General features: G+C 34.9%; 6 protein-coding genes and 1 pseudogene across 6 annotated transcripts; all 7 read left to right on the top strand.

The window, feature by feature from the left end:
- LOC146898680 (uncharacterized) overlaps nt 1-1,391 on the top strand; it is a 1,640-nt pseudogene extending 249 nt beyond the window's left edge.
- Nucleotides 1,392-14,053: 12,662 nt separating this feature from the next.
- LOC146898679 (uncharacterized) lies at nt 14,054-15,449 on the top strand. The gene is made up of 3 exons (XM_085736598.1): nt 14,054-14,152; nt 14,360-14,540; nt 15,388-15,449. The coding sequence occupies exons 1-3, from the start codon at nt 14,054-14,056 to the stop codon at nt 15,447-15,449; spliced, it is 342 nt and encodes a 113-aa protein (XP_085592724.1).
- Nucleotides 15,450-31,314: 15,865 nt separating this feature from the next.
- Nucleotides 31,315-32,291, top strand: LOC146898678 (uncharacterized). The gene is made up of 2 exons (XM_085736596.1): nt 31,315-31,755; nt 31,863-32,291. The coding sequence occupies exons 1-2, from the start codon at nt 31,315-31,317 to the stop codon at nt 32,289-32,291; spliced, it is 870 nt and encodes a 289-aa protein (XP_085592722.1).
- Nucleotides 32,292-34,593: 2,302 nt separating this feature from the next.
- LOC146898677 (MLP-like protein 31) lies at nt 34,594-35,700 on the top strand. Its single transcript, XM_085738856.1, has 2 exons — nt 34,594-34,955; nt 35,243-35,700. Exons 1-2 carry the CDS (start codon nt 34,769-34,771, stop codon nt 35,518-35,520), a joined length of 465 nt encoding a protein of 154 aa, XP_085594982.1. The 5' UTR covers nt 34,594-34,768; the 3' UTR covers nt 35,521-35,700.
- Nucleotides 35,701-43,199: 7,499 nt separating this feature from the next.
- LOC146898676 (MLP-like protein 43) lies at nt 43,200-44,715 on the top strand. The gene is made up of 2 exons (XM_085738855.1): nt 43,200-43,467; nt 44,235-44,715. Exons 1-2 carry the CDS (start codon nt 43,281-43,283, stop codon nt 44,513-44,515), a joined length of 468 nt encoding a protein of 155 aa, XP_085594981.1. The 5' UTR covers nt 43,200-43,280; the 3' UTR covers nt 44,516-44,715.
- A 1,842-nt stretch (nt 44,716-46,557) lies between these two features.
- On the top strand, nt 46,558-47,654 carry LOC146898675 (MLP-like protein 31). Its single transcript, XM_085738853.1, has 2 exons — nt 46,558-46,898; nt 47,184-47,654. The coding sequence occupies exons 1-2, from the start codon at nt 46,712-46,714 to the stop codon at nt 47,465-47,467; spliced, it is 471 nt and encodes a 156-aa protein (XP_085594979.1). The 5' UTR covers nt 46,558-46,711; the 3' UTR covers nt 47,468-47,654.
- An 8,632-nt stretch (nt 47,655-56,286) lies between these two features.
- LOC146898674 (MLP-like protein 43) lies at nt 56,287-57,765 on the top strand. Its single transcript, XM_085738854.1, has 2 exons — nt 56,287-56,540; nt 57,292-57,765. The coding sequence occupies exons 1-2, from the start codon at nt 56,354-56,356 to the stop codon at nt 57,570-57,572; spliced, it is 468 nt and encodes a 155-aa protein (XP_085594980.1). The 5' UTR covers nt 56,287-56,353; the 3' UTR covers nt 57,573-57,765.
- Nucleotides 57,766-60,695: the final 2,930 nt, after the last annotated feature.

Raw genomic sequence — 60,695 nt, 5'->3', positions numbered from 1 at the left:
AGGGTTTTGCTTGTTTCATTGGTGTCACAGTTCGTCGGTTAGTTTCAATTAGCTTGGACAATTGGAGTGCAAAATGAAATAAAGCCCGTGGATGTTTATAAAGAAAACATTTAGGATGAAATTCAAGTAAAACACTAACTCATTCTAGTTGTAAAATTTTATTTAAGTAAATCTATTTGCGGGGATGTTCAAATAAAAGTTTAGAACTAAACTGAACCTTGAACTGAACTAATCTCCCTTTTAAGAAATTGAACTATCAAAGTTAATCTATTTCTATTTTTGTTATAATTGGCTATGATATACATTGTCTTGCAGAAAGCTTTTGTAATTGGCGACAAACATCGTGAATTTGTATTAAGAGAAGCTGAAAAGTTGCATCGGGCATTCAGAACCAAAATTGCCAAGCATTTTCTCAAAGATAGTAATGGTAATTTTAATAAACAATGTCCGACAAAATATTCTTACTATATAAAACAAGATCATTTGGATAACTTTATAGCTCAACGTATATTTTCAGGTAATATTGTTATTACTTAGTTACGGATCCTTAATGTCTTACATGCTAATAGTTTTACCTCATCATATTATAATTTAAAATTCTAGTGTTAGTGATACTACTGGGGGGATACCCTTTTATTAGCCAAATAACTTTTTAATTACTGCATAAACTTAATAATGAAAATCGAGAAAGAGCGTCGTCCTTAACATCCACATAGAAAATCACAATTGGGTTGTGCTCATCTTGAAGAGGATATTGTAAGTGTATGTATAAATGTATTCTACATGATGGTAAAAATGTTTTGTAGTTGCTACGTTAATTTGTCAAAATGTATATATAGATAGAAGAGTCCGGAAATGATCCGGTAACCCGTTGTCAAGTGTGAAAGGCTGCCCGTGTCAATAAGGATCGAGTGATTGATAATGACAATGTTCAAGGAGTTGTGGATAAATGTTTAAGTCAAATATTAATATTTTGCATACATGTCATATTCTCTTGTTAATTAGGATGATGGTTAACAAGTTTTTTCTACTTATTGATATCAGGAGAAGTTAACACAATCTTTAACAGAAGAACATAGAGAAGACCTTGGTCATACAAATATATTATTTACAGCTCTAAATCATCCCCCAAACTACTATGGTCGTGTTAGGAGTTATGGTTTTGGGGTATGTTCTAGAGACATATTTCCACGTCAAATTCACTCCACACAAATGGACCTTGAAAAAATTTATGTCATTTGCAATACATTGAAGAATAATATAGTTGAGGTGTCGGAGAGAGAGAGAAGCTAGAGAGAGATAAGTTAGAGAGACAACAAAGCAATGAAATAATAGAGACACATCAGCCTGAAAGAGTGACAGAGAGGCAACATACTCAAAAAGTGTCTTAGAGGCAACAAACTGAAAAAGTGGCTCAGAGGAAACAACTTGAAGAAGTAGTAGAGAGACAACAACCAAAAGAAATGGTAGAGAGGCAACAAAAAGATAAATTACTTATTATCTACATGCTTGATTGCTAGGCAATATATACTTGTTTTATTATTTTATCACTAATCTTCATTAATGTAACTATGTAGATTCCTAATCAATTTCAAACCAAGATAAGAATATCTAGCGAAGTGCTGAATCAATTTCATCACCCAACAAAAGCAACAAAAATTTCAAAATTCAAGAGTCCCCTAAAGTTGGTGGTTCAATTGTGGTCTTGCAAATTTATTGTTCCTTAAAATGTATACAAAAAAGATGATGAGGGCTAGGTCCTCATTTCATATAAATACGGAGGAGAATATATTTGATGAAAGAGTTTTAGAGTGTCCACATGTAGATAATGTAAAAGGTTTTATTGATCATAACTGGTTAAATGCCTCTATTATCACTGTATTTGCCAGGTACCTCTATTATTACCAATGTTTTATAATCCGACCAATAAACTAATATTAATGCTATTTATATTGTGAGGTAATATTAATATCTTTAATATAATTGTTTTTCATTTCAAGGTACTTGTTTGACAAGTTCATTAGTCCAAATGGATTAATTACTAAGTTCTCCTTCATATGCCCACATGTATCACGAGACGATAATTAAGGAAAATTGCTATAGACAAAATACTCTTCAAAGATAGGATGATTCTTGCACCTTGCAATATAGCGTGAGATTTTATTCAAAATTGGGTAAATTACATTGACCTCCCCTGAGGTCTGTTTAAATGACACATACACCCCCTCTCGTTTCTTACTTAGCACTAACCTCCCTTGGTGTTAAACATCATTTAACTTCTATCAAATTATATTAAGGAAAAAAACAAAAGTACTCATGTTAATGTTGTCTTTTCATCTCCTCCAAGCCCAAAATTTTCATTCCTCCATGGAAGCAACACAGAAGACATGAAGCTCATGTATGTCTCTTTGATTCTTGTCCATTCCATTCTCATACATCATGCTTTTGTGGATATATATTGTCATGTTTGTTTTGCTGGCATCGAAATCTATGATCATAAAAATATCAATTTCCATGGTACAATTTATCCACAAATTTGACTATGTAATGACCTCCTTGTTATGATATTTGTAGACAATTTTTTTGGATTAATACAGTTTGATTGATCACATTACATATGCAATGAGTGTAATTGAAATGTTATTTTGTATTGGAAATTGAATGTAGTTTTTTTTGTTTTGAAATTTTGAATTTGAAAAGAATATGGCTGCATTAAGGTTACAAACCAATCATCATAATAATTTTGTACGCAACTTTTTTTTTTTTTATTTTAAAAAGTGGCATTTTAATAGCCTTTGTAAAGGAAACACTATCAAATATACACATCTTATGATAGCACTTTTAACGAAAAAGCTATTAAACACAATATGAATCTTATTCAATAGACCTCTTTGATAGCGTTATAATGATACTACAATAGCGCTTTCAAGAAACGCTATTAAAAACGAGGCTGCTAATATCATTTTAAAAATGCTATTAAAGAGCATGCACTTATAATAGTCACATTTAATAGCACTTTTAAGTGCTATTAAAGGTGTCCTTAAAAAAAATGCTATTAAAGGTGAAAAATAGTGCTATTACACATCTTTTTTGGTTAAACTCTTCAAATTTATGCCTATTATTTTACTGATATTGCTATTGCCCACCCTCAGTTTTCCGTTTTGCAGGCCCAAAACATGGCAAAACTGACGTGCACAAACAATGATACGGACTATTGACTAGTTAGTTTGATAGATTTGTATAGCAAGTAAACCACTAAAATGAACCAATTCATATCTAAGTGTATTGCAAGTAAATTATATATTGTATACTACTCCAAAATAAAATATTCCTTCTCTAATTATTGGTCTATCTGGCCAATATGGATGCGCGCTAGGAGAGGGGGGGGGGGGGGGGGGGGTGAATGGCGCTTTAAAAGTAATACGGAGTTTTGGCGAAAGCGTTTTGAAAGATTTTTACTTACTGGAAATATGCTTTGAACAATCACAAACTATGACAAATTGTTAAGACTATGCACTAATAAGATTTACAAGAGAATTGAGAAATTCACAAGCTAAATCATATTTCAATCAATTATTAATAATACTTGAACAATTTGCAGAACAAGACAATTTCAAAACCAAACCTATAAGAAAATATATCAAGCTAAAAACTAAAAACACAATTTATATGCAATTGATGAATTGGTTTGGAATTGAAACTAATTGATCCAAGTGAAATAGTGAAAAGCTAATTCAAGGAATTAGGGCAATTTTAACCGAAGATAACTTAGATCAAAATCAACTTATATTCTAACCATTAATCAATTTAAGCATATTCAATTATCAAAATTAAAGAGGATAAGAAAAAGAGAATGACACCGAGATTTTTATAGTAGTTCGCCCTTTCGGCCTCACTTCGGGCTACATCTATTCTTCTTGGTGAAAAACGCCTCGACCAAGGACTTCCACTAATAGTAACAATGTTAACTTACAAATGTGATTACAAGAGTTCCTTGAAACTATCATAGTTCTTCAACCCCTATGTAACCACTCCCGTAAACTTCTAATACCCTTTGAATTTGGTGCTTCTTGATGTCTTCGAGTCCTCAATCACCCGTGCAACCCTTCAAGCTCTTCACACAAGCTCTTCGATGCTACGTCTGGAAAATGGATCCCCTTGAACACAAGAACAATTAGAAAGAACCCCTAAGACCTTTGGAGGTGGAATGAGATTATTCACTTCACTTTAGAACCTTGATTAAGCCCAATGAATTTCCTTGAAAGAACCAACTTACAATCCCTATTAGCACCCTAGCAAATCGTATGACTCAAAGAACAAAGTGATTCTAAGAAAAAGTGTTTGATCTTGAAGAATGTATGAACAATGAGTTTTTGAGACCTAGATATAATAGATGCAAATGATTCAAAAATATGGGTAATATGAGGAAGAGTGTATAGATTTGGGTGACAAGTGTAAAAATTCGGCAAAAAACAACATAATGAATCAATTCACTAAATGTGTGAATCGATTCAGACAACAAGAGGACAAGCTAGATGGAAAATGATGATTGATACTATTCAGACATAATTTGAATGATTCAAAGTTCCCAAGATGAAGATTGAAACGATTCAGATTATATTGAATCGATTCAATATAAGTCAGAAAGTTTTAATGATACGATTCAGACAAATTTGACTCGATTCAAAAGGGAATCGATTCAAAATATCATGAAACAATTCACCCCAAGTCAAAGACTTTGGATGATACAATTCTGGCAAAAATGAATCAATTCAAATCCTCAAAAAACAATTTTGACCGCAATGATGAAGTTACTTGAGTCATAAGGTATCAGGATCAACAAGGAATCACACGGTGCCAAGAGAGACAATTTGTTAGGGTGCTTTAACATAATCTAAAGCTAAACTAACAAGAGAAAGCAACATACTAAGAAAACTAGTCCACATTAAAACATAATCATAATACCCTAGGATTAACATCATCAAGATAACCTTTCAACAAGGCAAGACAAGCTTCACTAATTTCTCATCCTTTTCTTTGGCCAATTCTTTTTCTTTTCTCTATAAAGACTATGATTATGATTAATTGTATATAATTTAAATTAAATGAAATTATTCTTTTAAATTCCTATTGATAAATACTTGCGATTATAATTTATCAAAAATAATAAGCCATAAAAGTTAATGCGATTATTTGGGTAAAAGTAAGAAAAGTGTAAATTTATGAGTTTTAATTGTAAATTAAGAAATACTTGATCAAAATTTGGTTTCCCATACATAAATGTATATATGTTTATAATTTGATCAATAAATTTTTATTTATACAAATCATTAAAGATCTTGATATTACTCAAATAATATCTAGAAACTTACATATAAATGAAAGACAAACAAACAAAAGTTGCATTGTTAACCCTTTTACAATGGTAAAATGTATAATAGTTGATGAAATTAAAAAAAATTGCATACCTGACTCTAGGTCTTGGATATACGCCACTGAGTTTGAAAACAATTTTGGTTGATTTCCAATGTCTTTTGACTACAGCACCGCCGTAAATTTGATGTCTAACTTTGTATGAATATATACAGTGACAAATATATCTCACTTGAATATCTCTTAGCATATTATCAATTAATTTGTTAGATAAAAAATTGTTATCAATGTTAAAAGTTTACATTACTTATTAAAAGTTGAACATGTTTGTTTACAACCTTAAATATATCCTACTGTGTGGCATTATATTTTATGTTTCTGCAACTACAAGCAAAGGCGGAGCTTGGTATGGGCTAAGGTGAGCCACGACCCACCCACCCGAAAACAAAACAATTTTTTTCCGGCTAAATTACATTTTTGGTCCTCTAACTATTTAATTGGTATCGGATTGGTCATCTAACTAAAAATTGATTTATTTCAGTCATCTAAGTTTTTCACCGTTACTACATTTAGTCCTTTCTGTTAGTTTTATTCAAATAAACGTTAGGGTTTGTGTTATGTGGGTCCTCTAACTTTATTTATTAGTATCATTTTGGTCATATACCTTATTAAGGTATTATGATTAAATAGTGACTAATATTATTAGTAACTGTTATGGTTCATATGTATGTGTGAAACAGGAAGTCTGATACCCACATAACACAAACCCTAACGTTTATTTGAATAAAACTAACAGAAAAGACTAAATGTAGTAACGGTGAGAAACTTAGAGGACCGAAATAAATCAATTTTTAGTTAGAGGACGAATCTGATACCAATTAAATAGTTAGAGGACCAAAAAGGTAATTAAGCCATTTTTTTCTATGAAGAAACTACTAAAACACCCCTTGTATTAAAGATAAATCCAAAATGGTCCACCCTCTCCACTACTTAAGCACGACCCTTCATTCCCTCAGGCTCTTCTAACGCAGAGTTTCACGCAATTTCCAACTCCAACTTCCCTCATCAACTCTTTTACTGTCGTTTCCCATTCCGCTTCCAATTAACCCAATCGGCGTTGTTATAGCCGAGGTGAAAGCCCTCATCGCGGCTCTCTCACTCTCACACTCACTATGTCAGTTTTTTCACTTTGAATTTGAAAGTTAATTTATTGTATCTTGTTGATTTTTGAATTGCTAGGTGTTTTGTTGTTTTATGTATATGTCTTTGTTGATTTACTTTTTCGCCGTCATCATCGTTGCTTCGAAATCCTTCATTAATCTTTGTAATTCGATTAATCTATTCCCGCTTGCCTTAATTGTAAACTGCAAACTATTTTTTTACATTTGGTAACCAAACAAAATGAGAACATAATTAAGAATACAACGGAAGATAAATGTTCTAACTCTTGATGTTTTCTCCTTTCTCTTTTGTTTTCCACTTATTTGAATAGGATGGAGTGTTATAAGAAAGTAAAAGAAAAGTGGCCAAATAATTTGGTATCTATAAAGTCTAAAAAATGACCTTTCATACATATGTTTTAATTAATTATATTAAGGATAAAGTATGTTTTTGAATTATTAGGTCTATATGAGTTAACTATATTGCATTTCTTCTTAAAGACAACTAAAATAAAACTATAAAAGGTTCACACAGAAAAAAAAAACTTTAATTTTGGCCACCAAACTAATTACGTGCTATAAAATGTACATATTGTGATTACCTACCGTTTAATAGTTCTCATTTCTCGAGACATAATGACGATTCGAAATACGTAAAGAAATTTATAAAATTTTGAAGGTATGTAATTTAATTTTTTTATCAACTTTGTGCTTAAACTTATTACGACGTAAATTTTGTACTTTATCGTTTATTTTAGCGGTCCACCCCAAACTTTTTTTTCTGGCCCCGCCATTGACTACAAGTCTACTATGCATATTTGATTGCCTAACTAGGATGTACATATCCAGTAAAAAAACTAAGATGTGGCATAAGTAGGGGTGAGAATAGGTCAGACCGGGCTTTAAAAGACCTGAGCCTGGCCAACGAAAAAATTTACAATCCTGAGCCTAGCCTATGACCTATCATATAGGTCGTTTTTCTTTGTCTGGCCTATTTAAAATCCTGGACTGGCATGAAAGCCTACTTCCAGGCCTACTTTACATTAAGGTCATCAAATAGTTCATTTGACCTACTAAATAGGCTAAACAGGCCTTAAAGCCTACTTAAACTCCTATTTAACTGCAAGCAAATTTTAACACATTAAAACCTACTTATAAGCCTATAACAACAAATTGTCTATTACGAGATTGATAGATAGAGAAAATGATGTTTCTATTTTTAATGTATGCAATTATTTTAATATAAAAAAACACTTTTTAATAGATAAGTATTAATAGGCCGGCTTTATCATACTTAACAATAGAAAGCACTACGCGAGCGATCGTAAATCGTAGTTCTTTTTTTGTTTGTCGTATAACCCTAGCCGCTCCAAGAATCTTTCTTTTTCCCCCCCTCTTCCAATCGTTTTTTTCATCCCAGTTTTCCTTCATCCCTTTTGCGATGTAGTTGATTGTTAGCTTTACATATGTTGATGTTTATCCTTGGATCCCCTTGGCTTCTCTCTGTTTTTAGATCATCACCCTTAACCGACTCATCACCCTTTACCTATTACCGCTTCCACCTTCATACCTTCTTCTCTTTCACCCAGTTTTTTCCTCTTGAATCTTGAACTTTTTCTTTATCTTTTTCCACCCTTTTGCTTTTCCTTCACCTTTTTTTCTCCTTTTTTCTTCTTTGTGTCCTTGTGTAACGCCCACTTTTTCATAATTAATATTTAAGTGATTTATGGCTTTTTATTAAAATATTATGTGAATTATTATATATATTTATAATGGTAGAAGATATGTTAATAATATAAGTATTTTCTTAAGTGGGGGAGAAATATTGTTATTAGTAGAAATAATTAGTTATTAGGGGAAAGAGTTAGTTGTGGTGAGAAGAGCAATTAGGGAAAGAATAAAAGTCTGTAATTGGGAGAGAAAATTAGAACGCGTACAACTGAGAAAAGAGGAGAGAAAGAAGAGAAGTCAGAGAGAACCCTAAAGAACGAAGAACGCGGCTGATGGATTTTAGAAACATAATCTAAGGTAAGGGTGAGACTAACTCTCATTATTAACAAGTTTTGATTCATAGAAGTGGTCAATTGTTGTAGGTTTAAGGGATTGAGATTAGGTCAAAAATCATTAAATTTGGAAGATTTAAGTGAATTGTTGTGTAATTTGATGTAGAATGATGTTAATCAATCATAGAAAACGTTTAGATGTTGATTCCTAACGAATTTCGGGCCTGGGTAGTGAAATTGGATGACTGAGATGAGAGAAACAGAGCTGCGACAGAACCCTGTTCTGTCATCGCTCGCCGTTGCGAGCGATTCAGCTCGCCGTTGCGAGTAAACCCCAACTCGCCAATGCGAGTAACCTTGCTCGCCGTTGCGAGTTTCCCCGTTCAGCTCGCCGTTGCTAGTAGAATAGCTTGCCGTTGCGAGCTAGTGCTGCACAGACCTGCTGTTGTGCGAAATTGTGTCTTTTCGCCCGTTTCTTTGATGAATTAGTTTCTGATGTTTATAATAATGATGATACTGCTAATTATGATGTTCCAGTGATGCAGTTTTGATGTAATGAGTTTTTGTGAATTATTTGTTAATTAATTTAACATTAAAAATGAAGATTTTTGCATTTAGAGTCGAGTTGTTGCATAGTCGGCGATGGGGGCTTAATGCCTGACAGGTTCTTATGACCTTAGTGATGGGGGCTTAATGCCCGACGGTCCAAATATGACCTTAGCAATGGGGGCTTAATGCCCTGGTGGTACCACATGCATGTTGAAGTTGTCTAAGTTGTTGCTGATGTTGTTGTTGCATTGTAGAGTCATCATAACTTAAAATAAATGATGAATGCTGCGATGATGTTGCGGCCTTGATACTGTTGTTGCTGTCCCAATAATTATAATGATGTAAATGAAGTGAATTAAGATGAATATGCTACCTTTGAATAACTATGAAGTTGTTGATTACTTAACCTTGTTAAATGATGATTAAATGATGATATTAATGTTAGATATATGTTGTTGGTTATCTTTTATGAATTATTATTTGTTTTTAATGATTGTGAAACCTCACCCCTTCTGCTTGAAAATGTTGCCCTTCGTATGGGTAACTTGCAGGTAACCAGGACTAGCTGTGTTCGTGAGTAGACTCCTCACATCGTGTTTAGGATGCTCTGATACGTAACGGGATGGGGGTTGTCTGATGCTTGTTTTTCCTTGTTACGCATTTTATTTAATAAAAGTTGAACAATTTTTGAAGACTATTTGAGATGTTAAGTTGTGGCCTTTTAATGCCAAAGATTTTATGTGACGTTGCAAACTAAATTTCCGCTGCTTTTGATTATTGAATTTTATAAAGACAGGTTACTTAAATAATAGTATTTCCTATTATTATATTTGTGGAAATGATGTATTGATGTATGTGATGCTCCGTTATGTTGTAACTCTGATAATTTTTATGAAATTTTTAAGTTGGGAAAACGGGGTGTTACAATTGGTATCAGAGCAGGTCGGTCCGTCCGGCCAAGTAGTGAGTCAAGTTGTGTCATTTTAGCAATTGGAATACCATTATTATGTTATTCTAAACATTGTGTGTTGTGAAGTCAAAGAGAGTAGACCTAGAGGCTGCAAACCTTATCTGTTACAAGAGGACTAGAATGGCTGGAAGAAATGATGCTGCGATTGCTGCTGCTTTGGAAGCTGTAGCCCAAGCTGTGGGACAACATCCAAATGCTGGTGCTGGTGTGAACGCTGATGTGAGAATGTTGGAGACCTTTCTGAGGAATCATCCTCCTACCTTCAAAGGAAGGTACGACCCTGATGGAGCACAGACGTGGCTCAAAGAGGTTGAAAGAATTTTCAGAGTTATGCAATGTACTGATGATCAGAAGGTGCGTTTTGGTACGCACATGCTGGCCGAGGAAGCTGATGACTGGTGGGTGAGCGTTCAACCTATCCTAGAACAGAATGAAGCGGTTATTACTTGGGCTGTGTTTAGAGAAGAGTTCCTAAACAGATATTTTCCTGAAGATGTTCGCGGAAGGAAAGAGATCGAGTTCCTAGAGCTGAAGCAAGGAAACATGTCGGTGACAGAGTATGCAGCGAAGTTTGTGGAGCTGGCTCAGTTCTATCCACACTATACCGGAGACAATGCTGAGTTTTCTAAATGTATCAAGTTTGAGAATGGCTTGCGTCCTGATATTAAGCGAGCCATTGGTTACCAACAGATCCGTGACTTTTCTGCGTTGGTAAGCAGGTGCAGAATCTATGAAGATGATTCAAAGGCTCATTATAAGATTATGAATGAGAGGAAGCGCAAGCAGCAACAGAATTGTGGGAAGCCTTATAGTACTCCAGCTGATAAGGGCAAGCAAAGAGTGAATGATGAGAGAAGACCTAAGAAGAATGAGACTCCTGCTGGGATTGTTTGTTATAAATGTGGAGAAAAAGGTCACAAGAGTAATGCTTGTGGTGCTACTGAGGTGAGAGGATGCTACCGTTGTGGTGTCAAAGGGCATACAGTTGCAGAAAGCAAGCACGATGACACTATTTGTTTCAATTGCGGTGGGAAAGGACATATTTCTGCTCAGTGTACTGAACCAAAGAAGGCCACGGCCAGGGGTAAGGTTTTTGCTTTGACTGGCACTCAGACTGAGAATGAGGATCGTTTGATCAGAGGTACTTGCTATATCAATGACACTCCTTTAGTTGCTATTATTAATACTGGTGCTACACATTGTTTTGTTGCTTTTGATTGTGTTTCTAAGTTGGGCCTTGCTATGTCTGATATGAATGGAGAAATGGTTGTCGAAACTCTGGCTAAGGGTTCGGTGACCACTTCTCTCGTCTGTTTATGTTGTCCTCTGTCTATGTTTGATCGTGATTTTGAGATTGATTTAGTATGTCTACCTTTGAGTGGAATGGATGTGATTCTTGGTATGAACTGGTTAGAGTACAACCATGTTCTCATTAATTGTTTTAGTAAGTCGGTGCGTTTCTCTGCTGCTGAAGAGGAAAGTGGAGCGGAGTTTTTGTCTACTAAGTAGCTGAAGCAGCTAGAACGCGTTGGAATCCTAATGTTTTCTTTGATGGCATCCTTATCTTTGGAGAATCAAGCAGTGATCGATAAGTTACAAGTAGTGTGCGATTTCCCTGAAGTTTTTCCTGATGAAATTCCTGATGTGCCACCGGAAAGAGAAGTTGAATTTTCTATTGATCTTGTTCCGGGAACGAAGCCTGTGTCTATGACACCTTATCGTATGTCAGCTTCTGAGTTGGCTGAGTTGAAGAAACAGTTAGAAGATCTACTTGACAAGAAGTTTATTAGACCAAGTGTTTCACTTTGGGGAGCTCCAGTGTTGCTGGTTAAGAAGAAAGATGGCAGTATGAGGTTGTGTATCGACTATCGACAGTTGAACAAAGTAACTATAAAGAATAGGTATCCACTTCCAAGAATTGATGACTTGATGGATCAGTTAGTGGGTGCACGTGTGTTCAGCAAGATTGACTTGAGGTCGGGTTATCACCAGATTAAAGTAAGAGATGAAGATATGCAGAAGACGGCTTTTAGGACGCGATATGGACATTATGAATATAAGGTGATGCCTTTTGGTGTTAGTAATGCACCTGGTGTATTTATGGAGTATATGAATCGCGTTTTTCATGCATTTTTGGATCGCTTCGTGGTTGTGTTCATTGATGATATTCTGATTTATTCTAAGACGGAGGAAGAACATGCTGAACATTTGAAGATTGTCTTGCAAGTGCTGAAAGAAAAGAAGTTGTATGCTAAATGGTCTAAGTGCGAGTTCTGGTTGAAGGAAGTAAGTTTTCTTGGCCATGTTGTTTCTGGTAGTGGTATTGCAGTTGATCCATCTAAAGTTGAAGCGGTATCACAATGGGAGACTCCGAAGTTAGTTACAGAGATTAGAAGCTTTTTGGGTTTAGCGGGTTACTACCGAAGATTTATTGAAGGATTTTCTAAGTTAGCACTTCTGTTAACGCAGTTGACGTGTAAAGGTAAAACCTTTGTGTGGGATATTCATTGCGAGAACAGTTTTAATGAGTTGAAGAAGCGTTTGACGACGGCTCCGATTTTGATCTTGCCGAAACCTGATGAACCTTTTGTAGTGTATTGTGATGCGTCCAAGTTGGGCTTAGGAGGTGTACTTATGCAAGATGGTAAGGTGGTTGCATATGCATCAAGACAGTTGAGAACTCATGAACGAAACTACCCTACTCATGATCTTGAATTAGCTGCAGTTGTATTTGCACTTAAATTTTGGAGACATTACTTGTATGGTTCGAGATTTGAGGTGTTTAGTGATCACAAGAGCTTGAAGTATTTGTTTGATCAGAAGGAATTGAATATGAGACAGCGAAGGTGGCTCGAATTATTGAAGGATTATGACTTTAGTTTGAATTATCATCCGGGTAAAGCTAATGTTGTCGCAGATGCCTTAAGTAGGAAGACTTTACACTTGTCGGCAATGATGGTTAAGGAGATGGAGTTGCTTGAACAGTTCAGAGACTTGAGTTTGGTTTGCGAAATGTCGCCAAGGAGTGTGAAATTGGGGATGTTGAAGATCAACAATGAATTTCTGGATAGTATCAGAGAGGCGCAGAAGGTAGATGTGAAGTTGGTGGATTTAATGGTTGCAAGCGATCCTGCTGCAGACAGTGACTTTAAGGTTGATGGCCATGGAGTGTTGAGGTTTCGAGGAAGAATTTGTATTCCGGATAATGATGAGATGAAAAAGATGATCCTTGAAGAAGGCCATAGAAGCAGTTTGAGTATTCATCCAGGAGCTGCTAAAATGTATCAAGATTTGAAGAAAATGTTTTGGTGGTCAGGTTGCGCGACGTGGCACAATTTGTGTATGCATGTTTGACTTGTCAGAAGTCGAAAGTTGAGCATCAGAAACCTGCCGGGTTATTGACACCGCTAGAGATTCCGGAATGGAAATGGGATAGTATATCCATGGATTTTGTGACGAGTTTGCCGAATACCAACAAAGAGAATGATGCAATTTGGGTGATCGTAGATAGATTGACGAAGTCGGCTCATTTAATTCCGATTAATATTACTTTTCCTGTGTCCCAGTTAGCAGAGATTTATGTTAGAGATGTTGTGAAGCTACATGGTGTCCCATCGAGTATTGTGTCGGATAGAGATCCGAGGTTTACATCGAGGTTCTGGAAGAGTTTGCATGAGGCCTTGGGCACTAATTTGAAGTTAAGTTCAGCGTACCACCCGCAGACGGATGGACAATCGGAAATGACAATTCAGCCGCTGGAGGATTTATTGAGAGTTTGTGTGCTTGAGCAAGGTGGAACTTGGGATAGTTATCTACCTCTGATAGATTTCACGTACAACAACAGTTACCATGCTAGTATTGGAATGGCACCCTTCGAAGCATTGTATGGTCGGAGATGAAGAACTCCGTTGTGTTGGTTTGAATCCGGTGAGAGTGTGGTATTGGGACCAGAACTTGTCCAACAGACTACCGAGAAGGTGAAGTTAATTAGAGAAAAGATGAAAGAGTCACAGGATAGACAGAAAAGTTATCATGATAAGCGCAGGAAGGATCTTGAGTTTCAAGAAGGAGACCATGTGTTTTTGAGAGTCACTCTGGTGACGGGTGTTGGACGTGCATTGAAGTCATAAAAGTTGACTCCGAGGTTTATTGGTCCGTATCAGATTTCAGAAAGGGTCAGGACGGTTGCTTATAGGGTGGGTTTGCCACCACATCTTTCGAACTTGCATGATGTGTTTCATGTATCACAACTTCGGAAGTATGTGCCGGATCCATCCCATGTGATTCCAAGAGATGATGTGCAGGTAAGGGATAACCTTACAATCAAGACCCTACCGGTGAGAATAGAGGATCGAGAAGTGAAGAGGCTTAGAGGCAAGGAGATACCTCTTGTGAAGGTCGTTTGGGAAGGAGCAGCTGGTGAAAGTTTGACTTGGGAATTGGAGAGTAAGATGCGGGAATCTTACCCGGAGTTGTTTGAGCAAGGTACGTTTACGAGGACGTAAATATTCTAAGTGGGGGAGAGTTGTAACGCCCACTTTTTCATAATTAATATTTAAGTGATTTATGGCTTTTTATTAGAATATTATGTGAATTATTATATATATTTATAATGGTAGAAGATATGTTAATAATATAAGTATTTTCTTAAGTGGGGGAGAAATATTGTTATTAGTAGAAATAATTAGTTATTAGGGGAAAGAGTAAGTTGTGGTGAGAAGAGCAATTAGGGAAAGAATAAAAGTATGTAATTGGGAGAGAAAATTAGAACGCGTACAACTGAGAAAAGAGGAGAGAAAGAAGAGAAGTCAGAGAGAACCCTAAAGAACGAAGAACGCGGCTGATGGATTTTAGAAACATAATCTAAGGTAAGGGTGAGACTAACTCTCATTATTAACAAGTTTTGATTCATAGAAGTGGTCAATTGTTGTAGGTTTAAGGGATTGGGATTAGGTCAAAAATCATTAAATTTGGAAGATTTAAGTGAATTGTTGTGTAATTTGATGTAGAATGATGTTAATCAATCATAGAAAACGTTTAGATGTTGATTCGTAACGAATTTGGGGCCTGGGTAGTGAAATTGGATGACTGAGATGAGAGAAACAGAGCTGCGACAGAACCCTGTTCTGTCATCGCTCGCCGTTGCGAGCGATTCAGCTCGCCGTTGTGAGTAAACCCCAACTCGCCAATGCGAGTAACCTTGCTCGCCGTTGCGAGTTTCCCCGTTCAGCTCGCCGTTGCGAGTAGAATAGCTTGCCGTTGCGAGCTAGTGCTGTACAGACCTACTGTTGTGCGAAATTGTGTCTTTTCACCCGTTTCTTTGATGAATTAGTTTCTGATGTTTATAATAATGATGATACTGCTAATTATGATGTTCCAGTGATGCTGTTTTGACGTAATGAGTTTTTGTGAATTATTTGTTAATTAATTTAACATTAAAAATGAAGATTGTTGCATTTAGAGTCGAGTTGTTGCATAGTCGGCGATGGGGGCTTAATGCCTGACAGGTTCTTATGACCTTAGCGATGGGGGCTTAATGCCCGACGGTCCAAATATGACCTTAGCGATGGGGGCTTAATGCCCTGGTGGTACCACATGCATGTTGAAGTTGTCTAAGTTGTTGCTGATGTTGTTGTTGCATTGTAGAGTCATCATAACTTAAAATAAATGATGAATGCTGCGATGATGTTGCAGCCTTGATACTGTTGTTGCTGTCCCAATAATTATAATGATGTAAATGAAGTGAATTGAGATGAATATGCTACCTTTGAATAACTATGAAGTTGTTGATTACTTAACCTTGTTAAATGATGATTAAATGATGATATTAATGTTAGATATATGTTGTTGGTTATCTTTTATGAATTATTATTTGTTTTTAATGATTGTGAAACCTCACCCCTTCTGCTTGAAAATGTTGCCCTTCGTATGGGTAACTTGCAGGTAACCAGGACTAGCTGTGTTCGTGAGTAGACTCCTCACATCGTGTTTAGGATGCTCTGATACGTAACGGGATGGGGGTTGTCTGATGCTTGTTTTTCCTTGTTACGCATTTTATTTAATAAAAGTTGAACAATTTTTGAAGACTATTTGAGATGTTAAGTTGTGGCCTTTTAATGCCAAAGATTTTATGTGACGTTGCAAACTAAATTTCCGCTGCTTTTGATTATTGAATTTTATAAAGACAGGTTACTTAAATGATAGTATTTCCTATTATTATATTTGTGGAAATGATGTATTGATGTATGTGATGCTCCGTTATGTTGTAACTCTGATAATTTTTATGAAATTTTTAAGTTGGGAAAACGGGGTGTTACAATTGGTATCAGAGCAGGTCGGTCCGTCCGGCCAAGTAGTGAGTCAAGTTGTGTCATTTTAGCAATTGGAATACCATTATTATGTTATTCTAAACATTGTGTGTTGTGAAGTCAAAGAGAGTAGACCTGGAGGCTGCAAACCTTATCTGTTACAAGAGGACTAGAATGGCTGGAAGAAATGATGCTGCGATTGCTGCTGCTTTGGAAGCTGTAGCCCAAGCTGTGGGACAACATCCAAATGCTGGTGCTGGTGTGAACGCTGATGTGAGAAGGTTGGAGACCTTTCTGAGGAATCATCCTCCTACCTTCAAAGGAAGGTACGACCCTGATGGAGCACAAACGTGGCTCAAAGAGGTTGAAAGAATTTTCAGAGTTATGCAATGTACTGATGATCAGAAGGTGCGTTTTGGTACGCACATGCTGGCCGAGGAAGCTGATGACTGGTGGGTGAGCGTTCAACCTATCCTAGAACAGAATGAAGCGGTTATTACTTGGGCTGTGTTTAGAGAAGAGTTCCTAAACAGATATTTTCCTGAAGATGTTCGCGGAAGGAAAGAGATCGAGTTCCTAGAGCTGAAGCAAGGAAACATGTCGGTGACAGAGTATGCAGCGAAGTTTGTGGAGCTGGCTCAGTTCTATCCACACTATACCGGAGACAATGCTGAGTTTTCTAAATGTATCAAGTTTGAGAATGGCTTGCGTCCTGATATTAAGCGAGCCATTGGTTACGAACAGATCCGTAACTTTTCTGCGTTGGTAAGCAGGTGCAGAATCTATGAAGATGATTCAAAGGCTCATTATAAGATTATGAATGAGAGGAAGCGCAAGCAGCAACAGAATTGTGGGAAGCCTTATAGTACTCCAGCTGATAAGGGCAAGCAAAGAGTGAATGATGAGAGAAGGCCTAAGAAGAATGAGACTCCTGCTGGGATTGTTTGTTATAAATGTGGAGAAAAAGGTCACAAGAGTAATGCTTGTGGTGCTACTGAGGTGAGAGGATGCTACCGTTGTGGTGTCAAAGGGCATACAGTTGCAGAAAGCAAGCACGATGACACTATTTGTTTCAATTGCGGTGGGAAAGGACATATTTCTGCTCAGTGTACTGAACCAAAGAAGGCCCCGGCCAGGGGTAAGGTTTTTGCTTTGACTGGCACTCAGACTGAGAATGAGGATCGTTTGATCAGAGGTACTTGCTATATCAATGACACTCCTTTAGTTGCTATTATTAATACTGGTGCTACACATTGTTTTGTTGCTTTTGATTGTGTTTCTAAGTTGGGCCTTGCTATGTCTGATATGAATGGAGAAATGGTTGTCGAAACTCTGGCTAAGGGTTCGGTGACCACTTCTCTCGTCTGTTTTTGTTGTCCTCTGTCTATGTTTGATCGTGATTTTGAGATTGATTTAGTATGTCTACCTTTGAGTGGAATGGATGTGATTCTTGGTATGAACTGGTTAGAGTACAACCATGTTCTCATTAATTGTTTTAGTAAGTCGATGCGTTTCTCTTCTGCTGAAGAGGAAAGTGGAGCGGAGTTTTTGTCTACTAAGTAGCTGAAGCAGCTAGAACGCGTTGGAATCCTAATGTTTTCTTTGATGGCATCCTTATCTTTGGAGAATCAAGCAGTGATCGATAAGTTACAAGTAGTGTGCGATTTCCCTGAAGTTTTTCCTGATGAAATTCCTGATGTGCCACCGGAAAGAGAAGTTGAATTTTCTATTGATCTTGTTCCGGGAACGAAGCCTGTATCTATGACACCTTATCGTATGTCAGCTTCTGAGTTGGCTGAGTTGAAGAAACAGTTAGAAGATCTACTTGACAAGAAGTTTATTAGACCAAGTGTTTCACTTTGGGGAGCTCCAGTGTTGCTGGTTAAGAAGAAAGATGGCAGTATGAGGTTGTGTATCGACTATCGACAGTTGAACAAAGTAACTATAAAGAATAGGTATCCACTTCCAAGAATTGATGACTTGATGGATCAGTTAGTGGGTGCACGTGTGTTCAGCAAGATTGACTTGAGGTCGGGTTATCACCAGATTAAAGTAAGAGATGAAGATATGCAGAAGACGGCTTTTAGGACGCGATATGGACATTATGAATATAAGGTGATGCCTTTTGGTGTTAGTAATGCACCTGGTGTATTTATGGAGTATATGAATCGCGTTTTTCATGCATTTTTGGATCGCTTCGTGGTTGTGTTCATTGATGATATTCTGATTTATTCTAAGACGGAGGAAGAACATGCTGAACATTTGAAGATTGTCTTGCAAGTGCTGAAAGAAAAGAAGTTGTATGCTAAATGGTCTAAGTGCGAGTTCTGGTTGAAGGAAGTAAGTTTTCTTGGCCATGTTGTTTCTGGTAGTGGTATTGCAGTTGATCCATCTAAAGTTGAAGCGGTATCACAATGGGAGACTCCGAAGTCAGTTACAGATATTAGAAGCTTTTTGGGTTTAGCGGGTTACTACCGAAGATTTATTGAAGGATTTTCTAAGTTAGCACTTCTGTTAACGCAGTTGACGTGTAAAGGTAAAACCTTTGTGTGGGATATTCATTGCGAGAACAGTTTTAATGAGTTGAAGAAGCGTTTGACGACGGCTTCGATTTTGATCTTGCCGAAACCTGATGAACCTTTTGTAGTGTATTGTGATGCGTCCAAGTTGGGCTTAGGAGGTGTACTTATGCAAGATGGTAAGGTGGTTGCATATGCATCAAGACAGTTGAGAACTCATGAACGAAACTACCCTACTCATGATCTTGAATTAGCTGCAGTTGTATTTGCACTTAAATTTTGGAGACATTACTTGTATGGTTCGAGATTTGAGGTGTTTAGTGATCACAAGAGCTTGAAGTATTTGTTTGATCAGAAGGAATTGAATATGAGACAGCGAAGGTGGCTCGAATTATTGAAGGATTATGACTTTAGTTTGAATTATCATCCGGGTAAAGCTAATGTTGTCGCAGATGCCTTAAGTAGGAAGACTTTACACTTGTCTGCAATGATGGTTAAGGAGATGGAGTTGCTTGAACAGTTCAGAGACTTGAGTTTGGTTTGCGAAATGTCGCCAAGGAGTGTGAAATTGGGGATGTTGAAGATCAACAATGAATTTCTGGATAGTATCAGAGAGGCGCAGAAGGTAGATGTGAAGTTGGTGGATTTAATGGTTGCAAGCGATCCTGCTGCAGACAATGACTTTAAGGTTGATGGCCATGGAGTGTTGAGGTTTCGAGGAAGAATTTGTATTCTGGATAATGATGAGATGAAGAAGATGATCCTTGAAGAAGGCCATAGAAGCAGTTTGAGTATTCATCCAGGAGCTGCTAAAATGTATCAAGATTTGAAGAAAATGTTTTGGTGGTCAGGTTGCGCGACGTGGCACAATTTGTGTATGCATGTTTGACTTGTCAGAAGTCGAAAGTTGAGCATCAGAAACCTGCCGGGTTATTGACACCGCTAGAGATTCCGGAATGGAAATGGGATAGTATATCCATGGATTTTGTGACGAGTTTGCCGAATACCAACAAAGAGAATGATGCAATTTGGGTGATCGTAGATAGATTGACGAAGTCGGCTCATTTAATTCCGATTAATATTACTTTTCCTGTGTCCCAGTTAGCAGAGATTTATGTTAGAGATGTTGTGAAGCTACATGGTGTCCCATCGAGTATTGTGTCGGATAGAGATCCGAGGTTTACATCGAGGTTCTGGAAGAGTTTGCATGAGGCCTTGGGCACTAATTTGAAGTTAAGTTCAGCGTACCACCCGCAGACGGATGGACAATCGGAAATGACAATTCAGCCGCTGGAGGATTTATTGAGAGTTTGTGTGCTTGAGCAAGGTGGAACTTGGGATAGTTATCTACCTCTGATAGATTTCACGTACAACAACAGTTACCATGCTAGTATTGGAATGGCACCCTTCGAAGCATTGTATGGTCGGAGATGAAGAACTCCGTTGTGTTGGTTTGAATCCGGTGAGAGTGTGGTATTGGGACCAGAACTTGTCCAACAGACTACCGAGAAGGTGAAGTTAATTAGAGAAAAGATGAAAGAGTCACAGGATAGACAGAAAAGTTATCATGATAAGCGCAGGAAGGATCTTGAGTTTCAAGAAGGAGACCATGTGTTTTTGAGAGTCACTCCGGTGACGGGTGTTGGACGTGCATTAAAGTTATAGAAGTTGACTCCGAGGTTTATTGGTCCGTATCAGATTTCAGAAAGGGTCAGGACGGTTGCTTATAGGGTGGGTTTGCCACCACATCTTTCGAACTTGCATGATGTGTTTCATGTATCACAACTTCGGAAGTATGTGCCGGATCCATCCCATGTGATTCCAAGAGATGATGTGCAGGTAAGGGATAACCTTACAATCAAGACCCTACCGGTGAGAATAGAGGATCGAGAAGTGAAGAGGCTTAGAGGCAAGGAGATACCTCTTGTGAAGGTCGTTTGGGAAGGAGCGGCTGGTGAAAGTTTGACTTGGGAATTGGAGAGTAAGATGCGGGAATCTTACCCGGAGTTGTTTGAGCAAGGTACGTTTACGAGGACGTAAATATTCTAAGTGGGGGAGAGTTGTAACGCCCACTTTTTCATAATTAATATTTAAGTGATTTATGGCTTTTTATTAGAATATTATGTGAATTATTATATATATTTATAATGGTAGAAGATATGTTAATAATATAAGTATTTTCTTAAGTGGGGGAGAAATATTGTTATTAGTAGAAATAATTAGTTATTAGGGGAAAGAGTAAGTTGTGGTGAGAAGAGCAATTAGGGAAAGAATAAAAGTCTGTAATTGGGAGAGAAAATTAGAACGCGTACAACTGAGAAAAGAGGAGAGAAAGAAGAGAAGTCAGAGAGAACCCTAAAGAACGAAGAACGCGGCTGATGGATTTTAGAAACATAATCTAAGGTAAGGGTGAGACTAACTCTCATTATTAACAAGTTTTGATTCACAGAAGTGGTCAATTGTTGTAGGTTTAAGGGATTGGGATTAGGTCAAAAATCATTAAATTTGGAAGATTTAAGTGAATTGTTGTGTAATTTGATGTAGAATGATGTTAATCAATCATAGAAAACGTTTAGATGTTGATTCCTAACGAATTTGGGGCCTGGGTAGTGAAATTGGATGACTGAGATGAGAGACACAGAGCTGCGACAAAACCCTGTTCTGTCATCGCTCGCCGTTGCGAGCGATTCAGCTCGCCGTTGTGAGTAAACCCCAACTCGCCAATGCAAGTAACCTTGCTAGCCGTTGCGAGTTTCCCCGTTTAGCTCGCCGTTGCGAGTAGAATAGCTTGTCGTTGCGAGCTAGTGCTGTACAGACCTACTGTTGTGCGAAATTGTGTCTTTTCGCCCGTTTCTTTGATGAATTAGTTTCTGATGTTTATAATAATGATGATACTGCTAATTATGATGTTCCAGTGATGCTGTTTTGATGTAATGAGTTTTTGTGAATTATTTGTTAATTAATTTAACATTAAAAATGAAGATTGTTGCATTTAGAGTCGAGTTGTTGCATAGTCGACGATGGGGGCTTAATGCCCTGGTGGTACCACATGCATGTTGAAGTTGTCTAAGTTGTTGCTGATGTTGTTGTTGCATTGTAGAGTCATCATAACTTAAAATAAATGATGAATGATGCGATGATGTTGCAGCCTTGATACTGTTGTTGCTGTCCCAATAATTATAATGATGTAAATGAAGTGAATTAAGATGAATATGCTACCTTTGAATAACTATGAAGTTGTTGATTACTTAACCTTGTTAAATGATGATTAAATGATGATATTAATGTTAGATATATGTTGTTGGTTATCTTTTATGAATTATTATTTGTTTTTAATGATTGTGAAATCTCACCCTTTCTGCTTGAAAATGTTGCCCTTCGTATGGGTAACTAGCAGGTAACCAGGACTAGCTGTGTTCGTGAGTAGACTCCTCACATCGTGTTTAGGATGCTCTGATACGTAACGGGATGGGGGTTGTCTGATGCTTGTTTTTCCTTGTTACGTATTTTATTTAATAAAAGTTGAACAATTTTTGAAGACTATTTGAGATGTTAAGTTGTGGCCTTTTAATGCCAAAGATTTTATGTGACGTTGCAAACTAAATTTCCGCTGCTTTTGATTATTGAATTTTATAAAGACAGGTTACTTAAATAATAGTATTTCCTATTATTATATTTGTGGAAATGATGTATTGATGTATGTGATGCTCCGTTATATTGATAACTCTGATAATTTTGATGAAATTTTTAAGTTGGGAAAACGGGGTGTTACACCTTGTACCTTTATCTTCTTGTTCCTTTCCCTTTTTGCCTTCCCCTCATATTTTTACCTTCTTTGTATCTCCTTTCATCATGTCAATCAAAACAGACTCTGGTGTCACCTCCGACACCAACAACATGCCTCATCACAATGATGTTATCCCCTCCTCTAATCGTCCTGCAAAAATCCAGAAAGTATCAGTTATCACACCTATAATCACTACCATTGCTGGTCAATGTTCATCACCAACTTTTGACAACAAACACTATCAAGAAACATACTATGATGTTGGAAACTCTAGTGGTCAGTTCTCCTCCCCAGATAGGGAGCATGAGCAGCATAACAATATGCAACAAGAGTCCTCTCCCGACACCCCAGAAGATGTTGAACCTTTCTGCTACTACCAGGAAACAGATGTTCAAGAAAGTGTTCAAAGATGCACAAACACTATCATTGGAAAGATCCTATCAAAAAAAGCTATCCTTACTCATACTCTATATAGTTCTTTGGCTGGAGTTTGGTGCAATCCACAAACTGAAATTGAAGGCAAACTTCTACAAATCTCCATGGAGAAAGCTCAGGATATGGCAAGAATTCTTAAAGGTAATCCTTGGGTGATTCGTAACTGTTGGTTAGTTTTACATCCATGGGACAGACAAATTAACATCAAAGAATTAAATTTCAATAGAATTCCTCTTTGGGTCCAACTCTGGGGACTCCCCTTGCATTGTAAATCCATAAGCATGGGTCATCAGATTGGAGCCCAAATTGGACAAGTTCTGGATGTCGGTCTCTATGACTATCCTGATAATGCCTGGATTGTGAAGATTAAGATCCTATTTGACATTGCTACCCCTATTAGAGCTGGTCTCTATATTGGGAATGATGTGGACGATATTAATTGGGTTGATTTTCGATACGAGAACCTCCCAATGTTTTGCTTTAGGTGTGGAATTGTGGGCACAATGAAGAAATCTGCACATTATCACTCAACTCTCGCAAAACTCCTACTACTGAAACTGTCACTAACCCAAGAGGGGCCTAGCTCAGATCCATGATCTACGGGCACAGAGTGTTAGATAAAAAGGAGAAGATTTTTAACAGTAATCCCCTCAAATCAGTCAGTGGAAGTGTTTTCAGTCCTATTCCTAAGGCTTTTTTGGACAAAATGGCCACGCTTAGCATGAACAGACAGAAGGAAGCAGCTACTAACAATAGTCCCTCTTCTAGCCATTGTACCAAAGTCTATCAACAAGCACATCAGTACAACAGGCCTACTAGTATGGCTATTTCTCATCCTACAGGAGATCACCCCTCTACACTAATGGAAGACACAAGAAACAACAAAAGGAAGCTTATGGCAACCAAGGATAGTGACAATTCCTCAGCAGTTACACAAAAGTTTGAGTCTAAATTGGCAGGCCTTAGCAGTAAGGCCAGCCAGTCCCCATGAGGATACTATCTTGGAACTGCGGAGGGTTGGGCAAACCCTCTGCAGTAAGAGCTTTGAAGAAGCTCCTCAGAAACACTTGCCCAGATGTGGTCTTCCTGATGGAAACCAAGCTCAGTCAATCTGATAAAAAAGCTATGTCAACTTTGTCTTTTGGTCCTCTTTCTAATGTCTTTATGGTTAATTGTACACTTAGCAATAGTAACAGATCTGGTGGTCTAGCTCTTATATGGAACAATGATGTAAAAATTACTATTCTTGATGCTAATAAAATGATGATTGATGAGTACATTACTTCTTGTAATACTAATCATAATTGGTATGCCACTGGTTACTATGGGTCTCCTTATCACAATGCTAAACATCTCACTTGTGAATCCATTAATAACCTCTATAATAGCAGGAAAAATGATAGTTGGCTAATTTTTGGTGATTTTAACTTGGTCCTAAATCACTCTGAAAAATTAGGAGGTGCTGATCTAGATGTCCCTCTTACCAACCTTTTTAATAATACCCTTAATAATTGTGACTTAACTGACCTGGGTTTTATTAGCTACAAATATACTTGGGCCAATAATCAGGCTAACCACCATCACATTCAGGAACGTTTGGATCGTTATTGTGCTAATTCTAACTGAATTTCTAAATTCCCCAGGTACTTAAACAAACATCTTCTTAGATATACCTCTGATCATGCTCCCATCCTACTGGAGTTTTTTGACTTTGAAGCAAGGTGTTTCTCAACCAGACAACAAAGAATCAAAAGATTTGAACAACTATGGGCTGATGACAAGGAAAGTCTGCCCCTAGTTAAGGCCAATTGGGAATTCAATACAGGTGATTGCAAGGATAAACTTGATAAAGTTCTGTGTTTCTTGGACAGCTGGGGAAGACAGAAGTTTGGCGATAGCCCCATGAAAGTTAAAAAGTCTCAGGAGGCTCTCAAAAGTCTTAAAAATAGAATTCCTACTGAAGAAAATCTTCAACAAATTAAAGATGCAGAAAAGAACCTCGATGATTTGCTTAATAAAGAAGAACAATGGTGGTCTCAAAGGGCTAAAGTGCATTGGCTAAAATTTGGTGACTTAAATACCAAATACTTCCATTACAAAGCCAGCTAAAGGAGAAGGAAAAATGCCATACATGCTATTTCTGACTCAACTGGGAAATTTTGGAGAGATACTATCCATATTCATAATATATTCAAGGAATACTTTCAAGGCATTTTTACAAGCAATAATCCTACAATTACCTCAGATAATCTACATGTGGTCCAGAATAGAATTGACAGTGATATGTATAGCTATCTTGCAGCTGATTTCTCTAGTACTGAGATTGAGACAGGCATTCATCAACTTAAAGGAACCTCAGCCCCTGGTCCTGATGGGATCTCTGCCTTATTTTTTCACAAGTATTGGGAAATAGTCGGCAAGGATATCATTGATTTCACTCTCTCTATTCTGAATAAAGGAGGTAGTCCTGAAAAGATTAATTTCACTTATATTAGCCTCATCCCCAAAGTCTCCTCCCCATCAACTCCCTCTGAGTTCAGACCAATTAGTCTCTGTAATGTTGTGATGAAAATCATTACAAAGACTATTGCCAGCAGAATTAAAGTCATTCTTCCTAAAATTGTTAATGATGCTCAGAGTGCCTTTCTGGCTGGAAGATTGATCACTGACAACTCTCTTTTAGCCTTTGAAGCTTTCCACTACCTTAAAAAACCTAGACACAGTGGTAATTGTAACAACCCGTTTTTCACTAGTTATTTTATTATTTATTTATGTGTGTTATATGTACTCTTATGTGATTAATTGCCTCTATGTGTATTTTTGGTCGGGAATTGTAGAATTCAGTGTTAGAAGGGTTTTTTAGTCATTTTGGACTTAGGGGTATTTGGTCATTTTGGGAGTAGGGGTAATTTTGTAATTTTGCTGAGGATTATTTTTAGTACTTAGTAAGAGTGGTTATTTTACTAAGTGCTAGGGAGTTGTAGTAATTTATTTTAATTACCGATAGTTGACCGGTAGGGTTACATTTTACCGTTAAGTGAGTAGTAACATTTATGGGTTACAATAGAAATGGGTTAGGCCCATTAAGGTGTTGTGAGTTAAGCCCAATTAGGTGAACCTATATAAGCTCTAGTTGGTAGAGGAAATAGGTTTTTTGGCCAACATTTTCATTTTCAATTGAGAAGAGATAGAGATAGAGATAGAGAGAAGACAAGAGTTTGGAGAGGAGATCTAGAGAAGGCTAGAGGGAGGTCAAACTTCAAGGATTGGAGCTAGTATTGGAGCTAAAGTAAAGCCTTAGTTGGTGTTGAGAAGAATTAAGGTAAGGGGGTTAGGCTTTAATCATAATCCTTTATTTTAATTCTACACCAATTCTTTGTATAATTGTGGTTAAGTGTTTAGTTTGATTTTGGTTGTAGAATTTCGTGCTTAATTTTGTTGACATGATTATATACATGAATTTAATGTTAATTGTGTTGTTGTTGTTGAAATTGTATGTCAAAATGGGTAGATATGAACATGATATGTTTTTGTACGAAATTGATGATGAATGAAGTTGTGGTTGTTGAATTGTTGATGAATTCATGTTCAAATGTTGTTGTTGTTGTTTTAACTTGTGTTGTTAATGAATTGATGCATTGGGTATCATGAATTGATGAATTGGTGATGAGAATTGTTGTTGTTGAAAGTTGTGGAAGTTTGGTGATTTGATGAATTTTGTTGTGTTGATGTTTTAATCGCAAAACTTATGTATGTTTAAGTGTTTTGAATGTTATATGACCTATAAACATCTTCGGGATTAAGTTTTGGGGTTTGGAATGATCAAAATTTGGATTTTTGGGTGAAAATGGGTTGAAACCCGAAAGTTTAATTTTCTAAACCAGTTCAGGAGCAGTTCAGAAGCTGAACCAGTTCAGAAGCTGAACTAGTTCAGAAGCAGTTCAGAATCTAAACCAGTTCAAAAGCAGTTCAGAAGTTCAGAAGCAGTTCAGAAGCTGAACCAGTTCAGAAGCAGTTCAGAAGCTGAACCAGTTTGGAGATGTATGAATTATATTCCGCTGTGACTGTTGATATATTATTATATATGCATGTTGGTTGTTGTTTAGATGAGACGTAGCGTCTATTTCTTGAATATTTGTTATATTCGCGTGTTTTATCGCTTTAATAGAAATAGGGCGTTACAGTAATGGCTATGTAGGTATTAAGCTGGACATTGCTAAGACCTATGACAGCCTTGAGTGGGACTTTATTGAAGGAACTCTATCTGCTATGGGCTTCCCAAATTCCTTGGTGGCCACCATTATGAGATGTATCAGGGCTGTCTCTTTCTCTGTTTTAGTAAATGGACAACCAACAGATAATTTCTCTCCCTAGAGAGGAATCAGACAAGGAGACCCTCTCTCCCCCTATTTGTTTATAATCTGTGCTAAAGTTGTCTCTGGCTTAATCTATGAAGGCAAGGATCAAGGGCTCATACATGGTATTTCTATTGCAACTAATGCCCCTAGCATTACTCATCTCCTCTATGCTGATGATAGCCTTCTGTTTTGTAAAGCTAAACCTGAGGATGCTTTGGCCATTCACAATATTCTTATTACCTATCAAGCCATGTCTGGCCAACAAGTTAATATGAATAAATCTGAGATGGTCTTTAGTCCGAATGTCTGCCCAGAAGCTAGAAGTAATTTTCAAGCTCAGCTGCCTATTCCTATAAGTAACAAGATCTCTAAATATTTATGACTGCCAACTCAATTTGGAAGATCAAAATCCCAAGATTTTAGATACATTATGGATAAAATTTGGAAGAAGCTTAGAGGTTGGAAAGAGAAAAATCTATCTTTTGAAGGAAGAGGAGTTTTGATTAGAGCTGTGGCACAGGCTATACCTGTATATGTTATGAGTCGTTTCCTTCTTCCTATTTCCCTCTGTGAAGACATAGAGAGAGCTATTTGAAATTTTTGGTGGGGTGGGTCTGATCAATCTAGGAAAATTCATTGGACAGCCAAATCTAAACTATTTCAACACAAAAATGAAGGAGGAATGGGATTCAAAAGCCTCAGAGATTTCAACCTGGCTATGTTAGCTAAGCAAATTTGGAGACTACATACTAATCCTAATTCCCTCCTATCACAATGCTACAAATCTAAGTATTTCCCTCATTCAGATGTGCTTAGGCTCAACTTGGCTCCAACCCCACCTATGCATGGAGAAGCATGCATCAGGCAGCTTGGATAATTATCAAGGGTAGCTGTTGGAAGATAGGTAATGGCCATAAGGTTAGAGTGGAACATGATAACTGTAACACCCCGTATTCCCAACATAAAAATTTCATAATAAAAATCAGAGTTTCTCAATCATAACGGAATGTCACATTCTTTTCTTAAAATCATAAACTGAATAAATAAATATTTATCCTTCAAAATCCAACAACGTAATTATTTTAAACTTCGCAGCAGAATAATTTCAACAACTTAAACATAATCTTTGGCACAAGGGCCTCAGCATAAAATCTCATAAAACTTAGTTCAATAACAATTCATGAAAACTTCTGAAAATAATACGTAAGGAACAGAAAAACTATAACAAAATTCCCATCCCGTTACGTATCAGAGCACCTAGGACACACTTGTGAGGAGTCCACTCACGACCGCGACTAATCTTGGTTACATGCAAGTTACCCAGACGAAGAGAAACATTTTCAAGCAGAAGGGGTGAGATTTCACAAACAACAATATTAAGCATATAATTCATCAATTACATTTAACAACATAAACATCATCAAGATATCATAATAATAATAATCATGTAACATCATATCATCATCATAAACAACTTCATATTAATCATCGACATCAACTTCATAATCAATCATCAACATCAACTTCGTAAATTAATCTTTAACAACTTGACGACTTTGACTCGACTATGCAACTTCAACTCGACTATGCAACTCTTAACATCTTAAATCATCTTGACAATGCAAATGCATGTGGTACCAATCAGGGCATCAAGCCCCCAACATATTTGAGCGTAAAAAGGCTCCAAGGCATCAAGCCCCCAACATATTTGAGCAAAAGCTCCAGGGCATCAAGCCCCCAACAGATTTGAGCGTAAAAAGGCTCCAGGGCATCAAGCCCCCAACGTATTTGAGCAATGGCTCAAGGGCATCAAGCCCTCAACTTGAATGAGTATGCATGGACTCAACTTCTTACAACTTTAAACATCATGAACATCTTATATGCCTCCAATAATTTGGACGACATCTTACAACTTTACAACTTAGACCGACATTTACAACTTTATGACATTAATGGTCAGCAACAGCAAAACAACAACATATGCAGCATATAAACAGCTCTTATATATCATATCAAATATTAAAGAAAGAATCACATCATCATAAGCATCGTAAACAATACATAAAGTGCATATATAACAATATCTCACTACTATTAATCTTAATCATCTTAATTCAGGTTTTCTGGACAGCTTCTAACATCATAAATAACTTTCATTCCTACCCCAAGGTCGTCTCATGACTACACGTGCGAAAGGTTCGTAAGGCAACAATTCAAGGCAGCCTACCACTAGTTAGACTCATCACAGCATAGGTTAAATACTCTTAAACACCTTAATTGAACTCATAGTACACAAGCTTTGAAGTTTGGAGACAATCCATACGTTTTGGTTTAACTTAGAAATAATTATGCTGAATTTTCATAAAGTTTTACCAAGACCCACTTGGAGTATTTTCATCATAACTCAAAATCTAAAAATCATTTTTGAGCCAAACCAAAACCATTAGAAAGCTAACACAATTATCTAAAACTTTCATGTTTACACCTAAGGCCAATTCAAAACAGAAATGTGTGAAAAGACACAAGAACACAAAAATCAAAGTCCTGACAGCACGCAAACGAAGGAACAACAAAGCAGTCACCCATGAGGGGCTGCCTTGCTGCGCTCAGGCGCTGGCAAGCTGCACCCAGGCGTGGGCAGGCAATAGCCAGTGACCTGCGCTGCAGCTCTGTGCAGTCCTGGTTTTACCGTATCTTCCGTAAAAACCTAACTGTTACCCCGATTCCAATTCCGTTTTTGCCTACGCGTTCTATTCGATAAATCCTATCATATTTTACTGAAAAATCATATTTTAAAATCTCCAAAACAGCTTATCCCAGAATCACTTATTCCCCAAAACACTTAAAATCACTTTTTCTCAAAATTTCAATTTTCATCAACTCAACCCCAAAACTGGTTCTAATCATTGTACTATAAAAGTTCTAAGGTCTGGATATTGTTTTCCTACATCAATTCAATATGTTTCCATCATCTAATCAACAATTTACAACTTCTAGCCCTAATTCCCAAATTCTCACAAACTAAACCTACAACATGTTAGATGCAATTTCAGAATCACAGACTTAATATTACCGAAAGATCGTCTCACCCTTACCTTAGATTGATTGACAGCAAGGTTCTACAGACTTCTCCTTCTCTTTGTCTTCTCTTCTCTCTAAACCTTGTTTTTTTTTCTAAATCCTTGTTTTTGCACATAATAATCTTTCAAGCTAATCTCTCCTCTATTTATATATTACTAATTATTCTTCTTAAATCTAATTAGGACCAATAACTCTCTTCTTTCTATTTCAGCTCCCAAATCTACTTATTCTAATATTTATTATATTTCTCCACTAAATATATTCTTCCACTAAATATATTCTCCCACTAAATATATTCTCCCACTAAATATAAAATAGGGGTTACTAAATACAAACACACAACAAAATATCACTCATCAAATAAATTAATTAAATTATAAAAAGACTTTAAACTCAATAAAATAAATAAATAACAAGGAGGGCGTTAACATAACTGGCTTCCTTTCCAAAATGGTTTCAAAATTGTTACCCCTGTCACCAACAGTCCCAACCCTATTATGGTTAAAGACCTTTTAACTACTGATCCTTATGACTGGAACTACAGCCTTATTCAAGAAACCTTTCTCCCTATAGATAGTCACCAAATCATAAAACTGCCTATCATCCACCATTCCAAAGATGATGAGCTGATGTGGATGTTTGATAAGACTGGGAATTACACTGTCAGGAGTGGTTATGAAGCAATTCAACTCTGGAAAACAAGAGAAAACATAGAGCCAACTTAGTTCTATTAATAATACTATATGGCATAAGCTTTGGCACATTAATATTATGCCTAGACACAAGATGCTGCTATGGCGTATTATTAATAACTCTCTTCCTGTCAGAGCTGAGCTAAACGAAAGGGGAGTTCAGTGCCCAATTCTCTGCCCCAGATGTAATTCCAAGGTTGAAACTACTACTCATTTATTCATGCATTGCCCAAACTCTGAAAAAGTATGGTTTGGATCTCAGCTTGCAATTCGTATGCCAAATATCCCAAACCACTCATTTTCAGACTGGCTTACGAAGATGATTATGCTCCAAGAAGACAATATTATAGTTCAGATAGCAGCTTTAACTGACAGTTTTTGGCATGCTAGAAATCAAGCCATCTTTGAAGACACTTTATTTCCAGAATCTCAGATCATTCAACGCGCTGCGTCCAGCATCACTGCTTACATTCAAGCGAATATGAAGAACCAGGAGTCCCCCTTCCACATAGAGCTGCGAGTTCAACCCAAAATCAACACAATCAGTCGAAACTCTCTTCTATTAACAAAAGTTGGACCAAACCTGAAAAACACTATATCAAAATTAACACATATGCTAACCTTCAGGTAGCTGGTCGGTGGGGGATGGGATGCATAGCCCGAAATGATGAAGGCCTCGTGAAGGTTGTAGCTTCATGGTGCAGAAACGGCTTTGATTGTGCTCTAACGGTGGAAGCTTACGCCCTCTACGCAGGAATAGTTCTAGCAGCGACCAGTGGTTTCAAGCAAGTGATCTTTGAAAGTGATTGTCAAGTGGTAATTGAGAAACTGAGAAATAAGATTCATATGGACAGATCTTATCTTGGTTCTATCCTTGATGAGATAAAGTCTCTTATTGGTCAGTTTGAAGTGTGCAGATTTCACTATATCCCTAGACAAGGAAATATTGTAGCGCATGGCTTAGCCCAACTAGCCCATAGTGAGCCCAATAGTATTTGGTGGGAGAATGTTCCTAACCAAATTCAATCTCTGTACTTCAATGATTTAATTCATTAATAAAATTTCCTTTGTTATTCAAAAAAAAAAGGCTTTTATGGAAGCCTAAGCATGACCTATTTAACTAAACAAACATTTTAAAAAGTCTAAGTCTAGACCTCTATACTAAACAGGTCAGGCCAGGCCATAGGCTCTTGTAGGTCGGTATGGCCTATTCTTAATCCTAGTATTCCCAACAAATATTCAAAAGAAAAATCAAAATTATATTTGATCAAGCGAGTCACTAGTCGAGATACGCTTCGTTTAAAACATGAAAATGATATAATTTTTATATATGATTGCCATGCATGCATGTAAGTAAAACCAAAACACACACTTGTTTTTTCTTTTAATGTCTTTTGAGAGGTAAAAATCGGTTGACCAAATTAGAGGCATATATGTACTATATCTATAACCGTCAAATAAACTCCATTCTCTTAAATTTTATTAAGATTTATTCAATTTTAGATCTTATTTACATTTTATAAGGACTATTTTGGAAGGTAAACTGGTTGTACCTCTTTCCTTTAATCCTCCTTTGAGTATGGACCTTCACCATGTTTTTGAAGGGTGAATTGGTAGCAAAGAAATAAGTTAAGAGTGACATGGGTTTGCCATAATTGTGTATGACATCAGGTATGCCTAAATCAACCACATTTAAGTGACATGGAATTTATGAAGTTAAAAATGTGATTCCATATGTGACTTTGAGTTTTGAGCAAATTAGAAGTAAAATTCTCTTCATTATTTTGGGATCCCATATTTGCTACCTGAATTTTATATATAAAGATTTTAAGTATATAGATTGGGGAGAAAAATTTACATTACACAAATACAACTAAAATTATTTAGACACATATAATATTGACAAAAATTAAATGATAAAGAAATTGATCACATCATCAACATCATTAAATCATTTTATCTTTAAAAAAAATATTTGTATGAATATGCCTAAATTTTTTAAATTTAGGTTTGTCCTAAGTAATTATTTCTCATAGATTGGGTTGCAACCTTACATTATTTGGGTCTATATATGACTAGCCGGTATGGAATGTCCCATGATCATAATTATCATTGAATTGGATTACAGACAAGCAGCAACTTCCTTAAAAAAAAAAGACAAGCAGCAACTGTATAGGCTTTGTATAGTGTGCCAAAATTATCAATCCTATTATTATTTGACACATATATACGATCTTGTGTTTTCAGAGTTGTTGGATGTTTGATTTGACACATATTTGTGTTATCATGCATTCTTCCAAAAAACAAGTAAGTCTTCATGAAATAGTTTGTATAATCATTACTTAATCAAAAGTAATATCATATATTTCTAAGATAAAAATTATATTTGTAGATTTTATTAGCAATGCTCTCGAACATTGGTTAGCAAGACCCTTGTTTTAATTGTCTTTCTTAACAACATGACTAAGTTCAAACTTTTAGGAATATGTCTCAAGAATGATTATGTATTCGCCAACTTCTTGATCTTTTACCTCTTCAAATTTTGCTTCATGATCATTTTTATCAACCACTTGGCGTAAATTTGGTAAAGTAACTGGTGTATGCTCCTTGCCATGTCTCTATCATATGTTCCAATAGCCTCTTTAAAATTCTCACGAATCGATTTTTGACGGTGCGAAAATTGATTAATTTGACAAAAATACATAAATTGAATATGTATCAATCATAGAATATATATCCATCAAAATATTAAATATGTATTAAAACATCAGAACCATAAGATAAACTTACAAAATTATGGCAGAAGATTTGAAGAAATGTATACCAAAAATCAACATATTGGATAAGAAGTCAACATACTCATAAATGTTTTATTCACTTTTAGGCCTTATTTGCATTTTATAAGGACTATTTTGGAAGTTAAACTGATTGTACCTCTTTCGTTTAATCCTCCTATAAGTAAGGAACTTCACCATGTTAATTTTCTTATGGGTTTCTAATAATATAGGCAATTTAATATTTTTATACGAAACTCAAAATATTCATGCATCACACGGGTTGGAGTCTAGTAGGTTAAGAATAACAAATAACTATGAATCGTCATAACTAAGCTACTAACCACTAAACTACTTAAAAAAAAACTAGCAACAATCATAACTAATATGGCATACACTTTCCACATAATATCATTTATTGCCTCTATAAATAATAGTGTAACCGATTTCTATTTAAAGCATGTGTTGCATACACTTCTCTGCTATTAGATTAGGGACCATATTTTATGCGATCTCCATGATTTTATCTTTGATATTAAAATATCGGTCATAAATTTATTGCCATCAAAGAAGATATGAGTACCATTGCTGGAAATTAAAATAAAATATTGCCTCTTTAGTTTCTCAATGATGTAATGCAAAACAAAACAAAAATGATGTAATGCAATTTCTATTTAAAGGCATGGGGTTGCATCCAGTTTCATCATAATATCAACCCTAGTTTCTTTCTTCTATTTCTTCTTTTTGTTTCATTCAGAAATGGTGCTCGCCGGTAAACTTAGTACTGAACTTGGGATCAAAACACCCGTCGACAAGTTCTTCAAACTATTTGCATCAGAACTTCACGAAGTGCAAAACATTAGCGAAAGAGTTCATGGTGCCAAACTTCATGAAGGTGAAGATTGGCATCACACTGATTCGGTTAAACACTGGACTTATGTCATAGGTAATTATGTTTCTAATTCAACTAACATGCCCTCCATATCATCTTGTTTATTTATATATTGATCCTTAATTCAATTAATAAGAGCATAGGGACCATACTTTATAAGAAGATTATGTCCTAAAGATGATAAAGATAAAGTTTTTCAGCTGTGATATTTAGACAAAAAAAAAAAAAGACATGTTTTAATTGATTAGTTATTTTAAAAAAAATGTGACCATATATTTTTCATAACTCTATATACACTGTTTTAATTTAATTGGTATTAATTGCCCTTGACATCACAACAGATGGTAAGGTACACACATGTCATGAGAGTATCGAAGTTGATGAACAGAACAAAAAACTCACTTTCAAGCTCTTCGGTGGAGACATTGATGAGCACTATAAGGTCTTTAATGTGATCATTGAAGTAATTGATAATGGTGATGGCAGTGGAGCTGCAAAATGGACCGTTGAATATGAGAAGATCAATGAGGATATTGACCCTCCAAATGGCTGGATGGACTTGTTAGGCAAAGTCACTCGAGAAGTTGATGCTCATCTTGTCAAAGGCGCAAAGTCATAAAGAAAGTAACAAATATGTTGTAATGGCTTAACTATTCATCTTTATAATGTGATGTGATGTGATTCATATATTCGTAAAAGCATACATTGGCTTATGTTGATCTTAGTTTGAATGTGCTGGTTTAAGAGTGTGACTTAAATTATGTGATTCAAATCAATAAATTGATATTTGTGTTTTTTAGTTTATATTTGCACATGCAATATGTCTTATTTTTGTAACAACCAATATTGGTGTTTTTTTCTCGGTAAAAAAAAACAAATATAATTGGTTTAGCTCATTGTGGGTCTACACTTTTAAAATTGAACCCACATAAAATGGTGGGACATATATTGATTTCAGCCAATAAAAATGTGAGTGCTAGAGAGTGTTGAAAAGTGAGTGTTGCTAGCATTCCTCTTATAACTAATAATAAAGTGAAGGGTAAAATTGGAAGGAAAAAAGTTACACCAAAACAAAATATTTTTTACATAAAAACAAAATACGTACCTTTTAGAGTGTCTAATATCATTGATATTGTTGTGGATTGTTCTTCTAGTTGTTGTAAAAGGTTTGTACAAAGAGAGTGGTGATTCCAAGGGTACTAAGGTTTTGAGATTTCTTTATTGCAATGACCTTGGGCTGCCAATCTCTATTCATGCATCTCAAAACTTTGTTAGTACAATCTTGGTTTGAGATGTCTTTTCCTAAGTTTTGCAATTTATTAACATTATATGTGAACCTCGTTTGCATTGAGGAGATGGATTCACCCTTCTCAATGTGAAAGAGTTCATATTGTTAGATGAGAGTATTGATCTTTGATTGCTTAACGTCTTTTGTACCCTCATGAAGAATTTCCAAAATGTCCTACATTGCCTTAGCGGTTTAACAATGAGAAACCGAGTGATACTCATTCACTCCAAGAGAGAAAATTAGTATGTTTCTCGCCTTCAAATCATATTGAACATTTTTTTTCTCATCGTCGGTCTGTTTGACTTTTAGTTTGTTTTGTGCGACACCGTTAGCCACAACTTGCGGTTCATACCGCCTGTTCGTCACGGCGGCCCACACTGTAACACCCTAAACCCCGAAAACAGTAATCATGCAATAACGTCAATAATTTAAGGGATCTAGGTGTTACATCTACATTTTTCCAAAACATGCATAACTTGGTTTTCATAAAAATTTGCAACGGAAGACAATCAACATATATAAAATCTCATCATCAATTAATAATCCTCAAAATCAAGAGTAATAAATCTCAACATGCCATGTGTCACTCCACATAAATACATCACCATGATATAATTAATCCTCATCATATAATTAACATAAGTCAACAGAAGGTATCAAAAGACAAGGTCATGAGACCGACGCTCCTACATTAGAGCCTATCTAGACTCTAAGCGAAAACAGATAAATGAGGAAGCATCCAAGCTAGTCCTCAAGCAACTCACAAGCAAAAGCAAATCAACTAATCGTGCACGCCGTCTACCCATTCGTACGAATAAGGTACGCGGTCAACCAAACGACCACTGGGGGTTAGATACAATCCACAAATAAAATATAATCAATTGAAAATTTAACGACATCAATAATTTCAAATGATTAATGACATTTAATTAAATCATTCACATGTATTCAACATCATTAATATACATCAAGCATACAAGCATAATAATATAACAAGTACACTTTCACATCTTCACGTATTCACTAAATTTCACCAAGTATATAAATCACCAAGTTTCACCGATGCATATAATCACCAAGCACATAAGCAAGTATGACACACTTCACCAATTATAAAATGTAGGTTATGTGCCTAGACACGACTCTATATGCATGTGGTATCAATCATCGTCATTAGATACAACCGTATCATAGTCGTCGTCGTTGGATACAAAGTATCCTAGTCGTCTTCGTTGGATATAAATATCCTAGTCGTCTTCATTGGATATAAATATCCTACTTATGAATGCATGGACATATGACTCAACAATGCATACGTTCAACAAACAAATCGTCGTCGTTTTCGTCGTCACTTTTCATACATGCATTCGTCATCAATATCGTCGTCCTTTTTGCATGTAAGAATTCATCATCATTAGTAAATCATCATCATCATAATCATCATCAAAACATCAACATAAATCACCATCAACAACTACCATCTTTAAAGAAACAACACGGTTTCAAATTCACATTTACATAAAAGACGTACAAGGAATACCATCATGACATCAATCATAATAAGCATTTAATCATCATTGATTCATCATCATCCTATCATATAAACATGAATACAAACCATTGGTTATATATATATATATATATCAACAAAAACAACACAGTACCATACAAATATAACATAAATATGCATAATGATCTAAGTTAAGAAAGTAGTGTTTTATAATTTACATAAACTTACATTGGTTTGATATATAACAAAAGCTTGATATTTATTTAAAAATAGTTATAAACATGGATAAATTTGTGAAAGTAGAGATTATAAAAATGTAAGTATCTAAACCATCAAAAGTTTATAGCTAATAATTTTTTGAAATTAATCTTAAGTGAACTATAAATTTATGTGCATCAAATTAGCAATACGTTCTAAAATTCTATATTATAATCCTAAATGACCGTTTCCTTGGATATATAAAATTAGCATGACAAAAATATAAATTTTGAGATAGCACCATACATTCTTATGTTTCTCAGAAGAACTATAAATTTTATGTTCATGATTTGTTTGAATATAAATATGTGTTTTCTGCAGTTACCAATTACTGCGTTCTTGCTTACACTGTAATAATGCTCAATACTGATGCTCATAATAATATCTTGAAAGGTAAGGTTTGCCCTAACTGAATCTTCAGTATTATATCTTAGGCTCAATGTTTGAGCATCTTCTTTGTGGCATGCTCCCTCTGGGTATTCTTGCGATTAGGCTTAATTGAATTCTGAGTATTCTTTTTCAAATTATTTGACAGATGAAAATTAAATAATATGTTTTGTATCATGCAGAATTAGCCAACAATACAATGCGATAAACACATACAGGCATATGAGATCAATATACACATACACGGCTGGATAAAACAATGACACTATAAGCAATACCAAAACCATAGAGAAACAACTTTACCTCAAATTGTTAGAGCTTCGTGTTGATAACGTGTTATGAAATTAATCCAAAGTATTGCAAGATATTGTCCAACATAGAAAAGTAAAGAGAAAAGGATAAAAGGAGAACAAGAGAGTATATCGTATTACTTCACAAGTGTGTTCTTGACATTGAAATATAAGTCCTATTTATAGGACACAAATGTGGTAAGTTACAGCTACATGAAAAGCCATAAGACTAAGTGCCACTAACAATGAATATAGACATTCATTCATAGGAGTTAAGGAACATAGAGAGCCTTAGAGAATATGGACATCCACATCATAATAATATTATTCATAACATATAAATTAATATTAAGTAGAAAAATACCATCATATATTAAAACATTATCAATCATTTTTTTGGTTGCAAAACATTATCAATCATTTAACTCTATGACTTTGTTTGGTTATGAAAGCAAACTTAAAGGAAAGAAAGAGAAAGGAAAGATTGTATAAGGAACGAAAAAGAGTAGAAAGTGAAAGGATTGTTTTGAATGTTTAGTATAAGAGAAAGTGAAATAGTAAGTTAAAGGAAAGAAAAATCTATTTTTAATAATTGACATAAATATCCTTGAACATAAAATATATTTCTATAAACATATATGTATAATAAAAAAGCGTGCCCATGGTTTATATGAAATGGAAAGTGTGGCTAATGTGACTACACTGAATTGGAAAAACTAAAAAGAAAGAGACAACAAATTGTAAAATAAAATATAAAAAAAGCAATAAAGTTAGGGGCTTTGGGCACTTTGGACTTTTCAAGCAAAAAATGTTGTTTCTCAACTTTCCGTCCAAATGTGGGTGGAAAGGTTTTTAGTGTGGGTCGTACTCAATTCTTTCTTTCCTTGGCCTCTTTTGAGCAATGTTTTAAAACCCGGACCGATGATCGATCTGGTCAAGGCACTGGGTCACTGTGATACTGGTCGAATCAGTGGGTCACTGATCGGATCGCATGACTATTGTTCACGTATGTAAACAAATTAATTACAATAGGTAAGCTGCTCAGTGAGACGTCCTAGGTGGAGTCTCAAGAGCACTTTTAAGAAGTAAATAAATGATACACTGTTTTCACTCTCTCTTATCTGTCCCATCAAACATCCAAATGTTCCCCTTTTATAGTGCTGGCCTAATGGGCCCTTCTCTGATCATTCAAGGCCCATTAAGTTGTGATCCAGAGCCTTCTATTGGTTGCCTGTTTTCTGTACGGCCGCGCGTGGACTATAGTGCAACTCATCCGTACCAGGCGCGTGGAATCGAGATGCGTCGATCATCCGTGCTGAGCTGGCCATCTTGACTTGAACAATCAATCCGGCTGGAGTCGTGCTGAGCTGGCCGTCTTGACTTGAACAATCAATCCGGCTGGGGTCATGCTGAGCTGGCCGTCTTGACTTGAACAATCAATCCGTCGTTGACTGAAGTCGTGCTGAGCTGGCCGTCTTGACTTGAACCATCAAAGGGAATGGTCTATCCATGCCAGTCCACAGTCCACCAAGCGTCAAGCCTGTTAAGGCGTAGACGTTTGTTCTCTGTTTGATCGATCCTGGAGTCGTGCTGAGCTGGCCGTCTTGACTTGAACAATCAATCCGGCTGGGGTCATGCTGAGTTGGCCGTCTTGACTTGAACAATCAATCCGTCGTTGACTGAAGTCGTGCTGAGCTGGCCGTCTTGACTTGAACCATCAAAGGGAATGGTCTATCCATGCCAGTCCACAGTCCACCAAGCGTCAAGCCTGTTAAGGCGTAGACGTTTGTTCTCTGTTTGATCGATCCATACCAGTCCACAGTCCACCAAGCGTCAAGCCTGTTAAGGCGTAGACGTTTGTTCTTTAACCCGATCGATCCACTTTTCTCAATCGACTCATACCAATCTGTCGTCCACCAAGTAACTAATTAGTGACCGAGTTATAAACACTAGTTAGATTCCAACTTATATCATTTAGTATGTATTGTCACATCATTGTACTTGTCTCATTAATGCTTCTTTTCCATCATAATTGTCAGCAGCCCCACCACACCCTTTGTTATTTTCTTCCCCATATATACTAGCTTTTACCTCCTCATTTTCACACTACTACATTTCACTCTTTCCTTTTTACAGTGTTGGCTCTTTGTTGTGGAACTTCATTCTTTTCTTGCTTCACACAATCCCACTCCTTCTTCAATCCTTCAGAGGTATTAACTTATCTTCTTTGCATTCTTGTCTTGTTACTAGTTTACCATGTATTCTATGGCTAGATGTTGTAATATGGTATGTATGATAACGTGGTTGTACTCATGTTGATGTGGTTAAAGAGACAAAATTTAAAACCAACAGCACCACAGCAAACCGAACTCAAACCCATCCAACTCAGCGAGTCAACTCGACTCCGCCCAACTCACTGAGTTAACTCGCCCATTCCAACTTTAAATCAAAATTCAAACACGATACTCGATGTTCGAAAATATCCCTCCAAAAGAAGTATCCACGTCATCGATCCGCGTACTCTTCAATTCAACCAATCAGAGCCCAGCAACAATTCCTATATAAACTATCCCACACCACTAACCCAAATCACAACTCAAACACTCTTTCCTCTCTACCCTGTTAAACTCTCTCTTTTCTCTTTCGTTTTCGTTTTCGTTTCAGTTTTTCGATTTCATTCAACAATGGCACCAAAGGGAGAGAAGAAACCCGCTGAGAAGAAGCCCGCAGAGAAGGCACCAGCAGAGAAAACGAAAGCCGAGAAGAAGATCCCAAAGGAAGCATCCTCAACAGATAAGAAGAAGAAGAGAAACAAGAAGAGCGTTGAAACCTACAAGATCGTTGAAGAAGAGCGTTGAAAAAGTGCTCTTGAGACTCCACCTAGGACGTCTCACTGAGCAACTATTGAACCGGTTTATATAAAAATATTTATGACCAAAAATTACATTATGATGAAATTTTGATAAAAAAAAATTCTGTCAATTTTTTATCTATTTAAAGTTCGTACATTAAAAAATTTATATTCACAAGTGCAAGATAATTTCTTAACTGCAGCACAATTCAATTTCAAGCTAATTCCAATCCAAATTCAAATTAACTCATACATTAAACAATAGTACTGCATAAAAAACCTCACAAATAGCATTTGGGTTGAGAGTATGTGTTAATAGGGTTTTTGTCTTTATATATGCCTAGCCTTTTATTTAAAAAAAAAAGTAAACTGGTCGGGTGGGTTAAACTGGGTCAGCAGTCTGCCCACTAACCCGACTGGGTCACACCGGGTTTCAGAGGGCTAATTACATATCGGGTCCTATAGCCTGCCCGAACCGCTGCATCCTCCGGTTCACGGTCTGACCGGTTCGACCGACCGGGTCGGTCCGGATTTTAAAACACTGGTGTTGAGAGTTCCAAACAGAAGAAGAAGCTTCTTTCCATTCACTTTCTCTCCCCCCTCACTTTCTTGCCCTAGAAACAAACATACCTTATGTGATTATTGTTGGTTGCAACGCACGGGATATACTCAGAGTCGTTCCAATAAAATTGGAGGCTCAGCTCTAATATTAAAAATGACCTCTAATAAAAAAATCAATGATAATTTAAACAATTACAAATTAACAATAAACATTATTTTGTTGATAGATGTGTGGATTTGGCCTAACTTGTCCATTTACTTTTATTTTTGTCAAATAATAAGTGTTTGATTTAGACCTACATAACAAAAGAAAATATTATTTATCCCTAAAATAAAAAAATTATTATCCTATATCCCGACAATTATACTCATACCTCCACAAATAATTGAGGCCCCCATATATTGGAGGCCCGGCTCCATAGAGCTCTTTGCGTTTGCCCAAGAACGGCCTTGGATATACTAGTTTCTATTTAAAGCATGTGTTGCATGCACTTTCCTTGTAAGCCTTTTTGAACAATTCTCCGCTATTAGATTAGGGACCATATTTTATTCGATCACCATGATTTTATATTTGATATTAAAATATCGGTCATAAATTTATTGCCAACAAAGAAGATATGAGTACCATTGCTGGAAATTAAAATAAGGGCCTTCTTAACCGGTGTCCTGGGGCATTTGTTAAGAAACTAAAAGTAAAAATAAAAGACATGATTTACATTGAAAAGAACAATACTTCAACTTTTAAAAAATAGAATATACAATTGTTAAGAAAATATTTCGTTTTCTAATTCCTTAACCTGTGCCCCGGAAGTATCGGTTAACATTTCCCTTAAAATAAGGGGTTATGCTAACTAGTGTCCTTGGGACATTTGTTAAGGAAACTAAAAGTAATAAATTTGCATAGAATTCAACAATATTTTAACTTTTAAAAAATCAAATTCATCATTTTTCTCTATTTTTCAATGCAATATTTCTATTTATATCTTCTTAACCAATGCCCTAAGGGCACAGTTTAACATTTCCCTAAAATAAAACATTGCACGTGAAACATTCCCTTTAGCTTACTGCCTCTATTATGTAATCAATGATGCAATGCAGAACAAAGCAAAAATCATGTAATGAAATTTCTATTTATAGGCATGGGCCGGGGTTGCATCCAGTTTCATCATATCAACCCTAGTTTCTTTCTTCTATTTCTTCTGTTAGTTTTGTTTTTTTTTTTTTTCATTCAGAAATGGTGCTTGCTGGTAAACTTAGTACTGAACTTGGGATCAAAACACCCGTTGACAAGTTCTTCAAACTATATGCATCAGAACTTCACGAAGTGCAAAACATTAGTGAAAGAATTCATCATGCCAAACTTCATGAAGGTGAAGATTGGCATCACACTGATTCAGTTAAACACTGGACTTATGTCATAGGTAATTAAGTTTCTAATTCAATTGACCTCATAACCAAGTCATCATCTTGTTTATTTATATATTTTTTTTGAACAATTTGTTTATTTATATATTGATCCTTAATTCAATTAATAAGAGCATAGGGACCATATTTTATACGAAGATTATGTCCTAAAGATGACAAAGATAAAGTTTTTCAGCTGTGAAATTTAGATACAAAAAAATAAGACACTGTTTCCTGGCATCATATATGAATTTGTGCAGATGGAGGATCTATGGAGAGGAAAAGATAAAAAAAATAAAACAGTCAGAAAAAAAAAAAACAATTCGATCAAAGTTTAATTAACCAAATCAATCAATGAGACAATATATAGAATAAGTGATGGATTTATAGATACATCATAGTACATATACTTGATTTACATGTCTAAATAAATGGTAGTTACTATAGATACGTAGTACATACTTGGTATATTCATGTCAAAATAAAATGCTAAATACTCATTAGGAGATACATGATTGACTTTATAGTTGTAATGAGTGCATATAATTCAGACTTCTTAAAGATATTCAAATATTGCATAGAGTCCTAAACGATATGTGAGAAGGCAACTAAACATTATATAGATTATTAATATTCATTTTTTTGTTTAAAAACTATTTTATTTGAAAAATGAAAACAATTTAATTGATTAGTTATTTTAAAAAAATGTGTCCATATATTTTTCATAACTCTACATACATTGTTTTAATTTAATTGGTATTAATTTCCCATGACATCACAATAGATGGTAAGGTAAACACATGTCATGAGAGTGTTGAAGAAGTTGATGAACAGAACAAAAAAATAACTTACAAGCTCTTCGGTGGAGATATTGATGAGCACTATAAGGACTTTAAGCTCATCCTTGAAGTAATTGATAAGGGTGATGGCACTGCTGCTGCTAAATGGACAGTTGAATATGAGAAGATCAATGGGGATATTGACCCTCCAAATGGCTGGATGGACTTATTAGGCAAAATCACTCGAGAAGTTGATGCTCATCTTGTCAAAGGCACAAACATATAGCTCTATAAGTCATAAAGAAAGTAACAAATATGATGGCTTAAGTATTCATCTTTATAATTAGTGTGATGTGATGTGATTCATATACTCGTCGTAATAGCATAATGGCTTATGTTGATCTTAGTTTGAATGTGCTGGTTTAAGAGTGTGACTTAAATTATGTGATGCAAATCAATAAATGGATATTTGTGTTTTTTAGTTTATGTTTGCACATGCAATATGTTTTATTTTTGTAACAACCAATAGTGGTGTTTTTTTCTCGGTATAAAAAAACAAATATTATTGGTTTAACTCATTGTGGATCTACATTTTGAAAATTCAAATCCACATAAAATGGTGGAACATATATTGATTTCGGCCAATAAAAATGTGAGTGCTAGAGAGTGTTAAAAAGTGAGTGTTGTTAGTATTTCTTTTATAATTAATAATAAAGTGATGAGTATAATTGGAAGGAAAAAAGTTTCACCGAAACAAAATATTTTTTATATAAGGACAAAATACGTACTTTTTAGAGTGTCTAATATCATTCATATTGTTGTGGATTGTTCCTACATTTGTTGTAAAAAGTTTGTACAAAGAGAGTGTTGATTTCAAAGGTATTAAGGTTTTGAGATTCCTTTGTTGCGATGACCTTGGGCTGCTAACCTCTAGTCATGCATCTTGAGATGGGTTCACCCTCCTCCATGTGAAAGAATTCATATTGTTGGATGAGAGTATTGATCTCTGATTCCTTGACGTCTTTTTTACCCTCATCGTCGATCCGTTCGACTTTTGGTTTGTTTTGTGCGACACCGTTAGCAACAACTTGCGGTTCATACCGTCCGTTGGTCACAACGGCCCACACATCCATGTGTTCGCCTGTATTTTCGACAGACTATAATAAATGCAGTCAACTTAGTTTGACTTAAAATTTGAAAAGAGTTAATGGGTTTTGACTCCTTAATTTAGTCGAATTCATGGAACTAAAGAGATTTGTTGTCTTCATGGTGATTGGTACAAGCTAGAGTCTAAGAGAAATGGCTCGACAAGCAGGATTTTGTCGAATGGCACGGCATTGCATAGGGAGAGGATCCTCTCCAGTGAAATTTTCTCCTGTTTTCTCCTGTGAAATAATCTTAGCCATTTGTTCCTTTTAATGACACCTTAACCCATCTCAGCCCTTCATTCATTTTTTTTTTGGGACAAGTTCATTCATTTCTTTTCATCCGTTTCATTCCTTCCTCACGCCATTCATTCACTCTTCTCAGAAACCCATCTCAACCCACTTTCCTCCCAAACCCATCTCAAAAGCAGCGGCACAGTAGTGGTGACGGTGGAGAAGTGTGGTGGCACCGGCGCACCACAGCGGAGGTTGTCCTTCCTTCTCTATTTTCCATCTTCCTTCAAAATCCTTCTTTCATTATGTTGTGCGATGGCGGCGGCGCACCTGCACGACGGTGGATTACATGATTATGCAGTGACAGTGAATACTAATTTGAATTTTATTTCAATTCCAATCATTTGAATGGATTAAATGATTATAGTGATAATTTGAAAAAAAATCTTAATTGAAGGTTGAACAAATTGAAGGTTTTTTTATGTTTACCACTCTAACTTAATTGGTGAAATATCTTAAAGAATTGTATGTGTTGTTATGGAAGAAGATGAAGCTGTTTCAATAATTTCCACAGGTGAAAAGGAAGGACAATGAAAATGAAAAATGAATGAAGGGTTAAGATGTGTTAAGGTGTCATTAAAAGAAATGAATGGCTAAGATTATTTCACAGGAGAAAACAGGAGAAAATTTTACTGGAGAGGATCCTCTCCCCATTGCATACACTTTCCACATACTATCATTTATTGCCTCTATCAATAATAATGTAACCGATTTCTATTTAAAGCATGCGTTGCATACACTTCCACGAAAGTCTTTTTGAACAATTCTCTGATATTAGATTAGGGACCATATTTTATTCGATCTCCATGATTATATCTTTGATATTAAAATATCGGTGATAAATTTATTGCCAACAAAGAAGATATGAGTACCATTGCTGGAAATTAAAGTAAAATATTGCCTTTAGTTTCTCAATGATGTAATGCAAAACAAAAAAATGATGTAATGCAATTTCTATTTAAAGGCATGGGGTTGCATCCAGTTTCATCGTAATATCAACCCTAGTTTCTTTCTTCTATTTCTTCTTTTTGTTTCATTCAGAAATGGTGCTCGCCGGTAAACTTAGTACTGAACTTGGGATCAAAGCACCCGTCGACAAGTTCTTCAAACTATTTGCATCAGAACTTCACGAAGTGCAAAACATTAGCGAAAGAGTTCATGGTGCCAAACTTCATGAAGGTGAAGATTGGCATCACACTGATTCGGTTAAACACTGGACTTATGTCATAGGTAATTATGTTTCTAATTCAACTAACATGCCCTCCATATCATCTTGTTTATTTATATATTGATCCTTAATTCAATTAATAAGAGCATAGGGACCATACTTTATAAGAAGATTATGTCCTAAAGATGATAAAGATAAAGTTTTTCAGCTGTGATATTTAGACAAAAAAAAAAAGACATGTTTTAATTGTTTAGTTATTTTAAAAAAAATGTGACCATATATTTTTCATAACTCTATATACACTGTTTTAATTTAATTGGTATTAATTTCCCTTGACATCACAACAGATGGTAAGGTACACACATGTCATGAGAGTATCGAAGTTGATGAACAGAACAAAAAACTCACTTTCAAGCTCTTCGGTGGAGACATTGATGAGCACTATAAGGTCTTTAATGTGATCATTGAAGTAATTGATAATGGTGATGGCAGTGGAGCTGCAAAATGGACCGTTGAATATGAGAAGATCAATGAGGATATTGACCCTCCAAATGGCTGGATGGACTTGTTAGGCAAAGTCACTCGAGAAGTTGATGCTCATCTTGTCAAAGGCGCAAACATAGCTCTATAAGTCATAAAGAAAGTAACAAATATGTTGTAATGGCTTAACTATTCATCTTTATAATGTGATGTGATGTGATTCATATATTCGTAAAAGCATACATTGGCTTATGTTGATCTTAGTTTGAATGTGCTGGTTTAAGAGTGTGACTTAAATTATGTGATTTAAATCAATAAATTGATATTTGTGTTTTTTAGTTTATATTTGCACATGCAATATGTCTTATTTTTGTAACAACCAATACTGGTGTTTTTTTCTCGGTAAAAAAAAAACAAATATAATTGGTTTAGCTCATTGTGGGTCTACACTTTTAAAATTGAACCCACATAAAATTGGTGGGACATATATTGATTTCAGCCAATAAAAGTGTGAGTGCTAGAGAGTGTTGAAAAGTGAGTGTTGCTAGCATTCCTCTTATAACTAATAATAAAGTGAAAGGTAAAATTGGAAGGAAAAAAGTTACACCAAAACAAAATATTTTTTACATAAAAACAAAATACGTACTTTTTAGAGTGTCTAATATCATTGATATTGTTGTGGATTGTTCTTCTAGTTGTTGTAAAAGGTTTGTACAAAGAGAGTGGTGATTCCAAGGGTACTAAGGTTTTGAGATTTCTTTATTGCAATGACCTTGGGCTGCCAATCTCTATTCATGCATCTCAAAACTTTGTTAGTACAATCTTGGTTTGAGATGTATTTTCCTAAGTTTTGCAATTTATTAACATTATATGTGAACCTCGTTTGCATTGAGGAGATGGATTCACCCTTCTCAATGTGAAAGAGTTCATATTGTTGGATGAGAGTATTGATCTTTGATTGCTTAACGTCTTTTGTACCCTCATGAAGAGTTTCCAAAACGTCCTACATTGCCTTAGCGGTTTAACAATGAGAAACCGAGTGATACTCATTCACTCCAAGAGAGAAAATTAGTATGTTTCTCGCCTTCAAATCATATTGAACATTTTTTTTCTCATCGTCGGTCTGTTTGACTTTTAGTTTGTTTTGTGCGACACCGTTAGCCACAACTTGCGGTTCATACCGCCTGTTCGTCACGGCGGCCCACACTGTAACACCCTAAACCCCGAAAACAGTAATCATGCAATAACGTCAATAATTTAAGGGATCTAGGTGTTACATCTACATTTTTCCAAAACATGCATAACTTGGTTTTCATAAAAATTTGCAACGGAAGACAATCAACATATATAAAATCTCATCATCAATTAATAATCCTCAAAATCAAGAGTAATAAATCTCAACATGCCATGTGTCACTCCACATAAATACATCACCATGATATAATTAATCCTCATCATATAATTAACATAAGTCAACAGAAGGTATCAAAAGACAAGGTCATGAGACCGACACTCCTACATTAGAGCCTATCTAGACTCTAAGCGAAAACAGATAAATGAGGAAGCATCCAAGCTAGTCCTCAAGCAACTCACAAGCAAAAGCAAATCAACTAATCGTGCACGCCGTCTACCCATTCGTACGAATAAGGTACGCGGTCAACCAAACGACCACTGGGGTTTAGATACAATCCACAAATAAAATATAATCAATTGAAAATTTAACGACATCAATAATTTCAAATGATTAATGACATTTAATTAAATCATTCACATGTATTCAACATCATTAATATACATCAAGCATACAAGCATAATAATATAACAAGTACACTTTCACATCTTCACGTATTCACTAAATTTCACCAAGTATATAAATCACCAAGTTTCACCGATGCATATAATCACCAAGCACATAAGCAAGTATGACACACTTCACCAATTATAAAATGTAGGTTATGTGCCTAGACACGGCTCTATATGCATGTGGTATCAATCATCGTCATTAGATACAACCGTATCATAGTCGTCGTCGTTGAATACAAAGTATCCTAGTCATCTTCGTTGGATATAAATATCCTAGTCGTCTTCATTGGATATAAATATCCTACTTATGAATGCATGGACATATGACTCAACAATGCATACGTTCAACAAACAAATCGTTGTCGTTTTCGTCGTCACTTTTCATACATGCATTCGTCATCAATATCGTCGTCCTTTTTGCATGTAAGAATTCATCATCATTAGTAAATCATCATCATCATAATCATCATCAAAACATCAACATAAATCACCATCAACAACTACCATCTTTAAAGAAACAGCACGGTTTCAAATTCACATTTACATAAAAGACGTACAAGGAATACCATCATGACATCAATCATAATAAGCATTTAATCATCATTGATTCATCATCATCCTATCATATAAACATGAATACAAACCATTGGTTATATATATATATATATATATATATCAACAAAAACAACACAGTACCATACAAATATAACATAAATATGCATAATGATCTAAGTTAAGAAAGTAGTGTTTTACAATTTACATAAACTTACATTGGTTTGATATATAACAAAAGCTTGATATTTATTTAAAAATAGTTATAAACATGGATAAATTTGTGAAAGTAGAGATTATAAAAATGTAAGTATCTAAACCATCAAAAGTTTATAGCTAATAATTTTTTGAAATTAATCTTAAGTGAACTATAAATTTATGTGCATCAAATTAGCAATACGTTCTAAAATTCTATATTATAATCCTAAATGACTGTTTCCTTGGATATATAAAATTAGCATGAGAAAAATATAAATTTTGAGATAGCACCATACATTCTTATGTTTCTCAGAAGAACTATAAATTTTATGTTCATGATTTGTTTGAATATAAACACTACTACAAAATTGGGAAAATGTAGCGCCTCATAAATAGCGATTTTAACACTAAAGCGCTATAAATTAAAACACGGAGGTCTTAGCTAGCGCTTTTTTGAAAAAGCGCTATCTATCATTTTAAGTATATATAGCGCTTTGTATTGAAAGCGTCAGTATAGGCTAAATAAAAATAATAGTTATTTAAATAAAAAACATGATTAATCGTATATGGCACTTTTTATGAAAAGCGCTATATATAAATCAACCTTAAATAACGCTTATAGGTTAAAAAAAGCGTTATTGTATGCTTGAGAAAGATAGCGCTTATAGGTTAAAAAAAGCGCCATTTTATTAACTGATTTAATGTACATTAACTAACAGGTCCCCTGTTCGATCCCCTGCATAGCATATTTCAAATATTTTTTGAATTTTTATGAAAAATGGATTGCAGTAACAAAGCACACATTTTTTTAAAAAAAAAATTTGGTACAAACCTTTTTTAATTCTTTTATCATATATATAACAAACCTTTGTTATGTATATTATATATAACAAACTAAATCTAAACTTTTAAAAAAAAAAACAAATCTAAACTTTTTCCCAAAAAACAAATCCAAACTAAAAAACAAATCAAATGTCCTGGTCCCACTAAATCCTACTTTTCCATAAATCCTACTTTGCACGTTGCGTTTTTTGTTTTTTTATTTATATTTGAAAAAAAAAACGCTTTATACACTAACAACAAAGCGTAACTTCTTTTTGTTATATACTCAAAAGTAACAAAGAATCCCAATTTTAATGGAAATCCCTATTTTAATGCATCCTAAAGATAAAATAAAAACTATAACATAATTTTCATGAAGTTTGCGTTTTTTGTTTTTTTATTTATATTTGAAAAAAAAAATGCTTTTTTTTGTTACACAAAAAAAAACGCTTTATACACTAACAACAAAGCGTAACTTCTTTTTGTTATATACTCAAAAGTAACAAAGAATCCCAATTTTAATGGAAATCCCTATTTTAATGCATCCTAAAGATAAAATAAAAACTATAACATAATTTTCATTAAACGTATTTTTTAAAGCAATTAATAACATAACCCAAAACTACTTTACTCAAAACTTTCATTAGATCGTGTGCAGGAAATTCAGTCCAGAACCACCACCTCTATTGATTCATTCATCACCAACCACCTATATCTATCAATTCATTCATCACCATCACTCGCTTCCTTCGATCTATTCCAAAACCATAACCGTCTCTTTCGATTCATTCCAGAACAACCACCTCTATCTCACTCTTAATTGCGGTGCATCATATCGTCGCTGCCGTCGACCGGTTACAGCTTTTTCAATACTCAATTCTTCATCTCAGGTACCATCTTCATTCTTTCCTTACCTCAATTTAACTCAAATATTCTTTAATTTTTTCATATTTTCATCTGGATATTTTAGGTTTTCAAGGTTCAAACTAAATTTAAGACTTCACTGTTAGTGATTAGGATGAATTTGACAATCGAAAATTCAAAATTTTTGTTTGATGAATAATTACTGAAATTTGACAATTGTTTATTAAAGATTTTGGGTTTAATTAAACTCTACACAACTAGTAAGATGAATAATTTTTCTTTTGGTTCAATTTTTTTTTTATATATATAAACAATAACACTTTTTGTGTGTGACTAGAATTATTTTCTAATAAACTAATTGAATGATGTGATAATATGATATACACTATGCATATGCCTTTTGTATAACCTACTAATCAATTCCATAATCATTCATCGTGACTTCTACATGGCATACCAAATAAACTAACTTATACAATTACTTATTATTTTATTTTTTGTAGTGTCCTTGCCAAGAAAATGGTATAGATTGCGGGTACTTTGTGACGAGGTTTATGAAAGATATTCTCATTTCAAAACTAAATGAGATTCCAAAGTTGGTATGTTTGTTTATATTAAAGTATAATATCTATGTATAATTAAGTTTATTAAGTAACATGGTTATTTTTAATGTTATAATATATACAGTACATTGATGGTTTCAAGTGTGTGACATACTTAAAAGATAAACTAATAGAAATCTAAGAAGAATGGAGTCGGTTCATGATCAGCCTAAAAGTTATATGATTTTTTTTATAATAAGGTGAGTTTAATGTTTCTAAATATATTTGCTAGAAGTGGTACGTAGTTGTTTTAATTTATAATCTTGCTTTAATTTCTACTCATGATCAGTAGTACTTTGAATTTATCTCTAATATAATATAGCGTTATTGCTTAATGGCGTTTTCTGGTATATATTCAGGTGGAGGAGAGTGAACGAAATTTGGAAATGAATGATGATTTGCGTGCTTGTTTTGGATAAAAATGTTGAGAAGACCAAGAAGATAGATGAAGACTGCATGATACCATAGAAGATTTTGATCTTTATGTCAACTAATTAGTTGTAACTCTTAGAGATATCCATGTTACCATATTAGAGGCTATACATTTCTGACTTTTATGCTATATATGCATACATTTTTTATGATATGGTTATGTTTTATTCGATAAATAATAGTCTCAATTATAATGTGCCTTAATTATATACATTTCCCTTTAAATTTCAGACTTTATATATATATATATATATATATATATATATATATGTATTACTTTAAATTAATAAAAAAAACGCTATCTGGAAAGGAATTTTTTTTGACAAAAATAAAATAAAATAAATGCTTTTCCTGGCGCTTTTTTTCCTTTATAAAGCGTTATCTAAACCTATTGTTACATAGCGCTTTTAAAACAAAAACGCTGTTTTTAAACTTGTCTTAGATGACGTTTATTTTTGAAAGCGCTATCTAAGGATAACCTTTGCTAGCACTTTTTGACATAAAGCGCTATATAAACCCTGCTATAGCTAGCGCTTTATACAAAAAAAAAACGCTATATTACCTTTACCAGCGCCATTTACAATAGCACTTCAAAAGCGCTACCTAAAGCCAAAAAAAAGCGCTATATAAGCCCATTTTTGTAGTAGTGAAATATGTGTTTTCTGCAGTTACCAATTACTGCGTTCTTGCTTACACTGTAATAATGCTCAATACTGATGCTCATAATAATATCTTGAAAGGTAAGGTTTGCCCTAACTGAATCTTCAGTATTATATCTTAGGCTTAATGTTTGAGCATCTTCTTTGTGGCATGCTCCCTCTGGGTATTCTTGCGATTAGGCTTAATTGAATTCTGAGTATTCTTTTTCAAATTATTTGACAGATGAAAATTAAACAATATGTTTTGTATCATGCAGAATTAGCCAACAATACAATGCGATAAACACATACAGGCATATGAGATCAATATACACATACACGGCTGGATAAATCAGTGACACTATAAGCAATACCAAAACCATAGAGAAACAACTTTACCTCAAATTGTTAGAGCTTCGTGCTGATAACGTGTTATGAAATTAATCCAAAGTATTGCAAGATATTGTCCAACATAGAAAAGTAAAGAGAAAAGGATAAAAGGAGAACAAGAGAGTATATCATATTACTTCACAAGTGTGTTCTTGACATTGAAATATAAGTCCTATTTACAGGACACAAATGTGGTAAGTTACAGCTACATGAAAAGCCATAAGACTAAGTGCCACTAACAATGAATATAGACATTCATTCATAGGAGTTAAGGAACATAGAGAGCCTTAGAGAATATGGACATCCACATCATAATAATATTATTCATAACATATAAATTAATATTAAGTAGAAAAATACCATCATATATTAAAACATTATCAATCATTTTTTTGGTTGCAAAACATTATCAATCATTTAACTCTATGACTTTGTTTGGTTATGAAAGGAAACTTAAAGGAAAGAAAGAGAAAGGAAAGATTGTATAAGGAACGAAAAAGAGTAGAAAGTGAAAGGATTGTTTTGAATGTTTGGTATAAGGGAAAGTGAAATAGTAAGTTAAAGGAAAGAAAAATCTATTTTTAATAATTGACATAAATATCCTTGAACATAAAATATATTTCTATAAACATATATGTATAATAAAAAAACGTGCCCATGGTTTATATGAAATGGAAAGTGTGGCTAATGTGACTACACTGAATTTGAAAAACTAAAAAGAAAGAGACAACAAATTGTAAAATAAAATATAAAAAAGCAATAAAGTTAGGGGCTTTGGGCACTTTGGACTTTTCAAGCAAAAAATGTTGTTTCTCAACTTTCCGTCCAAATGTGGGTGGAAAGGTTTTTAGTGTGGGTCGTACTCAATTCTTTCTTTCCTTGGCCTCTTTTGAGCAATGTTTTAAAACCCGGACCGATGATCGATCTGGTCAAGGCACTGGGTCACTGTGATACTGGTCGAATCAGTGGGTCACTGATCGGATCGCATGACTATTGAACCGGTCTATATAAAAATATTTATGACCAAAAATTACATTATGATGAAATTTTGATAAAAAAAAATTCTGTCAATTTTTTTTCTATTTAAAGTTCGTACATTAAAAAATTTATATTCACAAGTGCAAGATAATTTCTTAACTGCAGCACAATTCAATTTCAAGCTAATTCCAATCCAAATTCAAATTAACTCATACATTAAACAATAGTACTGCATAAAAAACCTCACAAATAGCATTTGGGTTGAGAGTATGTGTTAATAGGGTTTTTGTCTTTATATATGCCTTGCCTTTTATTTAAAAAAAAAAAAGTAAACGGGTCGGGTGGGTTAAACTGGGTCAGCAGTCCGCCCACTAACCCGACCGGGTCACACCGGGTTTCAGAGGGCTAATTGCATATCCGGTCCTATAGCCTGCCCGAACTGCTGCATCCTCCGGTTCACGGTCTGACCGGTTCGACCGACCGGGTCGGTCCGGGTTTTTAAAACACTGGTGTTGAGAGTTCCAAACAGAAGAAGAAGCTTCTTTCCATTCACTTTCTCTCCCCGCTCACTTTCTTTCCCTAGAAACAAACATACCTTATGTGATTATTTTTGGTTGCAACGCACGGGATATACTCAGAGCCGTTCCAATAAAATTGGAGGCTCAGCTCTAATATTAAAAATGACCTCAAATAAAAAAATCAATAATAATTTAAACAATTACAAATTAACAATAAACATTATTTTGTTGATAGATGTGTGGGTTTGGCCTAACTTGTCCATTTACTTTTATTTTTGTCAAATAATAAGTGTTTGATTTAGACCTACATATTAAAAGAAAATATTATTTGTCCCTAAAATAAAAAAAAATATTATTCTACATCCCGACAATTATACTCATACCTCCACAAATAATTGAGGCCCCCATAAATTGGAGGCCCGGCTCCATAGAGCTCTTTGTGTTTGCCCAAGAACAGCCTTGGATATACTAGTTTCTATTTAAAGCATGTGTTGCATACACTTTCCTTGTAAGCCTTTTTGAACAATTCTCCGCTATTAGATTAGGGACCATATTTTATTCGATCACCATGATTGTATATTTGATATTAAAATATCGGTCATAAATTTATTGCCAACAAAGAAGATATGAGTACCATTGCAGGAAATTAAAATAAGGGCTTTGTTAACCGGTGTCTTGGGGCACTTGTTAAGAAACTAAAAGTAAAAATAAAAGACATGATTTACATTGAAAAGAACAATACTTCAACTTTTAAAAAATAGAATATACAATTGTTAAGAAAATATTTCATTTTCTAATTCCTTAACCTGTGCCCCGAAAGCATCGGTTAACATTTCCCTTAAAATAAGGGGTTATGCTAACTAGTGTCCTTGATACATTTGTTAAGGAAACTAAAAGTAATAAATTTGCATAGAATTCAACAATATTTTAACTTTTAAAAAATCAAATTCATCATTTTTCTCTATTTTTCAATGCAATATTTCTATTTATATCTTCTTAACCAATGCCCTAAGGGCACAGTTTAACATTTCCCTAAAATAAAACATTGCACGTGAAACATTCCCTTTAGCTTACTGCCTCTATTATGTAATCAATGATGCAATGCAGAACAAAGCAAAAAAATCATGTAATGAAATTTCTATTTATAGGCATGGGGTTGCATCCAGTTTCATCATATCAACCCTAGTTTATTTCTTCTATTTCTTCTTTTTGTTTTGTTTTTTTTTTTTTTCATTCAGAAATGGTGCTTGCTGGCAAACTTAGTACTGAACTTGGGATCAAAACACCCGTTGACAAGTTCTTCAAACTATATGCATCAGAACTTCACGAAGTGCAAAACATTAGTGAAAGAATTCATCATGCCAAACTTCATGAAGGTGAAGATTGGCATCACACTGATTCAGTTAAACACTGGACTTATGTCATAGGTAATTAAGTTTCTAATTCAATTGACCTCATAACCAAGTCATCATCTTGTTTATTTATATATTTTTTTTGAACAATTTGTTTATTTATATATTGATCCTTAATTCAATTAATAAGAGCATAGGGACCATATTTTATACGAAGATTATGTCCTAAAGATGACAAAGATAAAGTTTTTCAGCTGTGAAATTTAGATACAAAAAAATAAGACACTGTTTCCTGGCATCATATATGAATTTGTGCAGATGGAGGATCTATGGAGAGGAAAAGATAAAAAAAATAAAACAGTCAGAAAAAAAAAAAACAATTCGATCAAAGTTTAATTAACCAAATCAATCAATGAGACAATATATAGAATATCGATGGATTTATAGATACATCATAGTACATATACGTGATTTACATGTCTAAATAAATGGTAGTTACTATAGATACGTAGTACATACTTGGTATATTCATGTCAAAATAAAATGCTAAATACTCATTAGGAGATACATGATTGACTTTATAGTTGTAATGAGTGCATATAATTCAGACTTCTTAAAGATATTCAAATATTGCATAGAGTCCTAAACGATATGTGAGAAGGCAACTAAACATTATATAGATTATTAGTATTCATTTTTTTGTTTAAAAACTATTTTATTTGAAAAATGAAAACAATTTAATTGATTAGTTATTTTTAAAAAATGTGTCCATATACATACATTGTTTTAATTTAATTGGTATTAATTTCCCATGACATCACAATAGATGGCAAGGTAAACACATGTCATGAGAGTGTTGAAGAAGTTGATGAACAGAACAAAAAAATAACTTTCAAGCTCTTCGGTGGAGACATTGATGAGCACTATAAGGTCTTTAATCTGATCATTGAAGTAATTGATAATGGTGATGGCAGTGGAGCTGCAAAATGGACCGTTGAATATGAGAAGATCAATGAGGATATTGACCCACCAAATGGCTGGATGGACTTATTAGGCAAAATCACTCGAGAAGTTGATGCTCATCTTGTCAAAGGCACAAACATATAGCTCTATAAGTCATAAAGAAAGTAACAAATATGATGGCTTAAGTATTCATCTTTATAATTAGTGTGATGTGATGTGATGTGTTCGTAATACAATAATGGCTTATGTTGATCTTAGTTTGAATGTGCTGGTTTAAGAGTGTGACTTAAATTATGTGATGCAAATCAATAAATGGATATTTGTGTTTTTTAGTTTATATTTGCACATGCAATATGTTTTATTTTTGTAACAACCAAATATTGGTGTTTTTTTCTCGGTATAAAAAAACAAATATTATTGGTTTAACTCACTGTGGATCTACATTTTGAAAATTCAATCCACATAAAATGGTGGAACATATATTGATTTCAGCCAATAAAAATGTGAGTGCTAGAGAGTGTTAAAAAGTGAGTGTTGTTAGTATTTCTTTTATAATAAATAATAAAGTGAAGGGTATAATTGGAAGGAAAAAAGTTTCACCGAAACAAAATATTAACAAATAGGACAAAATACGTACTTTTTAGAGTGTCTAATATCATTCATATTGTTGTGGATTGTTCCTCCATTTGTTGTAAAAAGTTTGTACAAAGAGAGTGTTGATTTCAAGGGTATTAAGGCTTGATTCTTGTTTTGGTATTTACTTTTCTATTACCTACGTATATTTATAAGTATAATAACAATGTATGCAACCATTCCAGACATCCATTTCTCCCCTTTATTTTTTTTTTTGTCTTTTTTAATTCTAAGTTTAGAAAAATATACCATAAATAATACTCCATTTAGTCTTTTTTTAAGGGACAAGTGAGTCGATAAAAGTTGATATATTTCGTTCATAATATAAACTAAATATATGAATGTTTGTCAACTCATTTATCTTTTATAAAAAGGATTCGAGAGAGTATTTATGTTTTCACATTGAGTTTAACTAGTATGATTTATCAATGTACAATTATTTGCATATGTATTCAATGATGTGTTGCCACATCAATTAATAAATATGACAACTCATGTGTTTTTATATTCACTAAATCATGACAACGCCTTATTGGATGCATGTGTAAAAAGTAGTACATTGACATAGTATACTACTTAAATTTTTTCATATTTTATTTTTCTTCTATTTGGTTTCATTTTTTTAAAAACATATATACTTTGTCTAATACTTTTTAACTTAAATTGAATTTATTTATTTGTTTTTTTAAATACGGACCCCATTCCTAAAATTTTCTGGGTCCGTCACTAGTTCATATTGTTGGATGAGAGTATTGATCTTGGATTCCTTGACGTCTTTTGTACCCTCATGGACAGTTTTCAAAGTGTCCCACATTGCCTTAGCGGTTTAACAATGAGAAACCGAATGATACTCATTCACTCCAAGAGAGAAAATAAGTATGTTTCTCGCCTTTAAATCATATTGAACAATTTTTTTCATCATTGGTCCGTTCAACTTTTGGTTTGTTTTGTGCGACACCGTTAGCAACAACTTGCGGTTCATACCGCCCATTGGTCGCGGCGGTCCACACATCCATATCAACCGATTAAATATGAACACTCCTACGTACATTCTTTACAATAGTCATAATTTTCACCGTAAAAAATTGGTGCTCTATTGTACGTCCCCTTAGGCTCTTTGCTTGCTATATCGACTCTTCTGGTAGTTAAACGTTAGTGAAGAGACCAGACTCTTGATGCCACTTGTTGGTCTATATGGCAAGCAAGAGTATGCGCTAGAAGAGGAGTGAATAGTGTTTTAAAATATTTTATGAGTTTATCGAAAGCGTGATTAGAAAACGGTTTGACTTATTGAATTTGTGCATGATAGTTATAACAAAAATATAAAAACAATGATAATGATAGATTCAATGGTCAAATTTTACTACAATCAAATATCAATATTCCACAATACAATTCACAAAACTAGACAAATTCAAACCAAACCTAATTGGAATAAAAACATACTAACACTAAGGAACACAAAGTATATAAATTAATGAATTGAAACTTAATTGAATTTCGATTGTGATAAGATTGACTTTAAAATGAATCTTAATTCAAAGAACTAAGATTAGGTTAACAATTAAAATATGAACACAATCAAATCAACTAGCTACAATTATGAAAACACATACTACAATTAATGCAAAATGAAAGAGGAAAGGGAAGCGAAAAGACTAGGTATGACAACATAACTCATATTCGTGGGTATCCACGTGAACCAAACCCAATTTAACGGGTTTTACCCGCTTTGACTGGGTTTGGGAATTTCCCCGATTTCAAAATACGGTTATGGGACAGGTAACAGGGATATAGGTACCCACCCCGAACCCATACCCAAACTCATCCGAAATGTAGAAAATTAATTTGTTACCTCTTTTATATAAATAGAAATCAAAACCCTAAATCATTTCACTCACACAGTCAGAGTCTCAGTCTTTTAGATGACACCCACTTATCATAGTTCGCTTTTTTCTCCTTCCATAAATCAAACTTTCGGCCTCCTTATTCTCTATCACCATATACATCGATCACCATCATCTCTTTGATGGATAATGCATTACAACATTGCGCTCGGAGCTGAAAAACACTTTTATTTTTATTAAAAAAATTTTTTATCCACTGTCGGGATGGGGATGGGGCGGGGATACCCGAACCTGTCGGGGACGGGGATAGGTTTCGATTTCTCATCCCCGCTGGGTATGGGTAAGGTAATGAGTAAGTATATGGGAGTAGGGTATGGTAAAACCCGTCCCCACCCTGCCCCATTGCCATGCCTAAAAAAGACACTGGGATTTATAGTAGTTCTCCCTTTCATCCTCGCTTCGGGGTACGTCTACTATTCTTGATATAAAACGTCTCTATCAAGGACTTCCACTATTGTTGAAATTTGATTACAATGTTGTTGAAGCGGCCTAACAATTCGAGGGATGCTCGAAAGACAATGAAGTCGCCACCAATTTTTATGAAAATAGGGTAAACGTCGGAAAAAAAACCCTTTAAAACGAAAAACGGTCTTTGAAACTAGATTTTAGGTTCGGGAGTCGATTATGCGTAGAGAAGGTATTAGCACCCTACAACATCCGTTAAAAAAACGGTTACTTCTAATTAATTGTGCAAAATATTGTTAACTTAAAATGTTCATTTCTCCTT

This window comes from Medicago sativa, chromosome 8 (genome assembly GCF_051527215.1).
Source record: "Medicago sativa cultivar Bolivia chromosome 8, Bolivia_mono, whole genome shotgun sequence".
In the NCBI taxonomy this organism is placed as follows: Eukaryota; Viridiplantae; Streptophyta; class Magnoliopsida; order Fabales; family Fabaceae; genus Medicago; species Medicago sativa.
Note: the sequence above shows the minus strand (reverse complement) of the source record. Positions and strands in the feature narration are given on the sequence as shown.

Excerpts from the sequence above, each read along its gene's own strand:
- LOC146898679 (XM_085736598.1), top strand. The coding sequence starts at position 14,054 with ATGAAAGAGTCACAGGATAGACAGAAAAGTTATCATGATAAGCGCAGG. Across the intron at positions 14,153-14,359 it reads TGTTTTTGAGAGTCACTCTG|GTAAGGGATAACCTTACAAT; the intron begins GTGACGGGTGTT and ends GATGATGTGCAG. Across the intron at positions 14,541-15,387 it reads CCCGGAGTTGTTTGAGCAAG|TTTCTGATGTTTATAATAAT; the intron begins GTACGTTTACGA and ends TTGATGAATTAG.
- LOC146898678 (XM_085736596.1), top strand. The coding sequence starts at position 31,315 with ATGCCTAGACACAAGATGCTGCTATGGCGTATTATTAATAACTCTCTT. Across the intron at positions 31,756-31,862 it reads CCTTCCACATAGAGCTGCGA|GTAGCTGGTCGGTGGGGGAT; the intron begins GTTCAACCCAAA and ends GCTAACCTTCAG.
- LOC146898677 (XM_085738856.1), top strand. The coding sequence starts at position 34,769 with ATGGTGCTCGCCGGTAAACTTAGTACTGAACTTGGGATCAAAACACCC. Across the intron at positions 34,956-35,242 it reads ACACTGGACTTATGTCATAG|ATGGTAAGGTACACACATGT; the intron begins GTAATTATGTTT and ends ACATCACAACAG.
- LOC146898676 (XM_085738855.1), top strand. The coding sequence starts at position 43,281 with ATGGTGCTTGCTGGTAAACTTAGTACTGAACTTGGGATCAAAACACCC. Across the intron at positions 43,468-44,234 it reads ACACTGGACTTATGTCATAG|ATGGTAAGGTAAACACATGT; the intron begins GTAATTAAGTTT and ends ACATCACAATAG.
- LOC146898675 (XM_085738853.1), top strand. The coding sequence starts at position 46,712 with ATGGTGCTCGCCGGTAAACTTAGTACTGAACTTGGGATCAAAGCACCC. Across the intron at positions 46,899-47,183 it reads ACACTGGACTTATGTCATAG|ATGGTAAGGTACACACATGT; the intron begins GTAATTATGTTT and ends ACATCACAACAG.
- LOC146898674 (XM_085738854.1), top strand. The coding sequence starts at position 56,354 with ATGGTGCTTGCTGGCAAACTTAGTACTGAACTTGGGATCAAAACACCC. Across the intron at positions 56,541-57,291 it reads ACACTGGACTTATGTCATAG|ATGGCAAGGTAAACACATGT; the intron begins GTAATTAAGTTT and ends ACATCACAATAG.